The following is a 72089-nucleotide window of genomic DNA, read 5'->3' as shown; positions in this document are numbered from 1 at the left end:
TATCTGTTAGGAAATCGGAAGATATATTGCATAAAATTGCTACTGCAATAAGAACAACGAAGACAGTCCCCTAATGATTGCGTGTCTTCGATTATTTGCGAAGCCCACAACAGATGCAGATTTCCCCAGCGGGTGAGGGGGTCAGAATATATCCGCCGTAGGTATGCGTATGTAAGAGGCGACTAAAATACCCGATTCAAGGGGTTGTGTAACGCAAACCCTTCAGGTTGCCAGCGCAATATAAACTTCTCCAAACCCAATTGACAACTTCACCTATCTGCGGGGAATCCTATTTCACTAACAGACGAGGCTCTGGTGACCCCAAGCTCCTCATGGAACTTGGTGGTGGGAGGGAGGAATGGCTTGAAGGTTTAATGTGGCCATTTAAATCTTTTTCGAGATGGTCGGGCTAGCACCTTAATGGTGCTGTGTTACCAGAGCGTACCGGATCTGTATCCGGCAAAGGACCATCACAACACTCCCCAAAACCTTCGGGGAGTAACCTTATCGCTACAACAACAACAGCAACAAAAACGGGTATGCAGATTTCTATGATTTCAGAAGCTGCATCGTTGTTGTTGTTATAGCGATAAAGGTTGTTGTATTAACGATAAAGACAATTCGCCCCGTCGGGTTAGAGGACTTAGAATATACCCGGGGTAAGTATGCCTGTCGCAAAGGGCGACTAAGATACCAAATTGATTCAAGGGTTTGTGTAGCGCAATATATAGCTTCTCCCCCTCTCAAGGGGTTGCCAGCGCAATATATAGCTTCTCCAACCCAATTGTCAACCTCACCCACCCGTGGCGAATCCTGTTTCATTAACAACCGACGTTCTGGTGGCCCCGAGCTAAGGGGGCGAGAGGCCGGGATAGCTTAGACGGTTTTATGTGGTCATACCACATCATTCCCGAGATGGTCGGGCTAGTTCCTTTATGGTGCTTGTTACAGGAGCGTACTGGATCTGCATCCGTCAAAGGAACATCAACATCGATCACTATCCAAGGCCTTCGCGGAGTGTCCTTATCGCTACGACAACAACAACAGCACTACGAAAGTTTTCGTTAGTGTATTTGATTTTGATGGCCCTTTGCCGGTTATATACCCGGTACGTTCCGACAACAAAGAACCATTAAGTCAATAGCCCGACCACCTCTGGAACGACTAACATGGCCAAGTTAAACCGCTTCCCAAGGCAGTCGGTTCTATGTACCGGAGCGACTCGGGATTTTTCCCGACCAAGGACTGTCATTTCAGTGTAACCCCATTTAATTTGTTAGATCCTTCCCACAAATTTTCATCCTCCCAGCAGGTCCTTGAAGCGAGAATGCTCCATATTCTCTTGCTCCGGGAAGGTATCGAACCCAATCCGGGTCCGTCTCCTGACCCCGGTCCTGAGAAATGGTTTTGCTGCATCTGCCGGAAAAGAATATTTTTAGGACGGTCATACTCTTGTCAGTGTGTCTCGTGTAAGGGATGGTTGCATCGGACAGGTTGTTCTGGGCTAGATCCCAAAACCAGACGTCCACGTAACTTCAATAAATCTTTTGTGGCTCCTTGCTGTTCACGCCCTAGGACGTCCCGTAGTCTGCGCCTTACCACCCCCCCCCCCTTACCTTCCAGCAGCCCCGCTGCCCAGCAAGCCACAACCAGTACCCGCTGCTGCTCGGGCCCCACGGCGCCACCAACTCATACGGCTGCTCCCACTCATACCTACAATCTCCGTAGTAGAGTCGGGAGCAATGCCGAGTCTTCTCCCCCTCTTTTCCGGCAACAATTGTGTAGGTCAGGGAAACCGACTCTTAGTCCCTACCTCTACCGTTTGCCAGCACAGAATATATATGTTTGCGACATCCGCCTAATGCAGCTCCTGCCATGGACGGTGCCACTTTCCTACATGTTCTGGTCTCCGCGACGGCAACCCCCGTGGAGTTTCATTGCGCCATGTTGCCAGGCCGCATACCCAAACCACCGGGCAGCCCAATGCTTACCCAAGGACGTCCAGTCCCAGGGCCACAACAGCAGTTGCGTCCTAGCCTTCCACAACCCAGGCGTAGTCACTCGTCACTTACTCCCATAGTGACGACGTCTCCCCCTATGCTCTTCAGAATTCTGCAGTTAAACTGTAATGGATTAACTGGGAAGATCACGGAGATAGTCGATTTCATGAAGCGGCACAACATCCGCATTGCTGCGATCCAAGAGACTAAACCCACAGCAAGATCTGCTCTGCAGACCTATTCTGGGTATAATGTCCACAGAAAATATCGCGAGAGCGGAAATGGAGGGGGCCTCGCGTTTATCATACACCACTCTGTGCAATATCATATATTTGATCCCGACATCGGCCGCAGGGACAGTGTCTCAGAACGTCAAGGCTTATCTGTCCGGTCAGGCGATGCAAACCTAGAACACATCAACATCTACATCCCTCCTGCCACCTGCTGGCCCAGTGAATACCGCCCTAATATCAGCGCCTTAGTCACTGGCAACGATCGCATTAAATTAGGCGATTTCAATGCCCATCACGATCTATGGTATTCAAACTTTCGGGCGGAGAGTGGGGGTGAGAAGTTGGCGGTTCAAAGAGAAGAAACGACGTTCTGCACAATAAGCGGAGACGCCCCCACACGTATTGTAGGAAGCTGTCACATTTTGCCGGACATTTCAATCGTGAGCGCAGAACTCGTAAACTGCGTCAACTGGCAGCCGATGGTAACATTGGCATCCGAACACCTGCCTATACTTATTTCGCTCGAGCATACCGCCGAATTCATCGTCACAGAAAAACGCACTTTCATGAAAGTGGGACGAATACAAATCCTTTACAGACAACCGCTTTGCTGCCCTCCCTATCCCGACTGATGACCAACAAAGGGGAGCGTGCTTTCCGCAAGGTCATTGAATCCGCCTCGGCTCGTTTCATTCCCGCCGGTAGAATTCCCAAAATTCGGCCCACTTCCCGGCGGAGGCCGCAAATTTAGCGAGAGAACGTGACCTTATAAGACAGGTCGATCCCGGCGACCCCTAAATAAGGGATATAAACCAACGCATCAGATTGCTTGTGGATGAACACAAGCGGGCGAAATGACAGGAGCACCTAAGCGGTTGTAGCCTCTCTGGCGGTGTAGGTAATTTTTGGTCCACCGTAAAGTCCCTATCGAATCCGTCTAGGCACAATGACAAAGTTTCCATCGCCTTTGGCGATAGTGCTGTCGGATGCAAAAAAAATGCGCGAGCGCTTTCTGCCGACAATATATAATGCATTCTACGATCGACAAAGATAGACGGAAGGCCAACAGACATAAATTCAGCGCGTCACCAATTACCATCACCGCCAAAGAGGTTGAGGATGCCATCGGTCATGCTAAACCATCCAAAGCAGTGGGTCCAGACGGCGTAGCCATGCCGCTGCTTAAAAGCCTAGGGAGAGGGTTTCAAATATTTAGCACATGTCTTCAACCCATCTCTTTCCACCTTTGTCATTCCCGAAAAATGGAAAATGGCCAAGGTGGTCCCGCTACTAAAGCCTGGGAAACGAGCTAACATTGGAGTCATATCGCCCGATATCTCTCCTATCGCCAGTAGCCAAGACGCTTGAAGCCATTTTTCTCCCCTACTTCAAAGCAAATTTGCAGCTAGCCTGTCATCAGCATGGCTTCAGAAAACTCCATAGCACCACCAGCGCGCTAAATGCCATTAGCACCCATATAAATTGCGGTTTAAATCAAAACCCCCACCATAGAACAGTACTCGTGGCGCTAGACCTACCAAAAGCTTTTGATACGGTCAGCCATGGCACGTTACTGCAAGACCTGGAAGGGTCTACCTTTCCCCCATGTGTTAAAAGGTGGGCCGCAAACTATCTGGGTGGTCGGCAGGCACCGGTGCAATTTAGAAACGAAACCTCAAAACCAAGAAGAATTAAACAAGGGGTGCCACAGGGTGGTGTCCTGTCCCCACTTTTGTTTAATTTCTAAATATCTAAGCTACCTTCGCCACCAGGAGTTTCTATCGTTTCCTACGCCGATGACTGCACAATAATGGCCACAGGCCCAGGCCCACAGATCGATGAGCTTTGCAACAGAATAAACGGCTACCTCCCTGATCTCTCCAGTTTTTTCGCATCGCGAAACCTGGCATTATCACCAACTAAATCCTTCGCGACCTTATTTACAACATGGATGACCCAGATGTCGACAATTTTGAACATCCACGTCGATGGCACTACGCTACCGACTGTCCTACACCCCAAAATCTTGGGTGTGACGTTCGATCAGGATCTACATTTTGGTGAGTATGCAGCCGCAATTGTAGCGAAAATCCAGAGCCGTAATAATATCCTCAAATCCCTTGCTGACAGTACTTGGGGAAAAGACAAAGAAACGCTCATTACCACATACAAAGCAATTGGCCAGCCATTGCATGCTACGCGTCCCCTATATGGTCGCCAAGCCTAAAAACTACCCACTGGAAGAAGCTACAGGCCTGCCAAAATACTGCTCTCAGAAACGCCACGGGCTGTCTCCTTATGTCCCCAGAACACCATCTACATAATGAGGCGAGAATACTCCCCATCAGGGAGAGAAATGAGATGCTAACCAAACAGTTCCTGTTGAATTACCAGAAACCTTGGCATCCCAACAGACATCTGATTGTTGAGCCAACATCGCCTAGGGGCTTAAGGAGTCATCTCCGTGAACATTTTGAGGAAATACGGCACCTGAGAACTCAACCGTATGAAGCAAAAAAACACAAGCAGGTCCTTGGTGAACTCCACAAACAGGCGTCGGACTTTTATACCAGGAATTGCCCGGTGAATCCAGTACTCAAAGAACAGTACCCAAAACTTGCGGAAGAGGAACGCATACTCCCCAGGGAAACGCGAGTCACTCGAGCGCAACTTCGTTCCGGATACTGCAACAGGTTAAACTCTTACCTATCCAAAATCAACCCCGACATACAAAATGTATGCCCCGCTTGCAATGTGTCCCCACATGACATCAACCATCTCTTTTAATTGTAATGTGGAACCAACGCCTCTAACACCCCTTTCATTATGGTCCCCCCTATTGAAACAGCAAGTTTTCTTGGACTCCCGTTAGAGGATATTGATGACAATTTGTGATATGTCGCAGCTATTAGGTGGGGCGAAGCACTGCTACAACAACAACAACAACCAAGTAAAATCTTCTAGGCCACAGCCCAGAACAGCTTTGATAATGACATTGACAAAAGCTGAGTTACATTTAGCCGATGTCGCAGTCGTATATATTCTGTACTGGCATACGGTGCACGACATGTTACGAGGAGGAAGAATCGACTTTAACCGCACTAAACCTCCTACCGTCAGAGTACCATTTACCCCCCGGTACTACCGTCAAGTATTCCGTCGGAAAATAGGTTGAGCTCTAAGCTCTACGTCTATCGGGGTCACGTTGCTGTACTTTGATAGTCCCGCGGCATAGTTAAAGCTGGGACTGGCACACCATGATTACTACCTCAATGTGCTTGACACTTACGAATTCTACGAATATTTGCAAACGTACCTTAAACAATGTGTATAAAGTGATTGTGGCATGTTTGTTACATGGGAGGTGGGTGCGTTAGACTACTTGCATTGTAGGGTTCTTTTTGTTTTTTTTTTTTTGTATTTTACACGAGATGTAAGGAACCAGGTGTGCTGTTACCGGAGTCAGCTTCTTTGAAAATATTGGATTGAATGGTCGGTCTAGTACCTTTACCTAGTACCGACTCGGATTTGTATCCGGCAAAGGACCATCAACATCGATTACACTCCCCAAAACCTTCAGGGAATGCCTTTATCGTTTATTGGTGTTATAAACGACAGTACTTGGTGAAGACATCTTGAAGCAGAGGTACAACAACGAAATATCTTTTCATCCAAAAAGCTAACCAACTCTGCGCTGCTCACCTTATGGTGACTGTGGTAGACATTCCAATGCCCTTCTGCCTTCCCAATCCACCGCCTTTTCTGTCAGTCCTTGCCTCAACAAACACATAAACCAGTCGGCCATCGGTACCTTTTTCTGAAAGGGTCCGGACTCATGCCCAGATACATTGTACTTAAAATTTTTTCGGAATCATCAAAAAAGGTTTCATACGAGGCTTGTAACGTGTTTTCGATAAAGTTGCTGAAGAGTGATAATATGGGGAGAAACAAAGTGTGGTACAGGGAGATAGGGCTATTACAGGGATGGGCAATATAAGAATAAAGAAGAGAGGATAAAGAGGTAGAGAACGTTATAAGAGAAGTAAATTATAATGGAGAATAATAAGAGGGGAAAAGTGGGAAAAAATATTTTCATGACTTTGCGTAAGTTTTGTGAAAGTATGTGTCATTACAACTTCTTTAAAAATGTCTGCTTAGCCGGAGCAACGCGGGATACTGTGCTTCTTCTTATTTCCTTCCTTAACTCCTACTGGAGCATAGGGCCTCGATAACCGATTTGAATCTTATTCTATTTGGTGCTATCCTCGTGACATCATTCCACGTGTAACCTGCATCGTCCAATTATTTGTCGACAGTTCTACGTCAGGTCTTCCCTGGCGCCCGGGTCTTCTGCTTTCTTGCGGGTTCCACCGCAATGCTTGCCTTGCTATATTGTCTGGAGGCCTCCGAATCGAGTGTTCAATCCACGACCACTTGCGTTTTGCAATTTCTGTGGCTGCTTTTGTTTGGCTTGTCCTTCGCCATAATTCGTCATTTGTTATTGTTTCGGGCCATCGAATTTTCAGGATTCCGGCGTAGGCATTTATTCTTAAAAACTTGTAGGCGCTTCTCAATTAAGCTTGAACTTTGCCACGTCTCACAAGCATAAAAGAGCACTGATTTAACATTTGAATTAAAAACAAGGGCACATAATCATAGTCAGAATCAAATAGGTTTTAAATTTAGTTTCAGCTTTTTTGACAGATAGCTCATAGAAAATTATGTCAAAAAGCTGCAACTAAATTTAAAACCTATTTTATTTTGACTATGATTATTCGCCATTGTGTCTAACTTCGGGTGTAACCGAACATTATATACTCAGCGTGCGCTTCAATTGTACATTTCATTTCAGATAAATTACTTTTCTACATAACACGTGGCAACGCCCGTTTAAAAGAAAAATGTCTCCCCATTTCCTCTTACAGTAGAACTTGATAGGTGAAATATCATTGATTCAAAACTATTTTTTGCTAAGTTATAGCTTATTATTCTAGTCTACGACCCTTTTAAACTTGTTTCCTATCTAATTTGGCGTGGTCTTTAACCAATACCGTCCATTTTTACTAGAAATATTTCCTGCTATAAGGAAAATGTGTACACAATTTCATTACGATGTGTTAATTTTTCTTCGAGTTATGGTCCCGAAACATAGAAAATTGCTAGTCATAAAAGAGGCAGTTCCACACCCATTTTCAAAAATTTTTGTGTTTTCCAATTTATTGTTATAATTCAATTTACAAAGTAAAATTCTATTCATACAAAGCTCTTTTTCGCTAAGATAGAGCTTATTATTTTCGTCTACGACCCTTTTAAAAATCTTTTATATAAAAGTGGGCGTGGTCTTTAACCGATGTCGTCCATCTTTTCTAGCAATATTTCCTGCTATAACAAAAATTTGTGTACCCAATTTTACTACGATCCGTTAATTTTTCTTCGAGTTATGGCTCCCGAAACATAGAAAATTGCTTATTCATAAAAGGGGCGGTGCCACGCCCATTTTTTTTAAATTTGAAGTTTTTCCTATTTATTGTTATAAATGCACTTGTGAAATGAAATACCATAGATATAAAGCTCTTTTTGCAAAGATATAGCTTATTTTATTCATCCATGACTCTTAAAAATCTTTTATATAAAAGTGGGCGTGGTCCTTAACCGATTTTGTAACTTTTTCTTCAAGGCATTCCTTATAGTAAAGGAAACTTCTCTGCCGAATTTTGTTAAACTAGGTTTAAGCATTTTTGATTTATAATTAATATTTGTAAAATTGATTTTATCACAAGTGGGTGGTGCCACGCCCATTTTAAAATTCTTTTTCAAAATTTCATCAAGAGTCTCAATATCAGTTCACATGTCAAATTTCAATATTCTAGGTGTATTACTTACTAAAAAATCAGGTTTTTTGTGTTTTCCAAAATGTTATACATATAAAAAGTGGGCGTGGTTATCATCCGATTTCGCTCATTTTCAATACAAATCTATTCTGGGTCCAGAAAAGCTCGTGTACCAAATTTGGTGAAGATATCTCAATATTTACTCAAGTTATCGTGCTTACGGACGGACGGACATGGCTCAATCAATTTTTTTTTTTCGATACTGATGATTTTGATATATGGAAGTCTATATCTATCTCGATTCCTTTATACCTGTACAACCAACCGATATCTAATCAAACTTAATATACTCTGTGTGCAAAAAACGCTGAGTATAATTACTAGTCTACCTCAGAATTGGTGATACAAGTTCTCCCCCTATTCGAAGTGTGGGACTGTAAAGTGGCATTTCGATGCCACTTAATTTTGGGCATACAGCCCCTCGCGCGCCCACACACGCAAAATAAATAAACACCGCACTTGCTTTAATTTTAGTTACTTTTTTATTAAAGTTCTCTTATGTTTGTTTGTTAAGTTGCTTTAAGTTTTATTTGCACAATAAATGTTTAGTTTTAATAAACCTAGTCCTTAGTTATTTTATTCTTAGTTTTATTAACTACGCCGTTCTTTCTCGCGTGTATTGCGGCAGCCGGTTCACTTCAAACTCTGCCCAAAAACTCAAAACTGCTGACGCTTCAAAGCAGCCCTGCCGCTATGCCAAAAGTGCATAGCGGTAAAATCGCATGATGCAGTGGCGTGATAGAGTCGAGTAACGGAAGATTCAGCCAATCAGAATTCTCTCCGTCATTCGACTCTCTCACCCAGTAACACCAAGTGCATACATGCATGGTTGCATGTGGGGGTGATGCCAGCTATTTTAGTTTTTAGTTTTATTTTAGATTTTAGTTGGCTGGCACTACATGACGCTACATCATCCCCCTTTGGAAAAGAAGAATTTGGCAAGGTGATCAGTCTTGCCACATTCTTCTTTAGGCTTTACTAGGGTTAAGATATAAATTTATAAGAAAATGAAATATGTAAAAAATAATGTTTTTAGTTTGAAATGAACCGTTACTATTTATATGCTTATTATTAAATTGAGTAAATATATATTTATTAAGTATTTCACTTTAACATATGAATTTTGTACATTAGGCCGTATTAAGAATTAACATTAATAGTTTGTTTAGTTTGGCTTTCATTGGCGTGTTCTTAAAGTAGGTTTATATTTAAAGATTATTTTCGGCTATCAATTTAATTAATTTTTTGTATACGATTTTTGTGTACAATTTTTTCAATTTTATTAATTTCATCAAAAATTTTTACATTTGGTCCATCGATATTCTTTATTATGTAGGGACCTTGATATATATTTCTATGTTTATTTCTCGGTTCTGTTTCCACTAAAACCCTATCATTAATTTTAATTTCTAAAGGCTTAGCCGTTTTATCGTATAATTCTTTATTTCTAATTTTATGTTTACTAATCAAATTTCTTGCCATTTTATGAGATTTTTGCATTCTATATTTTAGTTCTTTTGTATAATTTTCTACATTATAGATCGGATCGATTTGTTCCTTTTGTAATTCATGTGGCATTGTAGATTTTCTGCCAAATATTAATTCGAAAGGAGTAAATTTATTATCAAAAACCGAACTACTTGTAGTATTATGTAAAAATGTAAAATACTTCAAATACGTATCCCAATCTGAATACGTTTCATCTAGATATGCACGTAAATATTCGTTAAAGACTCTATGATTTCTTTCAACAGTACCAACAGTTTCGTGGTGATAAGCTGTTGAGAAATCATGATTAATTTTTAAAAGTTTTGTTAATTCCGAGAATAATTCATTTTTGTATTCCGTCCCTAAATCGGATCTAATGGCTCTCATTGTACCATATGTTAGTATAAAGGTTTCAAAAATAGCACATGCGATAGTTTTTGCTGATTTATCTGGTACAGCTACTGTTACCAGGTATTTAGAAAAGTCACAAATCATAGTAACAGCGAACTTGTTACCATAGTTTGATTCTGGAAGTGGACCTATTGTATCGATAATCACTATGTCAAATGGTTTACAGGGTGTTGGAGTAAGGACAAGATTTTCTTTTGTTTTTGGTCTCACTTTATTTAAAAGACATTTATTGCAATTTTTCACAAATTTCGCTATATCACGTGTCATGTTTTTCCAGTAATATTTAGTTCTTAATTTGGCATATAACCTTTTTGTTCCGCAATGGCCTCCTAACAGTGGATCTTCGTGATAAATTGTCATAAGTTTTTGTTTCTGTTCATTGTCTGTTACGGTCTCTACAGGGTCCGTCAATATTATTTGTAATGATTTTAAAATTTCATTTCCGCGGATTTTAAAATTCGTAATTGAAAAATTATTGAAAAAGATATCATTTTTTGGCCATTCTAATTGTTTAATATTGTGATTGTCGGCTGCTGTTTCCAGCCTCGAAAGTAACTCATCTAAATTCGTTATTTCGTTAGCAGTCACGATATTAAGTAAATTATATTTTTTATGTTTTAAATGCGCATAAATTTGTAAATTGGAGATCTCCTTATGTTTATTATATTGTATTGTTGATTTTACTCGCGGTATCTTTTTTGAAAAATCGTGTGAAAATTTATCATAAACTTGTACTTTATTATCGTTAGAGGTCGTATCATTTAAACTTATTTTTTCATTTTGTAATTCTTGTTGTTTAGTTTGTGATCGCGTTTTAACGGCTAAAACGTGTTTTGTCGAATCTTTAATCTCGTCTATACTTATACGCGAAAGAGCATCAGCCACAACATTCGATTTTCCTTTAATATATTCAATTGTAAAATTGTATTCTGATAAATCTAATCTGATTCTAGAGAGTTTCGAGGAGGGATCTTTCATATTGAATAGATAAACTAATGGTCTATGGTCTGATTTTACCGTGAAATGCGTACCGTAGACATACGGCCGAAAATGTTTTATAGCAAAATGTATTGCTAAAAGTTCTAATTCTATGATTGCCTTTTTCTGTTCGGCTTTATTGAAAGATTTTGATGCAAAGCAAATCGGTAAGTCATTATCTCCATGCTTTTGGCTTAATATAGCGCCACAACCACTCTTAGATGCATCTACAGTGATAATAAATTCTTTTGAAAAATCAGGGTATTGTAATAATTGAGGAGACATTAATGATAACTTTAATTTTTCGAAAGCATTTTCGCAAGCATCATCCCAAACAAATTCAACTTTTTTCCGATTTAGACGATTTAAAGGGGCTGCCAGTGACGCAAAGTTAGGTATAAAACGCCTATAATAATTTGCAAATGCAACGAATCGCCTAACAGCGTCTTTGTCTTTTGGCTTATTGTACTTTTTAATTGCGTCTATTTTTGAGTCATCTGGCAGCAGGCCTTTGGAGGTGCATTTATGGCCTAAAAAAGTTACTTCAGAACGAAGGAAATTGCATTTGTTGGGATTTAACTTTAAATTGAATTTTCTACAAGTTTCGAAAACTTTTTCTAAATTTTTGAGGTGATGTGTCTCGCTACATCCGATGACGATAACATCGTCAATGTACATAAAAGCTTGATTTGGCGAAATGCCTGAAAATGCTAATGACATCATACGTGAAAAAGAGTTTGGTGCTATATTTAAACCGAAAGGTAAAACTTTCCAACGAAAAGCTCCTCGATCTGTACTGAAAGATGTAACGTCTCTAGAATTAACATGAAGTGGTATTTGGTGAAAACCAGAAAAAAGATCTAAAGTCGAAAAATATTTGGCTCTGCCAAGATTGTCGAGTATGTCGTCTACGCGTGCCAACGGAAATTTATCTGCGATAAGCTTTTTGTTGACTGCTCTGAAATCAACGCACATACGGTAAGACTTTTGGCCTGTAGGATCCTTTTTCGGCACCAAAATTAAAGGGCTGTTATAATTAGAAAAGCTGGGTTCTATTAAATCATTTCGCATTAAATTTTCGACTTGTTTATTAATTTCTTCACGTTGTGTATATGGTAAACGATAATTTTTTATATAGACTGGATTTTTATCAGTTAAACGTAGCTTTTGTTCGTAAAAGTTATTTAAAGTCATACGATCAGTTTTTAAAGCGAATACATCGGCATATTTTAAGCATAAATCTAGTAATTGTGTTTGAGCATAACCCGGCATTTGATTTTTCAAAATTTTCGTTAATTCCTCTAAGCGTTTTTGATCTTTTGAAGTTTCATTGATTTTGTAGACATTGTAGTTGGTGATATCTTCCGTTACGATATTGCAATTGTTGACATGTTTTACTTCGTCAGTAATATTTAAAATTTTTATAACTGGATTATTTGTGTCAACAATGCACTTTGCCGTAAAAACACCATTACAGATTTCTTGCGAGTCTACAAAAACAGGATTATCGCATTTTGGTAATTTAAATAACCGATAAACTTCACATCTCGGAGGAATAACTAAAGAATCGTTACTTGTGCCGTGTAAAATTGGTATATTTGCGTTATCTAATCCGGTATTAATGGTTATGCTATCGCTTGCGTAATTAATAATGCATTTATTAAATTTTAAAAAGTCTTTGCCGAGTATTCCGTCTGAAGGTATATTGAAATCGTCGTTAACTACATGTAAAGTATGCGGTATTAAGAATTTATATGCAATTAAGTTGGTTTTTAAGGTTCCTAAAGTTGAAATTGTTTCAGGCGTTACGCCTGTTATGTTTGTTATTTCGTTAGTATTAAAGTTACAATTTTGAGATAAACTTGAAATTTTGATTAAAGAAATATCTGCTTGAGAATCTACTAGAAAAGTACATGGTTTGTAGGAATCGCTACATTGAAGTTCAATAAAATCTGAATAATTAAGGTTCAAGCAGTAGATGGATTTTAATATTTTTGAAGAAGATTCGTTTAATTGTCTAAATCGTGGTTCCGATCCCCCAGTGTTCGCTCCTGAGGGTCGTTCACGTTTAAAGCGCGTACATTGGCATTACTTCGCGAATTTGAACGTCTATTATCATTAGCATTATTGTTACTACTACTAGGCTGATTGTTTCTATTAGTGCTATATCTGTCATTATTACCTCTATTAGAATTAGTGTACCCGTAATTATTATTGTTGTAATTATTTCTATTGTTATTGTTGAATCTTGCATTTGGATTGTTGTACCTATTATTGAAATTATTACCTCTATAATTTCCTCGAAAACTATTTTGCCAATTACCACGAGTACGGAATGCTAGTACTTGTCTTTCTTTTACCTCATTATTACGTTCGACTATCATTTTTGCAACTACGTCTTTTGAATCACTGAAGGTAGTTGAAGCCAGGATGGATTTGACCAATTCTGAACGAGTGTTCAACCTGCACACATTCACTGTTTGCTCTACGGCCATTTCATGTGCCTTGGCTTGTGTCATACCTTCAATAATCAAAGAACGTTCCAATGCGTCGGATAGTTCTTCAACGCGCTTAGCAAAGTCTGAGTAATTATTATTGATGACATGTAAAGACGCGATTTTACCAGAAACAACTTTCGAGTTGTCGGGTTTTATTCTATTTCTCAAGGCAGTCTTTATGTCATCGACTGAATTTATTACGGTTGGTAATGCTTCGCGTGCTTTTCCCTCAAGTTTGGATTTCAAAAATGCAATAAAAGTACTATTTAAATTTTCATCTGAGAAGACTTCAATTAATTTTATTTTGTCGATAAAAGATTCTAATGCCAGTGGATCGCCGCTGTAGTTGTCCCTAATAATTGAGGCGCAACTGGTAATGAACACCTTTTTCTGTTCTGAGGTTGCCATGATTGAAATATTGTTATTCGATTGTAAATCTGAAGAATTATTTGTTGAAGGCAAATTAGAAGAATTTGAAGTAGAGTGAGAATTGGAAAAGTCAGTTCCTGACTGAAAATTGGAAGTGCTAGTTAGTAGGTTGTCTGAATTATTAGACGAATTTGCTGAAGGCTGAGTGTTTATAATATTAGTTACTGACTGAAAATTTGAAGTATTATTTTCTGCGATATCTGAGTCATTAAATCCTAAAAAATCTTCTTGACGAGCTAGTGAACACCTTCCTTTAGGGCTTGATTTATCGCTGGAATTGCCCTCAGAATCGGACATGTGTTTGAAACAGGGTAATTTTATTGAAAATTATTTTAAGAGAAAAAATTTTGTAAATCAGGTAAATATTTTGTAAATATTATTTGAAAATCCGGTTAATATTTGTCGCGTTTGGTATGAATTTTATAAAATGGTAAGTCTGGTTAAGAAAATTATATAATTTGTTTTTTTTTTTTTTTTTTTTTTTTTAAACAAAGGAACATCCGGTCTGCGGATTTTCTCTAAATTATAGGCTAGAGAAATGCCTACCCCCCTTCCGTGCCGAACTTAGTCGGACTTACCGACTGTCCCCCACTAGGTTAGCCCCGCTAGCTAACCAATGGACAGGTTGTCCTAAAAAGGACACTTGGTCTGTGGTTTCTCGCCCCCCAGAATGGGCTTTGCAAAAGGAAATAGGCAAGCGTGTTCCGGTTTTATTTATTTTGTAAAAACCGAAACAGGCTGGTATATTTTTTTTCGGACTATTGGAAAAAAATATAAAAAAACCGCACTTGTTTCCACAAGCCTAACCAAAATTTTATTTTTTTTCGAATATACGGCGATGTTTACGTCCACATCGCTTTATATTGAAAGTATGAAAAACGTAGTTTGTATCACGGACGCACTGCTTTCTATCAATCTTCTATTATATTGCGGACGCACCGCTATTAATAAAATCTCCAAACTGTTTCACGAGAACATGTATATATATAATTTCTACAGCAAACGAAACGCTTTGTTTAAAATTGTAGTTAATGAAAATTTTTTTTATTTTTTTTCATATTAAATTCATGTGTTATATAAAGGCAAAAATTTCATTTTATGGCATATCATTATATATGTATTAGTGTATGTAATGTATTAAGACTTTTTTTTTTGTATTGAGGGGATATGTTTCTACGTATTTAAACTGTGAAATGTTACTTGTAAATGTTTACAAAAAATACTATTAATGGTTTGAAAGCATTTGAGAAATATTTGGAAAAAGTTATATTTATTTAATTTTTGAAAACCGCAATCGGTTGATTTTCAGCATTTCTAGGCTACATAAAAATAGTACATAAACCTTTGTATGGCGCTTACGATTAAAACAAGTATTTGAAAATAAAATACATACTTTGCTCCTTCCCTTGATATTTCGTGGTTCATCTGCAGGTTGACATCTTCACCGGTACCTTTTAATTGTATGGCTAATGGGTGTTCCACGCCTTTCGAAGTGTGATGATAATCTGCCTTTATGTAATTTTCATTTGTTTCCAGGCAAGTGATGAATTTTGGATGATTTTTTTTTTTGTTGAAAAATTTTAGAATCCATGTATGTGTTTCGTAGATTTCTTTTAAATGTAAATGTTTATTGTTGCCATTAATTCAGTTTCTTCGCTTTGAAATCTGTTTTGTTTTTTTTTTTTTTGTGTGATTGTGTAATTTTGAAATTTTTTTTTTTTTTTTTTTTGCTTTAATTTTTCAGTTTTTGATTTTTTTGTATTATTTCCAGTTTTTTCAATTTCTAGATTTTGTACTTTTTTGTAGATTTTATATATAGTATATATACATATATGTTTTTTTTTTGGGATTATTTTTGTAGTTTTAGTTCAGTTCACCCATATCTTTGTATATTTTGTTGATTTAAGCATATTTTGTGTAATTGTGTAGTTTACAAATTTTTTTTTTTTGTAGGTTTTGTATTTTTTGAAGATTTTCCTTTTTAACACTTGAGTTCGTTTAAACTGTATTATGTATGTACAATGTCGCGCCGTAATTTCGGAGCTCTAAAACGACACCGCAATTTCCAATTTTTTTCCTTTGCGAAATTTTTCCATCGACGCCGCAACTTAGGAATTGAAACGTCATTTTTCCCATATTAACGTAGCAAACTCTCACCACCTTCACTTTTATTCGGTGAGAAACCATCACTGTGATAATGTTGATATTTAAAAAAATGTTCAACATATTTTTATGGCAAAAATTATTTTTGGAAATCTTTTGTTTCTGCGATTCGCAATCAATTTACGTTTTTCCACGCCTACTTTTTGGTATTAAACGGTATCAACTCCCCATGGGACTGTACTACGTTAGGCACAATAATTTTCACTGCTACTGTCTTCTGATATCCCGTTTCGTGGATTTTCGGCACCGTCATTCGGTTATTAACGCGAAGCGTAGAAAATTAGTATATATTAAAATATGCTGCACTTTGAAATAAAAAGTTTTGGCGATTTTCTTACACAACCGTTTTTATTTTTTCCGAGTTAAAACATGGAAAAGAATCGCATTATTCTAACAAAAAAAATTCTTTCGTTGCGAACGCATGTCACGGTCGCCATGTAAAGTGGCATTTCGATGCCACTTAATTTTGGGCATACAGCCCCTCGCGCGCCCACACACGCAAAATAAATAAACACCGCACTTGCTTTAATTTTAGTTACTTTTTTATTAAAGTTCTCTTATGTTTGTTTGTTAAGTTGCTTTAAGTTTTATTTGCACAATAAATGTTTAGTTTTAATAAACCTAGTCCTTAGTTATTTTATTCTTAGTTTTATTAACTACGCCGTTCTTTCTCGCGTGTATTGCGGCAGCCGGTTCACTTCAAACTCTGCCCAAAAACTCAAAACTGCTGACGCTTCAAAGCAGCCCTGCCGCTATGCCAAAAGTGCATAGCGGTAAAATCGCATGATGCAGTGGCGTGATAGAGTCGAGTAACGGAAGATTCAGCCAATCAGAATTCTCTCCGTCATTCGACTCTCTCACCCAGTAACACCAAGTGCATACATGCATGGTTGCATGTGGGGGTGATGCCAGCTATTTTAGTTTTTAGTTTTATTTTAGATTTTAGTTGGCTGGCACTACATGACGCTACAGGACCAACTCGTTAATGAAATTTCAAACCAATATTGTATAAAACCTTTATTTTATGATTTTATGTTTAATGGATAGCGATAAAATTCTGAATAAAATTATGATTTATGTTATATGTGTGTGTGTATAATTATTGTAATACATAAATTGAAGCACAACTACATACAAATTATGATGCTGAATTTTTTTTTTTTTTATAATTGAACGGCAAACATATGGAAATAAAATATATTTAATTGAAATAAGAATACGAATTAAAAAATATAATAATACAGAAATAAATTCTAAGATAATACAAACATTTGCAGTTTGTAAGGAATATGCTAATTAAAATACGTGCGTACATATGATGCTATGTATTATTTTCTTTATAATTGTTTTTTAATCTTTTAATAACTTCAAATCCATTGGAATACAATTTTTACTTTGTACTAAAAACTAAATTACAACTAATATCGACAGAAGTCGAATATAGAGGGAAATCAAAATTTTGATATGCTTTGTTTTTTGTTTTAACATTTTTCGACAAATATGCGTTCTTTTATGTTTTTTTCATTTTGGGTACACTGCAGAAACACAGACGTCAAAAAACATAAAAAAATTATATTTGGGTATTCCGTATAACATTGAAATAAGAGAGGTGTCACGAGTATATGGTCTAATATTAAAACGTTTTCGAAAGAAGAAAAACATTTATTAGTTGACCAAATTTACAATTTTGTTGTTGTTGCAGATTAAGACAATGCAAACACTTTTGATTGTCTTGTAAAGAACAACGAAAAAACAAATGTGACCCGGTCTATGAAAAGGTGGCTTATGACTCAAAAAAGAAATTTTTTTTAGTCATAAGCCACCTTTTCATAGACCGGGTCACAAATATTTACTAAAAGTAGCAAAATTTATTTGATTACAATCGACTTTAAAATAATCGTACTATATTTTATATTGTATGCATGTCCCTAGGTAATAAGACAAGTATATCGACGGCTACGTGGAATATCCAACTAAGAAGAATTTTCTTGAAAACGTCTATCTCAGATCACATGCATAAATCGCGAGTACTCCATGCATGCATGTATAGAGTACTCGGTATGGACCAAGCGAGTGCTCCAAAATTAACCACAATTCATACAAAAAACATGGTCCAATTAACATTGCGATGTCCTAGGACTGGACCATATACTCCAGCTCCGCATTACATCAGAGTAATTCATGGAGTACCCACAGTCCAATAAACATCGTGTAATGATTACAATCGCTAAAAACGAGCAATGATCGGCTTACAATATGTTCGTGTAGTAACATGAGTTGAGTGGAGTATAATGGTGCGTACTCCAGTGGACCACATGACCCAACGATTTTTGCAGGGATATAGATTCTCCAAACCCAATTGTCAACCTCACCTATGCGCGGCGTATCCTGTTTCACTAACAGACGAGGCTCTGGCGACCCCACGCTCCTCATGGAACTTGGGTGTGGGGAGGGAGGGATGGCCTGAAGGTTTAATGTGGCCATATAAATCGTTCCCGAGATGGTCGGGCTAGCATCTTAATGGTGCTGCGTTACCGGATCGTACCGGATCTGTATCCGGCAAAGAACCATCACATCGATAACACTCCCCAAAGCCTTCGGGGAGTAACCTTAGCGCTACAACAACAACATCAACACATGATCAAACGATTTTTGCAGGGGAGTTTATTTCAAGTACGACCTATCTCAGAGTTTTTGATGTATAAACATCTTGGCTCATGATATATTGTAAGTGTAAGAAAAAGTGCAATTGTAACATGGGATCAATGTATATAGTTCAGTTGATATGAGCACAATCAGATATGAAATCAGTTAATCGAAGAAAAACCGACAATTCTATACGAAAGTATAACACGTCTAAAATCTGGATACAACAGGTTAAACTCTTACCTATCAAGAATCAACCCCGACATACAAAATGTATGCCCCGCTTTCAATGTGTCCCCACATGACACCAACCATCTCTTTAATTGTCATGTGGAACCAACGTCTCTTAACACCCCTCTCATTATGGTCCACCCCTGTTGAAACTGCAAGTTTCCTTGGACTCCCGTTAGAGGACATTGATGACAATTTGTGATTGGTCGCACCTATTGGATGGGGCGAAGCACTGCTACAACAACACGTCTAAAATAAACGAGTATCAAAAGATGTGTTGAAATGGAATCGAAACTGAAAGCGAGGTCGAAGTCAGACCATTTATTTAAAAATCTCCATAAACCAAACGTGCTCTTAAGTATGTTCAATTCATTTCCAAAAGATTGTATGTAGTAAAAATATTTCTTTTTTAGATACATCAATCTTTAAATGTACTTTTTATTCACGTCTTTTTTTTTATAAAAGCCCATCTCAGCTCAAAATGTATTGAGTTAAAGCTGAGATAGGGAATTTTCAACCGCAATCGGAAATATGAAGATTTTCACTAAAATAAGGAGACAGAGCGGTTAAAAAAAGAAATGGCTGAAGTCGAGCATTCTGCAAATATATTCTAATATAGCGTGATTTACAAAAGTTCGCTGAGATAGAAGATTTTCAAAGCGACAGCCGAGATCGACTGATATTCCACTCAGCAGACGATATACTTTCTTTCAGGCCAGAGTCGAATTGCTGGTCAATTTCGACTCTTGTAAAAGAGCTCTAAAGCATATTACTTAGAACATGAAATTAATATTTAGAACTAACATACAAAGTTATATACTTTAAATGACATCTGACATACACATTTCTTAACACAAATATGGTATACAAAACATATATGTATGTATTATAAAAAAACAATACGCTTGATGTGCAATCATTTACATGACATTACATCTCTTATTCTTTGCCGACTTAAAAGACGTATCTGCAATACCCGCAGCAACTTCATGTACATTTCTGAGCTCAGAACCAATCTGTTTCTGTGCGTCCTTTATTATTTCATCGGTATGCTGCTCAAGGCCGCCGGAATTTTCATCGACTTTCATAGGCGAGGATTCCAACTGTTTGGGCGTGGTGGTATCATCATCCAACTTCTTACCCACCATCACATCTTCAGTTGCAGTCTTCTCCATACCACTTTCAGCATTTTCGATAATTTCCTCTTCAATTGATATGCCAGAAACATTTTGCACCTCAGCCTCATCATCATCATCAGCTGTTAGTTTAGAGCTCAACTTTACTGGCGTACTACTTTGTATTGAAGTTTTTGAAAAACGTGAACGCAATAATGTTAACGGTGATGCGACTACGTTAAAGAACATTTGCATATCGAGACGTGCACGTTTGGGTGGAGAATAATCAGCATCATTATGTAATTCCATAGTCGATTGCTGTTGTGTTGGCGGTGGTGTACGATCACGCTTACGTCCGCGTCCAAAGAATGAAAATGATGAATTATTTGGGACTTCTGAACCCACTGTAACATTCATGCTGGTATTTGTAGTCGAGCTAACATCTAATTCAGTATTGATGCGTCGATAAGATTCACGATACTGTACGTTAACCTGAAATTTCGATGGCGTATATTCGTTAAGCGGACGTATACTGCGTCGTCCACCGATTTGTGTAAATGCCCGTGGTACACTATTGCGTTCTAGTGGGCTGGCACTATTTTGCATATTTAATGGAATCTCTGATGATTTAGGAGCAGCAGCAGTATTTTGATTTGTTTGTTTTGACTTTTGTTGTTGCATGGTGGTGGTTGTGGATAAAGGCTTGCCTGGTGTAGATGTGGCCGTTGGTGGCTGGAGATGAGTAACTGACGGTGGTGCAGTTATAATAGTGGCGACGACTTCACTACCAGCGGATGAATTCTTTTGCGATTTTTCCGGTGAGGATTCCACTTCAAGCACTTCCATTTCAACATCGTCTATAACAGTAGTAACACTTCGCGTGCGTTGTGAAGCTTTTGTTGGCGTGCTTGCTGTTGAAGATGACTTCTCGACACCTTTTGTGGGAGTAGCACGTGCTTTAGGTTGTGCAGCGCTTGAGCGTGTTGCTGGTAGCTCGGTTTTTTCGGTTTGCTTATTTTCACTCTCAGCTGCAGCGTGCTCATTACGACGTGATCTTGTTTCTTTTTCAACAACAATTTTCTCCGATGCATTATCTTTCTTTTTCTCTTTCTCTTTTTCGGATTCTTTTTCATGGTTTTCATTAGCTGACGCAGTCTTAGACTCTTCTGTCTTTGCATCCTCTTTTGCAATTGTTGAATTGGGAACAGCTTTTTCGTTTGATCTTGTTGTGCCTTTGCCAGATGGCTTTTGCTCCTGCGCTTTTCTTTCCTCCTTCAAAGTTGGTGTGCTGGTGCCACTTTTTTCGTTTGATTTTGTTGTAGCTTTAGCAGCTGCATTGCTAGCTGAGTTTGTCGTGTTACTCGAACGAGTATTTCCATCACCATTTTCCTGTTTTTCGCTACCATTTTGCTGTTTTTCCTTTGCGCCGCCATTAGTTGTTTGCTTGCCGTTAGCACCATTTTGCGTTTTCTTGTCATCCACTTTATCATTTTTCTTAGCCGTTTCATTATTGGTAGCATTTTGTGGACGCTTATCAGCGCTATTCTGTGGCTTCTTCACATCTTTCGGTGTGAATTCCTTGCTATCGGCATTATTAGCTGCCGTCTCCAACTTCTGACTAGCAGATAGTTTATTGTCAGTTTTAGCGCTAGCGCCATTATTTGAATTGCCATTAGTGTCTGACGACGATTTACCGCTTTGTTGATTTTGATTACTTTTGGCAGCGCCACCAGTGAGGGTTAGAGGTGTACGTCGTTGTTGTTGATTTACAGCCTTTGTCGACATCTTGTTGTTAGTTTATAAAAATATCAAAATTAATTACAATCCTTATTTTGTATTAATAATTATCCTCTAATATTGTCGTATCTCTGAAAAAAAAAAAGATTATTATTAATTAAATTGTTGTAAAGATTTAATGACGAAACAGTTTCTAATTAATAACAATTCCTTTTGTTTACATATACTTTTCCCCCTGCTTGCTTATACTTCGGTTCCTTTATGTTTTACTGAAAGAAAATGCTGCAATGAAAGTGAAGACATTTTTATGCTTCCTCCAACACTACTTCAGTTGAATTATTATAGCCGCATATTGCATTCTATTTACATTCTAAATTCTGTTGCATTCTGTTGTGTAACATAAAACAAACACAAGGAAGGCTAAGTTCGGGTGTAACCGAAATTACATACTCAGCTGAGAGCTTTGGAGAAAAAATAAGGGAAAATCACCATGAAGGAAAATTAACCTAGGGTAACCCTGGAATGTGTTTGTATGACATGGGTGACAAATGGAAGGTATTAAAGAGTCTTTTAAAAGGGAGTGGGCCATAGTTCTATAGGTGGACCCCATTTCAGCATATCGCCATAAAGGTGGACCAAGGGTGACTCTAGAATGTGTTTGTACGATATGGGATTCAAATTATAGGTATTAAAGAGGGTTTTATAAAGGAGTGGCCCTTAGTTGTAGATGTGAAGGCGTTTTCGAGGTATCGACCAAAATGTGGACCAGGGTGACCCAGAACATCATCTGTCGGGTAGTTACCACTAATTTATTTATATATGCAATACCACGAACAGTATTCCGGCCATGACTTCAAGGGCTTTAGATTTCGCCCTGCTGAACTTTTTGCGTCAAAAAACCAATCCAATCACCATGTTTCATCCCTTTTTTCGTATTTGGTATAGAATTATGGCATTTTTTTCATTTGTCGAAATTTTCGATATCGAAAAAGTGAGCATGGTCATAGTCGGATTTCGCCCATTTTTAATACCAAGATAAAGTGAGTTCAGATAAGTACGTGAACTAAGTTTAGTAAAGATATATCGATTTTTGCTCAAGTTATCGTGTTAACGGCAGAGCGGAAGGACAGACGGTCGATTTCCGATTTCGCCCATTTTCACAGAAAACAGTTAACGTCATAGAAGCTATACCCTTACCAAATTTCACAAGGATTGGTAAATTTTTGTTCGACTAATGGCATTAAAAGTAATCTAGACAAATTAAATGAAAAAGGGCGGAGGCACGCCCATTTTGAAATTTGCTTTTATTTTTATTTTTTTTTATTTTTATACCGACACCATCTGCTTATTCTAAATTTTGCTGAGAAGCTTTACATGGCAGAAATATGCTCGAAGTGCTTGCCAAACTACAAGCAAGGAGCGACCCAGTTTTATAAAAATGTTCTAAAGTACTTTGATATTTGGTTAATTAGCCCATCACACTACATCTTCATTACGGTGACCACCACTGTGATTCTGTATTTCCCAGTAGTGTAGGTAGCACTTCATGTAGCTGGGGCATTCCACAGTTGGTACGTGACAAATCGTACACATTTTTATAGTTAGACTTCTAAGTCAATTCATTCAGTCTATGTGAGGTCCTCACGTACCGGCCAGTTTAACGTAAGTGTTGGGGAATAAGTTACACACAAAATACATTAAACAGAACTGTACGTGACAGTTCTCAATTCAAGGCAAGTCTATACAACTAAAACTCTGAAACTTGCAATTCATTATGCGAAAATTGAATGGGCTTTAAAACTGCGTACATAAAATATTCGGAAAATTTGCGTTGATTTCGATGAACTGACATTGTTGTAGAAGAAGAAGCTGGTACTGAATTTGCCCTGCGCAAAGCCATGTTCATTCGAAAACTTTTCCTAACAGCAGTCTTTGGAGATCGAATTCAGTAATATAAAATATAAATATTCAAATTTGGAAAAATTTGGTACATATGTATGTACATATTTCGTTAAACGTGGGAGTATGCACCTTAGGGTGGTTATAAGGTATATGGTGAATTTTAATTTTTGTTCTATCTTTCAGGGTACCCTTCTAAAATATGCCAATAGATCAGAAAATGATTATTGCAAAGTTTCAGGCCAATCCAATGATGTTAACACGTGCCTCAAAAAATTTGTGTTTCGTCAGTAAAAGCGAAACCATTTATGCCAGGAACTTCGCTCGTATATCATTCGATAGGTAATTTTATTTGTATTAATTTTGATCTGAATAATATTTTTAGAAAACGGTATTTTTTTGCAGTATTTGGCATTTATCCGAACATCTTAATCTTAATGCGGCCACCCTGATCGGATAAATGCCAAATACTGCTAAAAATAACCGTTTTCTTTAAATATTATTTAGATCAAAATTAATACAAATAAAATTACCTATCGAATGATAAACTGGCATAAATGATTTCGCTTTTACTGACGAAACACTAAAATTGTTTCTTAAAAATCACTGTTTTTCCTAACTTTGACCTCAATGAGGCACGTGTTAACATTATCCGATTGGCCTGAAACTTTGCAATAATCATTTTCTGATATATTGTCATATTTTAGGAGGGTACCCCGAAAGATAGAACAAAAAAAAACAAAATTCACCATATACCTTGTAACCACCCTAATGCACCTATTCAACAAAAAAATTTTAACTATTTTCGCGATTATTGTGCTAGAAAGAAAAAATTCCAAATCTTATGTTCAGCAAACATTAATAAGGGACCAACCGTATCACTGGTACCTTTGTAACTCTCTAGGCTTGACGCGTAAAGAGACCCATCCAGCGACAATTATTGAAGAAGGCAGCCGTTAAATAATTTGCTACAAAACAAGTTGTGCTTAACAGCGGATACACGAACCTCTGTGCTACGGTGTGTTGCTTAGTTTTTTTAAACTATGCCCAGCCAGCATTTTTTGAAAATTTAGATCAAAAAATATTTAAATACCATACCCCAAGATGATTAAAAACGTTCAAATTTAAAAGCATTTTCTGTTCGAAAATTAATGTATGGTCGGGAGAAAAACTTTAAACGTGATTATTCTTGAATAATCATTTATGATTCCTATTGTTGTTGTTGTTGTTGTAGCGATTAGTTACTCCCCGAAGGCTTTGGGGAGTGTTATCGATGTGATGGTCCTTTGTCGGATACAGATCCGATACGCTCCGGTAACACAGCACCATTAAGATGCTGGCCCGACCATCTCGGGAACGATTTATATGGCCACATTAAACCTTCAGGCCATCCCTCCCTCCCCACCCCCAAGTTCCATGAGGAGCTTGGGGTCGCCAGAGCCTCGTCTGTTAGTGAAACGGGATTCGCCGCTCGAAGGTGAGGTTGACAATTGGGTTGGAGAAGCTATATATTGCGCTACACAACCCCTTGAATCCTATTCCGAAACGTCTTTTATTCATATTTGATATCATTGTAAAATTGAGCTTTGTTTTAGAGTAATATTTGACTGCTTTTCACAGTCATTTTTGATCATAGTCGTGAACATATTTCAATCGTTTTGGTTGAGATTTTTGAATCATTTTTGAATGCGATTATGATGCATTTATTCTTCATATCTCATTAAAAATAAGATACTACTACTACATAATACTTTTATTTCATCAGGGGAAGAAAGCATGCGAAAGTGAGCTATTTGAACCACAGGTCACTCGCAAACAAACTTGACCGGTATACACCTGCGACTACAACATTCAGCATCAGATCATCAGCTATGATCTTCAATATTGTTGTTGTTGATCTTCAATATCTTAAAATACGGTACGGTACGGGATGTTGAAGACATATCCAGGTATGTACATATGTATGTCAAGAGAGTTTCACTTACCTGGGGTTCAAATAACACACAACCTTTGTATTGTGCAATGTATTTTCTGGGAAGCCGAAGGTGAAGAAATGGTTGGGGAAATCTTCGGTCACGAGCAGCATTTGCATTATATTGTCTTGAATAATATTTTAATAATAAAATTTTTATATACATATGTACATATTTTTTCTGAACTTCATGATTGAAAAAATGTGTGTATGTGGAAAAAATAAGATTTTCAATGAAAAGTAAAATTTTAACAAGTATCAAATTCATTATTCAGTCAACAGATATAGTCCAAAAAAAAATTCAGAAAGCTGAATTAAAAATGATTATAAATTTTTGATCACCTAAGTTACACATTTGATTCAAATATGATTCCAAAATGTGATTGGAAACCTATGTATATTCAGTTTTTGATCATCAAAGGTAAGCATATTTGATTATTCTTTTTGTTGGTTTTAATGAAATATTAAAATTTAGTCATCAAAGGAATTCAAAAATGATTCCAAAAAGTGATCGAAAAATGCTTTTCAGTTTTTGATCATCAAAAGTATTCATATTTGATTATTTCTTTTGTTCAATTATATGATAACTCATTATTTAGTCAGAAAGAGTAATCAAATTGTATTGATATGTTGGGAAATTCAAAATTTAATCATCTGAATGCTGAGTGGGTATTTATTACAGACCACAAATCAAGCTGCCATGAGTTTTACATACTTTTTCCCTAATTCTAAACCAATCTTAAGATCTTTGGGAGAATATACGGCTCACAGTAAATATCTGAAGTTTAAAAGAAATGTTGTCGCAACCGTAACAGGAAAAGGGCAAAATTTTAATAGCATAAGAATTAGAATTTTTGCAAATTTGATTCGTTGCACCTACATACGTGTCAAATAACATCTAAATATTCCCATACCAACATTTCAAAAAGAAACGTTAGACTGTTTTATTAGTTATTTGCTCTTGAAACTGGTGTGCTCATGTATTTGAGTATCTACACTTAAATGCAAAAAATTAAAAAACAAGATGGAAAAGTTTTTAGGCACTTTTTTGACAAAGTACAAGAAATACATGAGAACAGAGAAATCTGTGATTATGGTGGCTGAACTTCCGTGGAATCATCCATGTACCATGTACCAAGTACCTCATAGCCTATTATGCGCTTATCTAAATGTATTATAGGCATAAATTACACTCTTACAAACGCACTCAAAACGTGTTATAATCTATAGTTGCACATCGAGTTAGCTTCTATTGAGTGTTGTAGTGCCTCTTAATCTTGATCACTGTATGTTCTATACAATACATACAGTTATTCAAATTAATTTGAAAATAGATGTATTACTATGTATGTAAATATGTACATTATGGCGGGTATTTGGTTGCTTGGCAATGCCTAATAAATAACAACGGAGTTCAGGATTTTGTGTATTTGAATTTGGAAACGTTGCTATAGCAAATATAAGCTACGGATCGTGAGCAACTTCTTTCATTTTAAATTTTTTCCTTCTACTTTTGTTATTTTTCAACAGTTGATATATTGAAAAAATAAATTACGGTTTTTGATGTTGCGTATTTGCAATGGCGTATCCAATGCAAAGCCATGCATTTTGTTAGTGTACTTTAAAAGATATGATACGGAAGTTTGCAAATGCAATGATGCTAGATCATTTGCACAAAATTCTGAACTCCCTTAACGTTTTATATCTTTCAAACATAAGTTAGACCATGGTATACTTATACAATGGGTTAGGCTTACTTGACGGCCAATGAAGACTTGAAATAGGCTAAAATTGAACAAAGTGTAAAAACACAATGCATTCCCACACATTTTTTAAATGACAAGTAAGGAAGGCTAAGTTCGGGTGTAACCGAACATTGCATACTCAGCTGAGTCTTTAGAGACAAATGTTGGAGTTAAATGTTGTTACTTATATACTGTAAAGATATTAAATTTTTTGTTAAAATTTGACTTAAAAAAAAATTTTTTTAAGTGGGTGTGTTCGTCACCCGATTTTGCCAATTTATATTTAGAACACATATAGTAATAGGAGTACGATCTTGCCAAATTTCACCATGATATCTTCAACGACTGCCAAATTACAGCTTGCAAAACTATTAAATTACCTTCTTATAAAAGTGGGCGGTGCCACGCCCATTGTCCAAAATTTTACTAACTTTCTATTCTGCGTCATAAGGTCAACCCACCTACCAAGCACTTTTTTGGTTTTTCGAAATTTTCGATATCGAAAAAGTGGGCGTGGGTATAGTCCGATTTAGTTCATTTTAATTGGCGATCTGAGATGAGTGCCCAGGAACTTACATACCAAATTTCATTAAGATACCTCAAAATCTACTCAAGTTATCGTGTTCACGGGCAGACAGGCGGACGCACGAACATGGCTAAATGAATTTGTTTTTTCGCCCAGATCTTTTTTAACTAACAAAATTAATATACTCTGTGAGCTCTGCTCAGCTGAGTATAAACATGGTAGTAGCAGGTAGCAGCTCAGACCAATGATTGTTGTTCATGCAAGTCAACTTAAAATATTTGATAATGGTTTGGCTCACCCTAAATATCAATACATAACTGCAAAGGTCCAGCACACATGTCCATCAAAAAATATGCTTTGCGCACGAACTATTTCGAATAACTTTTGTAATAGATGACGATATACTTTTTCTAATATACTGTTCATTCGCCTTCTAACAGTGTCTTCACAAAATTGTTTGCTTGAGGATAACCATTTTTTTTTTAAACTTAGGTATTAGGGGCAACTTGTTTTGTACCTTTCATAACCCTTTAACCAGAGCCCAGTATCTTTCGATGGGTGTGAGCTCCGGGCAGTTAGGTAGCGTCTCGGCCCGAATATTATATGATTTTTCTCATACCACTCAACTGCCGTTTTGATGTAATGGCACGAAGCCAAGTCGGTCCAAAAGCCGTTCCTGCAAACACTCCTTGACCGAAACGAAAAGCTCTCGTTAACGTTAAAAACGTTAACAAAAACGTGATACTTTCAGCCCAATTCTAAACGAAAATTCCGTGCGAGTTTTTTCCCTTCTCCCATTCCTCGTATTCTAAATAAAAATTCCTTGTGAGTTTTTTCACTTCTCCCTTTCGTCCTATTCTGAACAATGTTCGAAAAAGAGGAAACCGGTTATGGGAGAAAAGTAGGTATTATGAATGTGAGGGAGAGGGAGATTTCTTTGCCATTTCATAGGAGTTTTTTCACTGGTTAAATTAAAGGGAATGCATCGAAATAGTTAAAGGAAATTCGTTCTTTTAAGAAAGAACACTTATTTGTACAAATTTGTGCTAAAATATGTATTTACATTCTACCACAATATTCTCACTGTTAATACAACAACAACAACCACACTATTCTTTATTTTAAGTCGAAAAGTATATCATAAGAAACGGAAGAGCTCTTTGTATATTTGATGCAGCCATCCAGAAATTGCGCAAGGATTTTTTAAGAAGGCTTAAGTAGATTTTGGCATATGGCGAAAGGCGAACTCAACTCGACGTGGCCGCCAGAAAATTGCTTTGCAGAATGAAAGCAGGCAACTCCGACGGATTTGTGTTATCCCGCCGTCTTCTTCTTATGCTCCTCTGTTGATGTTGCTGTGGCACCAATTCATTACTCATTTCAGTGAATACCACATGAAATGCAATAATGTGCATTGTTTATACCTTATTTCTTAATTTCAAACAAATTCGCAACAATAATTAAACTTTTCAATTTTTTAAACAAAATAAGAAATGCGCAACGAAATTTCAATTGACAAAACAGCTGACTTCGAAAACTCGAAATTCCTGTTCCCCAATTTTTCTTCTCCCTAGGAGAAAAGAATTGGAGGAATTTTTCCGCGGGAATAAAAAAATCCGCGAGAACAAAATTCCGCGAGAATATTTAGAATTGGTCTGTTTATGTTTGAATTGTGCTGGCAATGATATAGCCATGGTGAAGCCGTAAGGTGGTAACAGCGAGCGGACATACACAATTTAATTTTTTTGTGTAATTCGTTGGTGGTAATGTCAAAAATACTCTGAGAAATGTTCGTACTGTCAAAATTCATGAGCTTTGCCAGCATAGTTTGAAATTAATAATCAACATAAATGATTTGATTTCGTTTTGATATGGCAGAAAACGAAACAAAATCATTTCGTTGACTTGACGTTCTTAACGTTAATAAACGAAACGATATGACTTTGTTTCGTTTATTAACGTTAATTATCGTAACAAAATGATATCGGTTCGTTGGTTAAGCATGCCTGCAATTTAATAACACGAGATGCGGTATTGCGCGAACTTTGGCTTTTCTGGCGAAAGCTTTGAAAGTCCAATTTGGAGTTTCGTTGTACAATCGAATAATTTTATTTTCACTTGCTCATCGCAAATTGTATTGAATTGTTTTGAAACTTCGCATTATCGCAAAAAAAATTTTTTTAATTAACAAGTAAGGAAGGCTAAGTTCGGGTGTAACCGCACATTATATACTCAGCGTGAGCTTCAATTGTACATTTCATTTCAGATAAATTACTTTTCTACATAACACGTGGCACCGCCCGTTTAAAAAAAATGTCTCCCCATTTCCTCTTACATTAAAACTTGATAAGTGAAATATTATTGATTCAAAACTATTTTTTGCTAAGTTATAGCTTATTATTCTAGTGTTCGACCCTTTTAAACTTGTTTTATATCTAAGTTGCCGTGGTCTTTAACCATTTTTACTAGAAATATTTTCTACTATAGGGAAAATTTGTGTACACAATTTCATTACGATCCGTTAAATTTTCTTCGAGTTATGGCTCCCGAAAAATATTGCTTAGTCATAAAAGTGGCGGTGCCACGCCCATCTTGTAAAATTTTAAGTTTTTCCTATTTATTGTTATAAATCCACTTGGGAAATGAAATACCATTGATATAAAGCTCTTTTTTGCAAAGATATGGCTTATTTTATTGGACCTCGACCCTTTTAAAAATCTTTTATATAAAAGTGGGCGTGCTCCTTAACCGATTTCGTTAATTTTTCTTCGAAGCATTCCTTATAGTAAAGGCAACCCCTCTGCCGAATTTTGTTACGATAGGTTTAACGATTTTCGATTTATGATTAATAATATTGGTAAAATTGATTTTATCACAAGTGGGCGGTGCCACGCCCATTTAAAAACATTTTTTTTTAATTTTTATCAAGAGTCTCAATATCAGCCCACATGTCAAATTTCTACATTTTAGGTGTAATATTTACTAAATAATCAGGTTTTTTGTTTTCCAAAATTTTATATATATAAAAAGTGGGCGTGGTTAACATCCGATTTCGCTCATTTTCAATATCAATCTATTCTGTGCTCAGATAAGCTCGTGTACCAAATTTGGTGAAGATATCTCAATATTTACTCAAGTTGTCGTGTTAACGGACGGATGGACTTGGCTCAATGAAATTTTTTTCGATACTGATGATTTTGATATATGGAAGTCTATATCTATCCCGATTTCATTATACCTATACAACCAACCGTTATCCAAGCAAAGTTAATATACTCTGCGTGCAAAGCACGCTGAGTATAAAGACTGTGCAAGTGAATATGTGTGCACTAATTTCATCGTGCGCAAGTTTTATAAGGGATGTTTCATTTAACCAAAAAAACTTTCTTATATGGTGTCTGATATTTGATAAGCGTATCGTTGATTATAGCTTCTTATAATACGCTTAACTAATGCATAACTTTTAAATACATAGTTTTCAATGACTATTAAAAAATTTTGACAGCAAGATATGAATTTTTTATGGGTGTGTATTCATCCATTTATACTTACATACAATACAAAATCTAGTATAATATGGCCGTTATTTTTAATGGAAACTTTAATTGTAAAAATAAATCAAAATGAATGTAGAAATTGACGACCCAGAATGGATTGCGACGATATTTACATGCTCGCCTTAGACATTGAATACATGCAGGCGCGAAGTTTCGGTAAAATATCATATCCCAGTAATGCATTTTGTGGTAAACAATTTTGATGTTTTGTTAATGTAAGTTTACTTTGTATAGGTAAATTACAAAAATATTTATCCCTAGTTACATTCATACATACGCACGACGTGCCTACCTGGTCTACCAAATTTTAAATTGTTTCTATTTCCGGCGCCACAGAAAATAACAAATTAGTATAGTTAAAGGTACTCTTCTACATAGTAGATACATACATATGTATGTAAATTGGGGGTACACATGAATGTACTGAATATATGTACTTACTTAAATGGGATTGCCGAAATATAGCGAACATTTGTAAATTTCAAAATAGTTCTACCTGAAAAATTTAGCAGCGATATGCTTCATTGGTATTTGACAAAGACGCCAGATCAAGATAAATTTGTTACCTGAAGAAGACTTGAGCATATGTATTAACTAGAAAATAAATGAAAATTACAGGAATATGTAGACACCTTCGTATCCTTGAAGAAATGGAGAAGGTATATTCTCATCTTCCGTCTCCGCACACATTTTTATACTCAGCTGAGCAGAGCTCACAGAGTATATTAACTTTGTTCGCATAACGGTACCCCGTAACGGCATAAACTAATCGAGATAGATATAGACTTCTATATATCAAAATTATCTGGGCGAAAAAAGAAATTCATTTAGCCATGTCCGTCTGTCTAACACGATAACTTGAGTAAATTTTGAGGTATCTTAATGAAATTTGGTATGTAGGTTCCTGGTCACTCATCTCAGATCGCTATTTAAAATGAACGAAATCGGACAATAACCACGCCCACTTTTTTGATATCGGAAATTTCGAAAAACCGAAAAAGTGCGATAATTCATTACCACAGACGGCTAAAGCGATGAAACTTGGTAGGTGCGTTGACCTTATGACGCAAAATAGAAAATTAGTAAAATTTTTGACAATGGGAGTGGCACCGCCCACTTTTGAAAGAAGGTAATTTAAAAGTTTTGCAAGCTGTAATTTGGCAGTCGTTGAAGATATCATGATGAAATTTGGCAGGAACGTTACTCCTATTACTATATATGTGGTAAATAAAAATTAGCAAAATCGGATGACGAACACACCCACTTTAAAAAAAAAAATTTTAAAAGTCAAATTTTAACAAAAAATTTAATATCTTTACAGTATATAAGTAAATTATGTCAACACTCAACTCCAGTAATGATATGGTGCAACAAAATACAAAAAAAGAAAATTTCGAAATTCGATTACCAATCCTTGTGAAATTTGGTAAGGGCATATCTTCTATGACGATAACTGTTTTCTGTGAAAATGGGCGAAATAGGTTGAAGCCACGCCCAGTTTTTATACACAGTCGACCGTCTGTCCTTCCGCTCTGCCGTTAACACGATAAATTGAGCAAAAATCGACATATCTTTACTAAAGACAGATGATATTCTGGGTCACCCTGGTCCACATTTTGGTCGATATCTCGAAAACGCCTTCACATATACAACTTAGGGCTACTCCCTTTTAAAATACTTATTAACACTAGAGTTGTGCTTTTTCGTTCATTTCAGAGATTCGGTTCTTTCGTTATTTTTCTGGTGACCGAACAAGTTGTTCTTTTTGTTCATCAGTTCCTTTTTTTCAAGCAAATTTGTTCACTGCTGCTCACACCCACGAAAATAGTCAACAAATATAGATGGGAGTGTGTATGCAGCAAGGCTTTGTAATAATTAGTTTCTTACAAAAGATGTTTTTCATAAATTGTCCACACATATCTTTAGTGTAAGTGGCATTATCAACATTCGTCCTCACGGAATTTCTACGTATGTATGTATGAATTTACAATGTTCGCGAACGAGAAGGGAGAAAGAACGAAAAGAACAAATAGAACCGAAATCGAAGATCTAGTTCACTTGTTCAATTGAGAGATCCGGTCAATTGAACAAGTTCAGAACGAAACGACCCAACTCTAATTAACACCTTTCATTTGATACCCATATCGTACAAACAGATTATAGTCACCCCTGGTCCACCTTTATTGCGACAGCTCGAAATGCGTCCACATATAGAACTAAGGCCAACTCTATTTTAAAATACTCATTAACACCTTTCATTTGATACCCATGTCATACAAACACATTCCAATGTTACCCTAGGTTCACTTTCCTACATGGTTATTTCGCCTCTTATTTTATGTCTAAAGCTCTCAGCTGAGTATGTAACGTTCGGTTACACCCGAACTTAGCTTTCCTTACTTGTCTGTTTAAATTTTACTGATTCTTTTTTCAATGTTAACAGAAGAATTTGTTCGGACACCAAACTTTTTTCATCTTATCTTATCTTATCTTTATCTGAATTAAGAATATATTGGTAATGAAAATGAGCGAAATTTGTCTAAAACTATACCCATTTTCTCAACATCGCTTCTTTCGGTAAATCCAATAACAAATTCTGGGCGTGTTCGGCAAGCAATAAGGACGTAAAAACTTTTACCAATTCCCAACAAACCTCGAGAAAATACTTCACTGGCCTTCGATAATAACTATATTTTATATTGATATCAAACATATCGCTCCAATAATTAACCAACCTCTGAGAAATTTTATAAAATTTAGAGTTATCAAGTTGATTTCCAATATTGTTCTGAAATTATTCTGCAACCTTTAAGAAATTTTGAGAAATTTATAGTTCAGCGTTTACGAAGCGTTAAAAATAATTTATAGACGCTTTTTTATTTCCATGAAAATACTGTTGGAATCTTACATTTGAGTCCAATCGTAGAATCTAACTTGAGTATAAGGTGAGAACTATATGTTTCTCAACTTGGGATTTCCCTGTTGAGAACGCAGTGATTTTCAAGTTCAGCCAATGTTGAGAAACAACGCCTGAGATTTGGGAAGTATGATAGTTATCTACCCGAGAACCCCAGAGGTTTATTGGGTAGTTACGGAACTGAAACCTTGTATAAATTCTGATGCACGATTCCCCTTTTCGTACGATCCGTGCACCCCTAGTGGAGCTATTTCATTTCCTTTAGCCTCTTAAACATGTTTAAAATTTCAAGTCTCTAGCTTTAAAGGAAGTTACATAAAAATCGATTATATTCTCAATTTCGTATTCCACTTGGAGTTTATCCTCTTCTTATTCTTCTTGTTACAGTGCTTCACCCCATCCAATAAGTGCAACCGCTCACGAATTGTTATCGATATCCTGTAACGGAAGTCCAAGGAAACTAGCAGTTTCAACACAGTTGGAGCAATGAGACATGGGTGTCAGAGGCGTTGGTTCCACATTGTAATTAAAAGCATCATGTGAATACTCATTACAGCCAGGACATACATACATACATTTCGTAAGTCGGTGTTGATCATGGATAAGTATAAGTGTAGCCTACTACAGTATCCAGATCGAAGTTGTGCCAGTGACGCTCGTTCATTGGACTCTAAGAATGGGGTTCGCCGGATATTTATTGGCATATGACTTTCCCGACTCATCATGAATGAGGCTGATAGCCTGTTTATGGTTATTAGCTTCAAACGGCTGAGTTTTTAAGCCGGATTTCTTCACATTGCTTGTGGAGATGACTACTTACGCTGCTGGGAGTTTCTAGGTATTTTACAAAAACTTTTTATTCAGCATTTAATTTCTTTATGTGGAGTATTCCCGCCTCACTTGTGTATATGGGGTTCTGGCGACATATGTAAAACATCCCGTGGCACTTTTGAACGCGATTTATTGCAAGCTTGCAGCTTCCTCCATTGTATTTCTTTTAAGCTCGAGAGGCTTGAGAATTTTAATGTGACCCTCAACTTAAGGTCATTATCGAACTTCACAGCCAAAATTTTTGGGTCGGGCAGTCGGCAGACCAATCTCATCGACGTGGATGACCAATATTTACATGAAACTAGGCGACGTGCCGAAATATTTGAATGACCGCGTAAAATACAACAACGAAAATTATGACTAGGTACCAGACAAGAAACAGAAATAAAGTTCGTAGGCCAGCTGTTGGATCGGAATTCGACAAGAACAACGAACTAACATATGAAATAAAACTATGTCAAAATATCAATCAATTTAATCCCTGCATGGCTCAGAGTGTAAATGTATTGTCACGGATATTACCACCCCTAAGTTATCCCATCACTAAGGCGATGCTAAGGCCATGCCAAGCAGTATTTACGTTAATAATCAAATCAAGTATACACATATATAAGGCAGCCCAGAGAGATGTCACACACAGATGCATTTACTTATACGGCTATGTGCGCGCGAGAGACTGTTTACTACAAACATTCACATCAATAATTCAATCTTTATGTATCTACATAAACGAATAAATAATTGCGTCTACACATATGTACGTATACGAGCAGCGGAGCGGCAATGCACAAACACATGCATATATCTTATCTCAGTGGTCACAAGAGAGGGCAATAATTTGTGCACGTAGTTATGGCTGGCGATTTTGTAGCCGAAACAACTAGTAACTTCTGGAAATCAAAGAGCCTAGAAGTATGCAGCGTAAACTATAAAAGCGGTGCAGGCGAGTAAGAAGTATTCAGTTTTGATTTGAGTTGATCAACAGTTGCGACTAAGACGATATCTAGCGAGCAATAGCAGTATTATTTTGAATAGTGGAGTTTCATTTGAGCTATCAGTTTGGTTATTAAGCTATTCGTTGCACAGTTTGAGTGTTATTGTGAAGTATTTTAATAAAGGCCATTTTTCCATTATTCAATATTGGAGTTATTTATTCAACAGTTTAGTGATTCGAACTTAGCAGAGGATTGCAAATAAGAGGATTTGCAGCAAATTCGTTACAATTGGTGTCAGAAGAGGAATTGTTGAATAAATTCCAGAGGACAACAAGGACATGGCAAAGTTCAGTGAATTGAAGATCCAGCAACTAAAGAAGGAGTTGGAGAGCCGTGGATTGAATACAAGCGGCGTTAAACTTGAACTTCAGGCACGGCTACGAGAGGCAATGGAAGTAGAAGGAATTGACGTGGAAGAGTATGACTTTCATCTTGATGGCGAGGAAACAACAAAAATGGAAGAGACAGTTACGCAGACAGTTACGAGCACAGAATTGAACATGATTTTGGCTGCAATATCTGCTCAAACATCGACAGTGGCTTCTCAACTGGAAGCGCAAAAGACAGATATAACATCTCAACTGGCATCCAAGATGGAAGAACAGAAGACACGTATTGCAGAAATGTCGTCAGAAATAACATCAAAGATTGAAGCACAAGAAACGCGTATTTCAGAAATGTCGACACAGATTACATCCAAGATGGAAGCACAAGAGGAACGCTTATCATTTCAGGTGGCACAAATGTCTTCGCAGTTAGAAGCACAGAATACAAAAATTGTACAGCTCGAGGACAAAATGGATGCCGAGATAGAAGCTTTGAAGGATCGGATTCAGGAGTTACAATTGAACCGTCCAATCACTTCAATGTCTACTCTGAAGGTAAAATCCCCAACGTTTGATGGTTCTGTTCCATTCCAGGTATTTAAGCTCCAATTTGAGAAGACGTCGGCAGCGAACAGCTGGAATGCTGAAGATAAAGTTGCAGCTCTGTTCGTGGCATTGAAAGGGCCAGCAGCCGAAATCCTACAGACGATTCCCGAAGGAGAGCGGAACAACTATGAAGCATTGATGGCCGCTGTCGAGAGACGTTACGGAAGCGAGCATAGGAAACAGATATTCCAAATTGAGTTGCAAAACCGTCACCAAAGAGCGAATGAGACTTTGCAGGAGTTTGCCTCGGATGTTGAAAGGTTGGCTCATCTCGCGAATGCGGACGCACCCGTGGAATACACCGAGAGGGTAAAAATCCAGAGTTTTATAAATGGCATACGGGACGTGGAAACGAAGCGAGCTACATACGCAAACCCAAAGCTCACATTTGCTGAAACGGTATCACATGGATTGACTCAGGAAACTGCCTCCCTATTAAGTAAACCAGCATATAAGGCTCATCGTGTAGAAGTAGAAAGGCCAGAATGGGTATACACAATTTTGGAAGCACTGAAGGGATCACAACAGAAAAATGCCGGAGTTATTAAGTGTTTCAAGTGCGGCAACCCAGGTCATATTGCACGACATTGCAGCACCGGTCCGAATAGCTCCAACAATGTGGGTGGCCGTAAACGCAGAGCTGAAGGAGATGAGCAAATCTCCAAGTCCACTCAATCGTTAAACTAAAGCGAGTCAGCCGCAAGGGGCGACAGCTGGCCCCCTCAATTGAATGCCCCATAATCTCTATCTCACAAATTGGAAGAAGGTCAAACAATCTTACTGTCGGAGGACATGTGGATGGAAAGGAACGTTTACTGACTGTAGATACGGGTGCATCTCATTCCATCATTCGAGCGGATTTAGTCAACAAGAAGATAACACCATTGCATGGAGCAAGATTGCGTACAGCCACTGGAGAAGACAGCACGGTTCTAGGAGAAGTATCATGTGAAGTCGCAATTGGGAACGTCACGGTAGTACACAATTTTATAGTGGCAGAGATTGTTGATGAAATCATAATTGGAGTGGACTTCTTAATCGACCAGGGCATCAAGATCGACATGCAAAGCAAGACGATGCGATATAAGAACATGGATGTACCACTTAATTTCGGCTACGAGAGAGGCTACAGCAGTAAACGAGTGCTGGTGGAAGAGAGTCAGCAAATACCACCAAAATCCGAAGCAGTCATCTGGGCAAAGGTTGATGGGGATTGTGGGACAAACAAATTGTGGGTTGTCGAAGCAGCAAACAAATCAGCACTAAACATACTTGTAGGAAAAACCCTGGCTATGACAAAACAAGATGGACGTGTTCCGGTAAGAGTACTCAATGAGTCAGCCATAATTTCGAAATAGTAAAAGACTTCGTTTATTTGGGAACCAGCATCAACACTAGCAACAACATCAGCACTGAAATCTAGCGAAGAATCAATCTTGCCAATAAATGCTACTTTGACTAGGTAGGCAATTGAAAAGTAAAGTCCTCTCTCGGCAAACGAAAACCATACTCTACAAGTCACTTATCGTACCCGTCCTGCCATATGGGGCAGAAGCATGGACCATGACAACAGCAGATGAAGTGGCTTTGGGAGTGTTCGAGAGAAAAGTTCTTCGATAGATTTATGGACCTCTAAGCATTGGCGATGGCGAGTACCGAAGAAGATTTAATGATGAGCTGTACGAGCTATACGCAGACATCAACATAGTCCAGCGAATTAAAACGCAGCGGCTGCGCTGGCTAGGCCCTGTTATGCGAATGAAAGATGATGCTCCGGCCAAGAAAGTGTTTCTATCGGAACCCGCCTATGGAAGCAGAGGTAGAGAGCGGCCCCAACTCCGTTGGAAGGACCAGGTGGAAAACGATTTAAACTCCCTTGGTGTGACCAATTGGCGCCGGTTTGCGGAGCGAAGGAGCGACTGGCGCGCCTTGTTGGACGGCCATAACCGTTTAGACGGTTAAGCGCCAATTAAGTAAGTAAGTAAGTAATTTCTAAGATACCTCGGTTTTAATTTTAGTTCAGACACTTGAAAAATATAACTCTCGATGAAAAGTTTAAAATTAAAACCAAAAAGCGAGTCAGCAAATACCACCAAAATCCGAAGCAGTCATCTGGGCAAAGGTTGATGGGGATTGTGGGACAAACAAATTGTGGGTTGTCGAAGCAGCAAACAAATCAGCACTAAACATACTTGTAGGAAAAACCCTGGCTATGACAAAACAAGATGGACGTGTTCCGGTAAGAGTACTCAATGAGTTCAATTCACCACTCAAACTGACTAAAGGAGCTATTTTGGGAAAATGCCAAGAGGCTGAAGTAGTTATTAACTGTGAACAGCTCCAGGAACACGTTTCAGCCAGTAATACTAATCTTTCAAATGACATCACGGCATGGACGCAGGGGCTAGAGGAAGCATATCAGAGTAAGGCAAAACAACTGCTCCTAAAGTACGCGAACATATTTGACCAGGATGGTTCTAAACCAGGCCGCACCAACGTTGTGAAACATCAAATTGACACTGGAGATGCGAGGCCGATCCGTCAAGCTCCACGTAGTGTTCCACTGGCGAAGCGGCAAGTTGTGAGTCAAATTATACAAGAAATGAGCGACAGCGGCGTCATCGAACCATCAGCTAGTCCCTGGAGCTCACCGGTAGTACTTGTAAAGAAGAAGGATGGAAAAATGAGGTTTTGCGTGGACTACCGGAAGGTGAATGACGTTACGAAAAAGGATAGCTACCCATTGCCAAGAATTGACGACACTCTGGACTCGCTCTCTGGTACGAAATGGTTTTCCACACTGGACTTGAAAAGCGGCTACTGGCAAGTGGAGGTAAAGGAGGAAGACAAAGAGAAAACAGCCTTCAGCGTCGGAGATGGCCTTTGGCAATTTACAGTAATGCCCTTTGGACTATGTAATGCACCAGCTACTTTTGAGAGACTCATGGACCAGGTACTGAAAGGACTACATTGGAAAACATGCTTGGTGTACCTGGACGACATCATCGTATTGGGCAAGAACTTTGATGAACATCTTAAGAACTTGGAGGAAGTTTTCCAGAGAATAGCTGGCGCTGGTCTGAAGTTAAGTCCCAAAAAGTGTGCGCTGTTTAAAAAGGAAGTCAATTATTTGGGTCACAAGGTAACGACAGAGGGCATCTGCACTGCGAACGAAAAAATAGAGGCTGTAAAGGATTGGCCAAGACCACAGAACCTACATGAATTGAGAAGTTTTCTTGGGCTGTGCACATATTACCGCCGATTTGTACCAAATTTTTCCAGCGTAGCCCATAGCCTCCATGAGCTTACAAGAAAAAACGAAGCTTTTGAATGGAAGAAGGAGCAAGAAGTGGCTTTCCAAACATTGAAGGAGCGTTTGTGCACTGCCCCAATGTTAGCATATCCGATTCCAGGAGCAACATTTATTCTGGATACAGATGCGAGTGGATATGCTATAGGAGGCGTTTTATCACAACTGGTCGATGGACAAGAGAAGGTAGTTGCATATTACAGCCGTTCGATTGGAAAACCAGAGAGGAACTACTGTGTTACGCGGAGAGAGCTGTTGGCATTGGTAGACTGCATTAAACATTTTCACAAATACCTCTACGGCCAGCGATTCCGTGTCAGGACAGATCACGCAGCGTTGAAATGGCTTCTGCAGTTCCGTAATCCGGAAGGACAATTGGCACGGTGGATCGAGCGACTACAAAGCTACGACTTTTCCATTGAGCATCGAAAAGGTAGTACCCATGGAAATGCTGATGCAATGTCACGAAGACCATGTAGTTTGGAATGCAAGCACTGTTCAAAAGCCGAGGCTAAAGAAGACATTATAGATGTCCGGCTAATGAATATAACATGTACAGATGAATGGGACAAGGAACAGCTAAGAAAGTGCCAGCTAGAAGATGCAGATCTGTCACGTGTTATGCAAGGGCTCGAACGAAATGAAAGACCAAACAGAGAAGAGATGTCAGCAGAGAGTCCCATTGCGAAGTCATATTGGGCACAGTGGAACAGTTTAGAATTGATATCCGGTTGCCTTCATCGAGTATGGGAGAGTGAGGATGGTAAATACAAGAATAAACTGATAGTTGTTCCCAGAAAGAGGATTCCTGACGTGCTCAGCGAGCTGCATAATGGTCCAAGCGGAGGTCATCTTGGAATCACGAAGACGCTCGAGAAGATTAAACAGAGATTCTATTGGGTTGGTTGCCGTCAGTCGGTCACTGAGTGGATTGCGAACTGCGAGGTTTGCAGCAGAGCGAAAGGGCCCAGAACACGAAGTCATGGCCAGATGAAGCAATATAACTCAGGTGCGCCATTTGAAAGGATCGCCATGGATGTCGCAGGTCCATTTCCTACTAGTAACCGCGGAAACAAATACGTACTGGTGGTTATGGATTATTTCAGTAAATGGCCAGAGGTATACCCACTCCCAAACCAAGAAGCAGAAACAGTAGCAGAAGTGGTTAAAAACGAATGGGTTGCAAGGTATGGTGTACCAATGGAGTAACATTCTGACCAAGGCAGGAATTTCGAATCAGCTGTGTTCCAGGAAATGTGTAAGTCATTGGGCATTCGAAAAACACGGACAACTGCATTGCATCCTCAATCCGATGGTATGGTAGAACGATTCAATAGAACATTGGAGGAGCACTTAAGGAAAGTAGTAGACAAGTACCATAAAGAATGGGATACCCGCATACCATTATTCTTGATGGCTTACCGATCAGCAGTGCATGAGACAACGGGCCAAACCCCTGCAAAAGTAATTTTTGGCAATGACCTTAGACTGGCAGCTGATTTGAAGTTTGGGATAGATGCCAATGCGGAGAGAAATGTCAGGAAATCCACTAGTGATTTGGAAGAAGAGCTAAGAGAAATACATGATCTGATAAGGAAACGAACAAAGATTATGAGTGACAAGATGAAAGCCAGATACGATAAAGCAATTAATTCAGAAGGTTTTCAGGAAGGAGATTTGGTGCTGTTATACAACCCACAACGTAAAAAAGGTTTGTCCCCGAAATTGCAGTGTAATTGGGAAGGCCCATACAAAGTTGTAAAACGGATCAACGATGTAGTGTACCGCATACAAACCATCGGTAAACCACGAACCAAAATGAAAGTGGTCCATTTGGAAAGGCTGGCAACGTTTAGATCGAGAGATTTGTCTGATCGGGACGATCAGACTTAGGTGGAGGGCAGTGTCACGGATATTACCACCCCTAAGTTATCCCATCACTAAGGCGATGCTAAGGCCATGCCAAGCAGTATTTACGTTAATAATCAAATCAAGTATACACATATATAAGGCAGCCCAGAGAGATGTCACACACAGATGCATTTACTTATACGGCTATGTGCGCGCGAGAGACTGTTTACTACAAACATTCACATCAATAATTCAATCTTTATGTATCTACATAAACGAATAAATAATTGCGTCTACACATATGTACGTATACGAGCAGCGGAGCGGCAATGCACAAACACATGCATATATATTATCTCAGTGGTCACAAGAGAGGGCAATAATTTGTGCACGTAGTTATGGCTGGCGATTTTGTAGCCGAAACAACTAGTAACTTCTGGAAATCAAAGAGCCTAGAAGTATGCAGCGTAAACTATAAAAGCGGTGCAGGCGAGTAAGAAGTATTCAGTTTTGATTTGAGTTGATCAACAGTTGCGACTAAGACGATATCTAGCGAGCAATAGCAGTATTATTTTGAATAGTGGAGTTTCATTTGAGCTATCAGTTTGGTTATTAAGCTATTCGTTGCACAGTTTGAGTGTTATTGTGAAGTATTTTAATAAAGGCAATTTTTCCATTATTCAATATTGGAGTTATTTATTCAACAGTTTAGTGATTCGAACTTAGCAGAGGATTGCAAATAAGAGGACTTGCAGCAAATTCGTTACAGTATATTTAATCGTTTCCGAGACAGTGGGGATAATATCTCGTACGAGAACGTACCGGATCTATATCCGGAAAAGGAGCATCCATATCAATATCATGCCCCAAAAACCGTCGCAAAAACAACAACTTAAATAAACATAAATTTTTTATGGATCTAGCCATAACAAAAAAGCATAACGAAATTCACCTCATCTCCTTTAGGAACGCAATCATAAAAAAAACAAATCCCACATCAAGTAGACATATACCATATAGAGGTAACTTCGAAAAATCCTTCCAATTTTAGTATATGTTCTGCCGAAGCAAGATGTTCGTGAACGAACTTATAGATACTTTGGACCTTACCAAATACAAACCTACCTACCTATAATTTCTCATTTGTACTGTTAATATAAAATAATAAAAAAATATAATAAAACATCAAAATGCAACCAAAACATGTGCAGTATCATATTCTAGGGATCAAAATAAGAAACTTTGCCGAAGGAACCATACCTATAAAACGAATTCTGATGTCCCCCCTTTGGGTCGTAGGGGCAAATTTTGAAAAATCCCACTTTGAAATGCCTATGTTTTTTTCTTTTTGGAGTTTATTTTTCTCTTTAGAAATTTATTTAGTCAGAACATATGTAAATGAAAAAATGAATTTAACTTAGTAATAGAAAAGAAATTAAAAAAAATTATTAGAAATTAGGGTTTTTACAACCCCCTTTTAAAACCAAGGCATCACTGTGATGCATTTGCATGTCGTAAACATAGTTGTGTGGGTTTTTAATTCAACCGTTTTAAAAAATGAAGGCATCACTGTGACACAATTGCAGATCGTAAAATTGCTTGTGTTGTTTTTTTTAAGCCACCACAAGACACAGCAGGTAGAATTGAAATTGCCCCTACCCAAAAGTTCGACCCAAAGGGGGGACATCAGAATTCGTTTTAGAGGTATGGCTCCTTCGGCAAAGTTTCTTATTTTGATCCCTAGAATACGATTTTCACAGAGCAATGAGCGTTTTTTAAATCGACCCGCCCTAATGTGCAGCTATGTGATATGCTTTTATGTATGCACAAAAATGTATGCAAAGTGTATACGAAATGAACACAACAAAAACAATACATAATGCAAAAAGGTACATAAAATTATAGCGAAGATATAAGCACACAGTTAGTTGCCCATTGCTGCCACCATGTCTTGGCAAACAAGCAGAAACAACATTGACCATAGAAAGGAAAAGTCAGCAACTTAGTGCAACATACTTACTGAAAAAAGCGAAAACTAAGTAAAACAAGTAAGGAAGGCTAAGTTCGCTAAGTTCGGGCGTAACAGAGCATTACATACTCAGTTGAGAGCTTTGGAGACAAAATAAGAGAAAATAAACATGCAGGAAAATGAACCTAGGGTAATCCTGGAATGTGTTTGTATAACGTGGGTATCAAATGGAAGGTATTAAAGAGTATTTTAAAAGGGAGCGGGCCATAGTGCAATAGGTGGGCGCCTTTTCGAGTTATTGCCATAAAGATGGACCAGGGGTGACTCTATAAAATGTTTGTTAAAAGGGAGTAGCCCTAACTTGTATGTGTGAAGGCGTTTTCGAGATATCGCCATAAAGGTGGACCAGGGTGACGCAGAACATCATCCGCCGGGTACCGCTAATTTATTTATATATGTAATACCACGAACAGTATTCCGGCCATGATTCCAAGGGCTTTTAATTTCACCTTCACTTTTTTCACTTTTTTTTTTCCTTCTACTTAATATGGTAGGTGTAGGTGTCACACCCATTTTACAAAGTATTTTCTAAAGTTATATTTTGCGTCAAAAAACCAATCCAATCACCATATTTCATCCCTTCTTTCGTATTTGGTATAGAATTATGGCTTTTTTCATTTTTCGAAATTTTCGATATCGAAAAAGTGACCATGACAATTTCGCCCATTGTTATTACCAAGATAAAGTGAGTTCAAATAAGTACGTGAACTAAGTTTAGTAAAAATATATCGATTTTTGCTCAAGTTATCGTGTTAACGGCCGAGTGGAAGGACAAACGGTCTACTGTGTATAAAAACTGGGCGTGGCTTCAACCGATTTCGCCCATTTTCACAGAAAACAGTTATCGTCATAGAATCTATGCCCCTACCAAATTTCACAAGGATTGGTAAATTTTTGTTTGACTTATAGCATTAAAAGTATTCTAGACAAATTAAATGAAAAAGGGCGGAGCCAAGCCCATTTTGAAATTTTATTCTATTTTTGTATTTTGTTGCACCATATAATTACTGGAGATGAATGTTGACATAATTTACTTATATACTGTAAAGATATTCAACTTTTTCTTAAAATTTGACTTAAAAATCATCCAATTTTTGCTTAGCACACATATAGTAATAGGAGTAACGTTCCTGCCAAATTTCATTATATATACTTAAGGACTCAACAGTCAGAATTGGGAAGGACCTCTCCGAGGCGTTCGAAACTAAACGAGGTTTCAGACAGGGTGACCCCCTATCGTGCGATTTCTTTAATTTGATGCTGGACAAAATTATACTAGCTGCAGAGCTTAACCACACTGGAACAATATTCTATAAAAGCGTGCAATTACTGGCATATGCTGATGACATTGATATCATCGGCTTAAACACCCGCGCTGTTAGTTCTGCTTACTCCAAACTGGAAAAATAAGCGGTAAAGATGGGTTTGATGGTGAATGAGGATAAAACGAAGTACCTGCTGTCATCGAGCATACGAGCCTTGGCAACCACGCTACTGTTGGCAGCCATAATTTCGAAATAGTAAAAGACTTCGTTTATTTGGGAACCAGCATCAACACTAGCAACAACATCAGCACTGAAATCTAGCGAAGAATAAATCTTGCCAATAAATGCTACTTTGACTAGGTAGGCAATTGAAAAGTAAAGTCCTCTCTCGGCAAACGAAAACCATACTCTACAAGTCACTTATCGTACCCGTCCTGCTATATGGGGCAGAAGCATGGACCATGACAACAGCAGATGAAGTGGCTTTGGGAGTGTTCGAGAGAAAAGTTCTTCGATAGATTTATGGACCTCTAAGCATTGGCGATGGCGAGTACCGAAGAAGATTTAATGATGAGCTGTACGAGCTATACGCAGACATCAACATAGTCCAGCGAATTAAAACGCAGCGGCTGCGCTGGCTAGGCCCTGTTATGCGAATGAAAGATGATGCTCCGGCCAAGAAAGTGTTTCTATCGGAACCCGCCTATGGAAGCAGAGGTAGAGAGCGGCCCCAACTCCGTTGGAAGGACCAGGTGGAAAACGATTTAAACTCCCTTGGTGTGACCAATTGGCGCCGGTTTGCGGAGCGAAGGAGCGACTGGCGCGCCTTGTTGGACGGCCATAACCGTTTAGACGGTTAAGCGCCAATTAAGTAAGTAAGTAAGTAATTTCTAAGATACCTCGGTTTTAATTTTAGTTCAGACACTTGAAAAATATAACTCTCGATGAAAAGTTTAAAATTAAAACCAAAAAGCTTTTTCCGTACTGAGTTTTTAAACTTTTTTGGTGTATAATATAAAACCAATTTTTATTAAAATTGGGCTTAAATTTAAGTTCAGATGTTTTAATTCAACACCAGATATATAAGCTTGTTGCGTTGTAAATTTTGCAAGGTCTGCATTTAAAACCAAAAAAGGTTTGGTCATATATGTACACCAAAAAAGTTTAAGATTTAAACCAAAATTTTCAACCATTTGAAATGCATTACAACGGCTTCCACACAAACTTCTTCTACGCATATAAAAAAAATAATAAAGAAACTAAAAAAACAAGCGAAAATGAAATTGAAATTTACGGGGTCGCCTGCGGTAAGTATTCGTAGTTTCCAACAAAACGGTACCGCTGAAAACGGTGAGTATATCGGCCGCTCTTTAGCGGTCGTAATAAAGCGGCGCCGCTTTTGGAGTAAACCAAGCCTTAAGCAAACTTGCCCACATTCAAAATGCTATATCTTTGGTTCCACTCGTCTTATCTTATTAATTTTTGTTTTATTTTGAAATAACAATATTTACAACTGCCTTAAAAAAATATTTAATTTTATATAATCAAAATAATGAATAAAAAATTAGTTTTTTAAATAAGAATTACATACTGTTTTCCCCCACGAATATTTTCGAAAAAATATACATATATATGCTGTAAACTTTCATCTAAAAAACTTTTTATTTGGTTCATTTTGTGGATCAATAGATATTAACTCATTTCTGACCTGACCTCAACACTGTAAAAAACTTCGTATTCGAAAATATAATCTAATAATTTCTAATAATATAGGATTTAATAATTTATTATGTCTCTCTGTCTTTCTCCAATGATACAGATGTAGAACATTCCGGAGCGTAATTCACGTCGCTATCAGTTTCAGTGAGTACTTCGCTGAAATTAATATCATCTGATTCTTTCATCTGGAAAAACGAATAAATGTTATGATAAGTATCTAATATTTGGCGAATTTAATAATATTAAGTTAAAATATGGAAAAACATATGTGTACATGAGGGCAGCTGCCAATTTCTTAGATGAGTTCCATAAATAGATATATTGTTTCTAAATTTGTATATTCAATTATTATATGGGCAAGTATACACAAACCTCATTATCTTTGTTAATTTTAGATAGCTTAAGTCGACATTTGTTGCAAATTCGTTGTTCCATCGCTTTTTTGGTTACAGGAATATCCAGCGTCGATAAGTGGTTTTTTGTTACTTTTCTCAGAATTCCGCAATTTTTGTTGTTTGGGTGCGGAGACAAATCAAATGGATTAAAACATTTAACTTTCGGCATTTTCCTAATAATATTTATATAAAACTCGCAATAATAAAACAAGAAATTTCTGAATTAAGGAAATTAAGAATTTTCTACGTTGAAATAAAATTTAATTCTGTTTTCTATTTACAATCTTACATCTACTTACTACTAATTCTGACATAAATAATAATTTCGTAAAACTAGCTACCTGCTAAATGATTTATAGGTTTATTTACAAGTACACTAGCAGACCCGCCAGACGTTGTTCTGCCCTAAATTTGGCCTATCTGCATACATTTTAATAAGCTTTTTCCGTCTAACTCTGCCCTACCCCTCCACACTTTTTCCTAACCTTTTTATTCACTCCTCCCTCCGTCTTTTTCGCTTCATCTCCATCTTTTTCTCATTCTATCTCTTTCTCAGTCTCCTCTCTTTTCTCTTCTCTCGAGTTTTTCTCCTTCTTCTTCATCTCTTATTGCCAGTCCCAGAGGGTGGTATGTATTTTGTTCCAGTCCCACTCCGAGTCTCAGTCTCAGTCCCAGTCCTAGTCCTAATCCCAGTGTCCCAGTCCGTCTCTGGCATACTTCCCGGAAAAAAGCATCATAAACATTAATACAGGCAAATTTATATACGAAATTTCAGGCAAATCGAATAGGACGTATGTAAATAGGTACGTGGGTATTATTAATTCTTGTCTTTATTTCGGCTTCGCATGCATATTTATCAGTTTTGCCAGGTTGATACGACTAAGGCGAATATCACAATGAACTTTAGAGCTCTCAGCAACAGATTTCATTTGATATACATAATACACACATTCTAGGGGTATCCGGGTCCATGTTTTGGCCTATATCTCGAGACCCTAGTCACCCTGCGGCATAAAACGTACTCTGTACTAAAGCACACATCAACAGCTTCAATTTGATACGCATAATGTAAAAACACATCCTAGTGTTACCCTAATCCACATTTTGGCATATATCTCGAGACCCTAGTCACCAATAGGTATGAAAACTACCCTGTACTAAAGCACTAATCAACATCTTCAGTTTGATACCCACAATGTAAACCCATTGTCTAGGCGTTCACGGGCCCACGTTTGGCCTATATCTCCAGACCCTAGTCACCCAGGGGTATGAAAATTATCCTCTACTAAATCACTCATGAACAGCTTTAATTTGTTATCCATATTGTATAAACACATTCTAGGAGTACCCGGGTCCACGTTTTGGCCTATATCTCGAGACCCTAGTCACTCAGGGGTATGAAAATTATCCTGTACTATAGCACTCATCAACAGTTTTTATTTGATATCCAAATTGTATAAACACTTCCTAGGGGTACCCGGGTCCATGTTTTTGGCTGTATCTCGAGACCCTAGCCTCCCAGTTGTATGAAAATAATCCTGTACTATAGCACTCATCAACAGTTTTCATTTGATATCCATATTGTACAAACACATTCTGGGGATACCCGGGTCCACGTTTTGGTCTATATCTCGAGACCCTAGTCACCCAGGGGTATGGAAATTATCCTGTACTATAGCACTCATCAACAGCTTTCATTTGATATACATATTGTATAACACATTCTAGGAGTACCGGGGTCCACGTTTTGATCCCAAGACCCTAGGCACGTAGCGAAAAAAAGGTAGACGTTGGCCGATTCCCAGACCTACCCAATATGCTCACAAAATTTCATGAGAATTGGTTCAGCCGTTCTGGAGGAGTTAAGCCTCTAACAGCATGACAGAAGAATTTTATATATTAGATAGATATATGTATGTATGGTGTAGTTAAGTTGGCCATGCATGCATACACAGGCAGACGTTGGCGGTATACAATTGTAGCACGTACCTGCTGCAAGCGCACCTGCTGGGGTGTTCCAAGTTGTGTACTTCAGTACTATGCTGTCAGCTTATCTGAGCCTATCTTTAAATTATTTAATCTGTCTCTGGAATCCGCATCATTCCCATCTATTTGGAAACAATCGTTTATTATACCTTTGCATAAAAAAGGTAGTAGGTCTAATATTGAGAACTACAGAGGCATAGCTAAGCTCTCAGCTATCCCTAAAACTTTTGAGCAGATAATTACATACCAGCTTCAATATCTGTGTAGCTCTTTAATATCACCTTGTCAACATGGTTTTGTGCATCGGAGATCAACAACTACCAACTTGCTTGAATTTGCGTCTTTTGTTATGAATGAAGATGTAATTTACACCGACTTTATTAAAGCATTTGACTCTGTTAATCACGAGCTCTTAGTTCACAAACTTGATCTTCTGGGCTTTCCAGCGCCTTTATTAAGTTGGATTTCAAGTTATCTTGAAAATAGGACTCAGTGAGTTTAAAGTCGTTTGATGTAACTTCTGGCGTGCTCCACCGTAGCCATTTGGGTCCATTACTTTTTACCCTGTTCATTAATGACTTACCACAGGTTATCTTACATTCTAGAGTTTTTATGTATGCAGATTATGTAAAACTTTGTTACACATATCTGCCTTCAAACTTGTTCTGTTTTAATCAGCTTCAGCTGTGTCACTGCAAATTTACTTTTTTTGAATTGCTCTAAATGTAAGCAAATGACTTTTCACCAAGTGAAGCCGGTCCTGACATCTTATATACTTAACGGCAACCCTTTGGAGCGGATATCTGTTGTAACTGATCTAGGTGTTATTTTTGATCCGAAATTAAGTTTTACCATACATATTTCAACCACTATAAGCAAAGCAACTGGTGTATTAGGTTTTATCAAACGTTGGGCTAAAGAGTTTGATGACCCTTACTTCCAAGATTCTTTATACGTACGTCCTATTCTTGAGTACTGTTCATGTGTTTGGTCTCTCCAATCTATCAAATCCATATAGATCGGATTGAGTCGGTCCAGAGACAGTTTTTAATTTTTGCATTATGAGGTCTCAACTGGGAATCAAGTACTCATCTTCCACCATACAGGAAGGAATAGGCTTCTTCTAATTAATTTCCCATCTCTAGAGAATCGTAGAGTATTACTCGGCATTATGTTCATTCACATGCTCATCATTGGCGTGATTGACTCCCCTGACCTAATCAGTCAACTAAATTTTGCTGTTCCTGCTAGGACCTCCAGACATTTTGTGCCTTTTCATTTACCTCTATGCCAGATAGAAATAGTCCCTTGCTTCATTGGTGCTCGCGTTACAATGATTTGTATAACTACATTGGCTTTTAATGTTCGTTTGCGGCTTTACATACTGCTATATAGGTTTAGCCTGATATTTTAATTTTATTTTTTTCTTATACAATGCGATGTCAAATTTTTATAACATACTAATTTTCCATGTACCTCTTTTAAACTTTTTAATTTTAAGGATGGCTCTGTATTTACATATACATATATCAGTCTATTACAATAATTAGTCGACCGCTTTGTGTTTGCGTCGACTTTAAATAAATAAATAAATAAATAAATAAAATAAATAAATAAATATAAGCAAGTTGCTCGAGGTCAGGTCAGAAATGAGTTAATATCTTTTGAACCACAAAATTGTACAACTTAAAATAAAAAGGGATTTTAGATGAAAGTGTATTGCATATTATATATATTTTTTCGAAAATATTCGTGGGGGAAAACAGTATGTAATAATTATTTAAAAAATTCATTTTTTATTCATTATTTTGATTTTTTGTAATTAAATATTTTTTAACGTTATAAAGTAAATATAAAAATAAAACAAACATGAATAAGATACGACAAGTGGAACCAAAGATATAACAATTTTGATTGTGGGCAAGTTTGCTTACCCATCGAACTTGAGTACATGCAGATCTCTGAAAAAAAAAAAAAATATTTCGAGGAAATTCTGATATATGTATGTGTTGACTTCAATTGCGAAAAGATTCCAACAAATAAATTTGGTGTCTTTTAAAAAAGTGAAAATTTTTTTTTATACAAATCCGTACGATTTGTAAAATAATGACCCACATATATCTCTCTTCGCTCAGCAATAGAAAGTGCATCTGTCGTATGTCAACACAAATCTGCGATAGTTTGACGATAGTGTTTGGCTAGTTTTTATTGATGCTACCTGCTGGCGGCAAATGAAAACATAAAAATAGACAATAATAATAATAATATAAGTGCAAGCCGACTGTAACAAAATTATTTTGAGTAAAATTTTATCATTCGCCTCAGTTTAGCCAACTACAAAGCACTTTGCAACAAAACTTTTTGAACAATTCAAATAAAAGACTTGAAGCCATATAGTAAATGTAAATTTGAATGACTAATATTTGGGTGGGGACAAAAATTCCGAAGCTCTCATGTATAAGCGAAACTTGCAGCGACTGGAACAAACACCCGAATCATCATCATCAAACAGGCAGTTGGATAAAAAAAAAAAACACAACAAAAAATTTTTCTATACATAAATACGTATTTATAAACAAAAAATACAAAAAGTTGACGGCTGTGGGCAGAGGGGTACTTGATAATTAAGTACTACAATCATCCAATGTGGGGATTCAAAAGAAGCAAACTCGGCGGAAAACACTCAGCTAAAAAGCTGTTAAGGCTAGCTATAAACAAACGATGTACTAGCAGCAAATCATTCAACAAATGGTTGCAGTCAGGCAACGGAACGTTTTGTACTTATGTATATCGAGTGAGCTCTATACAAGATATTTCTGTTTACTGTGTGTATTTTGTATGAATGCATGGTTAAACCCGCTAAAAAATTAAGCAAGTACTCAGAATACTGCTGAAAAAATGTGAGTTAGTCACCCAAAGTGACAGTTTTGCACTACAGGTATGGTGACTACTTCCGACAGTTAGTAAATACATAAACTAGTACCAACAGTAATGAAGTCTGATAAATCAAAGGCTGTAACCCACCTGCGACTCAACCAATGGCAATCTGCATTGCCCTTTCGTAGGGCATCATATTCTTAAAACGTCAGTTGAAAGCACAGCGAGTGCACAGAATTAAAACTAGTACCGTTTCTTCATGCAGTAGTTCTCCGTTAGTTCGGCATTGTTGTTGTTGCTATAAAAACACTCCCATACCCAGGTTTTGGGGAGTTATCGATGGTGAAGGTTGTTGTTGTTGTTGTAGGGATAAGGTGGCTTCCCGAAGGCTTTGGGGAGTGTTACCGATGTGATGGTCCTTTGTCGGATACAGATCCAGTACGCTCCGGCAACACAGAACCATTAAGGTGCTAGCCCAACCATCTCGGGACCGATTTATGTGGACACATTAAACCTTCAGGCCATCCCTGCCTCCCCACCCCCAAGTTCCATGAGAAGCTTGGGGTCGCCAGAGCCTCGTCTGTTAGTGAAACAGGATTCGCCGCGGATAGGTGAGGTTGACAATTGGGTTTGGAGAAGCGCTGGCAACCTAAAGGGCCCCTTGAATCTGGTATAAAAGTCGCCTCTTACGACAGGCTTACCTACCGCGGGTATATTCTGACCCCCTAACCCGCTGGGGGGATGGTGAAGGTTCTTTGCCGGATATATGTAGATCCGTACAAGGTACAATCCCAACCATCTCAGGAACGATTTAATGACTTCATTGAATCTTCTAGGCCAAAACGTCTCACTCCCCAGTTTCATGAGAAACCTGGGGTCGCAGGAGCTTCGCCTGCTAATTACGTGTGATACTTTCATAATTAAAATACGATTCCCCTCGGCTAGGAGATGTTGACAATTGGGTTGGGTTGGTTGAAAAATATTCTGAGGTAAGGCGTTCTTCAACCGAGTTCTGTGATATGGCATTTTTGAAACAGCAGCCGAGATAGGGTGATATTCCACCGATCATTCGAAATCGTCTGAAAAAGAAAAAACTCTTGCGTATTTTTTCCGGAATCCGATTGGCATCTTGTGCAGTGTTTTGTAGGATTATGTGGGAATACTACAATTTGGCATGCTTCGGAGCGCAACGAGGATGAATCGAATTGATCCCTGATCCGCATAAGGTTATGCTGAAAATAGTGATGTTGGTGTTCCAAAGCTATATATAAAATCCGCAAAGTAGGCCACGTAGTATATGTATGTTCCCAAAAATGTGTATCTTGTAATAAGCCCTGTACATGACTTATAAGCGCCATATATAAGGGTTGTCTCCATTTGGACCAATAATGGCCCCTTCCAACCCCATTTGGCCCGATGGTCCCTTTTGCAATTTTGGTCCTCTCTAGGTAGTAGCCACAATTTTATTTATTTATTTATTTAGTCTAGTAACAAATGTTTAGTACAGACACTTATGACTAAATTACAGAGACCAGCTTATATTAAGCAATGGAGAACATTAACAAGAAGAATTTATATTATTACAGATTAAGTAATTTTTTAGTTTAAGTTGAAAAGCGTATTTTGAGTCAGAGAAATCAATATCCAAAACACTAGAGAAGCAATTAATTTCTGATAGGGCTCTGTTAATAGGCGCTTTTGAGTTATAAACAGTTCTACTCACTTTTAGTACTTTTCTTTCTTTTTCACTGAGGCGAAAATTCAAAGTTCTGCCACACATTCATTAACCCACATATAGTTTTCAATTTACTTCAATGGAATTCTTACCACAAAAATTGCTTAGTGAATAAAATGTAGCATAACAATGATATTTCACCTAGGAGATAATTTAGCCGAGGCATTAAAAAGAGAAATGTGGGCTCTTTGGGCAATTTTTGAGACATTGTCCTTAGTTTTTGATGAAACAACAGACTTATAAGAACAGACTGTAGAAGAAGTAAGATTTACCTGGGCAGCCGTGGTTGTCTCCCTCTGGTTGAACTAGGTATATGACACTAGTATAACATTGCGACATCCAGAAGTCAGGTCCTTATAAGTTACGTGATAATATCAAACACTTAAACTTTATATAAGGTGTACTTTTCTTGGAGGTAATACGCACATACATATGTAGATGTAAGCTGCGTATATAGATACATTGCACTCAGAAATGCATGTATACTTATATACATATCAACATACTTATGTGCACATGTATACGAACTTGACAAAGGAGCGTTTTTTGGATTTGCTTTGGGCAATTATGATCAATATTTTAATTTTGTTATCATAGAATCCATAGTAAAAGAAAAAGATAGAACAAATGTATGCAACATAAATTCCTCGATAATATGTACATATGTGATACTGACCGCCAAGCGCAATATTTTTCTTGTACAATCATAATGTTTTATAGGAGTGCTTTGCGAAATTTTTTATGTTCCGCCTTCGTATTGGTTATTCTTTACGACAGCAGGACTGCCAATACGCTTCCAAAAATATTGAGAGGTGTCAAACGACGCGTCTTGACATCAGTATTAATAATCCGAAGGCGGAAAATAAAAATATTAACTCGGTCAAAAGATATTAACGAAAAACCGAAAAAAGACCATCGGGTACCTCCGAAACGGGGGGTGGACCCATAGTATTTTTGCGCAGAACACCTTTCTACGTTAGCGGCATTCGGCCGCGCTTATAAAAAATAACCCTGGGCTACGCCATGCCAAGTCCGGGTGTGTGGTATAACCGTGGCTACCGCCACGGTGATGCACAATTTTTTTTGTAGGTACCAACACAACAACAACCACATGAAAACCGCCAACTTCAACTGCAAATATCTCCGGACAGAGACAAAAATTTTTCTTTTCCGCCTATGGATTATTGTTCTCGAGATTAATACGCGTCTTTTGATACCTCACTCGAAAATCTTGGCCCAACTTTAGGGTGGGGCCCCTAAACTGCACTACTACCAATTTTTCTTTTCCGCCATCAGATTATTGTTCTCGAGATTAATACGCGTTTTTTGACACCCCTCTCGATGTTTTTGGTAGCGTATTAGCAGTCGACCCCTCAACTAGACTATTACCCAATTTTCACTTCCGTTCTCGGATACGCGATCCTGGATTCAAAACTAGTCTTTTGACACCATTCCCGCTATTTTTAGACGGGTACTACGTATCATGCTGTCGTATGTAACCGTTTTGTAAATTATTAGCGCTGTATACGTGTACATTTTTGGTTTAAAATAAATCCCAATACTGTTCGCCACCACTGTATCATACAAAGGAGTCGCAAGATTCGTGCGTTTTAAAAATGGCGGTTGTTCGCTTTCTTGTTGGCCGTTTTTTTCTTGCAGTTAATTTTATCAATTATAAAGTTGTTCTCATTATTTTTTGTTTGCAATTCCATCGAAATATTTTCAATTGGCCTTTCACAATTCAGCAGCGAAATAGCAACAAAATGCACTTCTACAGCTTCACTTATTCCCGGCTAACTTTTCATTATGCAAAAAAAAGGTTCTCTACATCTAATTGATCTCCCTACCCCAACAATTATAATTGCAGACGCCACTAAAGTTTCAGCATTTAACGCCTTCAAGTTATATAAAATGCACGATTTAATGGTTATATAAACTTCCACAAACCTTTTATATTTGTTTATATTTAGAGCTATTCGGGTGTTTTTTTTCTGGTTTAATTGCAATTTTTTCAGTTTACAATGCACTCACACACGTCCGTTTCGAATGAAAGTCCGCAACAAATACACACGTTCAAAAATAGAAGAATAATTGAAAATGTCAAAAAAATAGCGTTGCAACGCGGCGAAATCTACGCATGTTCATAACAACGCCGCATGGGAACAGTTTGGTAAAGTACAGGCACAAACCGCTTGGGAAGAGTTAACTGTTGGATGCCCAGTTTGTATCATTAATTGTGAATAAGTGAAATATCTTTCAATGACGCTATTGCGGATAAAGGCCGATACACAGTGAGGTTATTCATAAAAAGCGCTCAACACAATCTTATGCATTCCAGTAATTTATTTCGCTTTGGCCATTCACGTATAAAATTTGCGAATCACTAGCTGTGGTTTTTTACATCTACATATAGACGTTTACGCTTAAAACTTATATGGACTGCTAAGCGTCAAACTTTAAATCAGACATCCGCAAATAGTGGCACAATTGTGCACACTCAATTCATACGTATTCTTACATGCCAACCTAATAAAACCGCACTGCGTTTTTTGCCCCAACCGAAATAAGTATGCGTTTCGATAATGTAAAACATGTATGCAAACGTCAAATCTAAATGTCACGCAGAATAAAAATTGGAATGCGAGTTAGGTTTTCACGCAGCAAATTCAATTTCGGTTGCTCTCATACAAGTTGTATGTGCATGAGACATTTTTGACAGAAAATTACTTGCGTGCTTTTATATTAGGTTGGCATGTTATTCCCTTTAGTTTAGTAGTCGCTGAAAATTTGGTGCAGCATCATCGATTGCATCAAAATTTTAGAAATAAGATTTTTCAATTAGAAGAAAATTTTTCTAAGCGGGGTCGCCCCTCGGCAGTGTTTGGCAAGCACTCCGGGTGTATTTATGCCATGAAAAGCTCTCAGTGAAAACTCATCTGCTTTGCAGATGCCGTTCGGAGTTGGCATAAAACATGTAGGTCCCGTCCGGCCAATTTGTAGGGAAAATCAAGAGGAGCACGACGCAAATTGGGAGAGAAGCTTGGCCTTAGATCTCTTCGGAGGTTATCGCGCCTTACATTTATTTTATTTATCATCGATTGTGTGCGTCGTTCGCAATGTCGACGAATGTTGTTAGCAAGCAACAAGCAAACATCGTTTGTTAGTTTTTTTCAATGCGCACAAGCGAAAAATATTTTATTTTGACCAACCCTTTTGCGCAAATACAATATACATATGTATTTTATTGTATAAACCTTTTGTTTGCCATTGTACGCAAATAATAATAAATGATCTTGTCTTGTTGCTTTCTAACACTAGTGACCTGATATGAAACTTCTCGCTCTCTGAGAGCGCGTGAAAATGTGCATTTTTTATAATACTGGCCATAGATTCCATCATGCTCAAAATCAAATTTGGGCATTTCCGAATAACTTTGGCGTATTTTACATGCTAAAGGTTTAATTTATGATTTTCTCCGAAAATTTGTTCAAAATTGTCCATTGGAATATCAAAAAACTGGAACTGATGTCAGGACTACAAACCCGAATAAAAAACTAACTCTTCTTCACCCGTGTACAATTTATCTGTGACCACACCTTTCATAGAAGAGCTGCACACGAAACGTGTTTTGGTAGCGACTTTCGATTTGCGAAAAGGTTGACTTCTTAAGCCCCCATTACTGATACTTAGCATAGACTTGACTTGACTTGGCGTAAACTTGGCAACTTAGCCACTATTATACTCCACTTGGCGCATAAAATCTGGCATCATAATCAGCGTTGAAATTTATTTTTAAATAAATGTCAATTTGTATGACAAAATGTCAAAATTAAATGCAAACAAACAAATGGCATCTCAAAATGTAAACGTCACTTAGAACTTACATAGAAAATCAAAATTCAACAGACTTCTAAGTCAAGTTAAGTTTTGAGTAATCAGTAACATGCAATGTTTATTTAACAGAACTGTAAGTGACAGTTCGCAAGCCAAGTCAAGCCTATGCTAAGTATCAGTAATGGAGCCTTTAGCCTTCGCATTAAGTGGATGGATAAAGGCCATGTTTTTGTGGCGCGTTGCAACATTCCATTTTTAACAGCTGAGATAAATTGTAGGTATACGTAAAGGTTAACGCAACATGTTTAATTAACAGCCTTTTGCGGACGACAACGTAGATACTTCACCAAGTGATCTAATTTCGTAATTTCTTATGCGGCAGTTACCCACCGACGTGTGCCGTACGTACGGACGTTTGTCGTACGAAGCACGTTTGACCGAACTCTCAAGCCCGTAGGAACCAATGTGTGCGTCTGTGTACATGTACATAACATATTTGTGTGTGTATTGTTTACAACAAAGCACTGTTGCCATTGGCCAGTTTGCATGCATGCTTATGCAAACATCAACTTTTTCCAGTTTAATTTTTGATGGTGTAAAAGGCTGGAATTAATATTAAATAAATATAAATAGATTACATGTTTATAATCTGCACTTTTACATAATTATTTCGAATTATTTTCACAATTTTTCAAACTTTAATTAGGTGTTTTTGCATGAAACTGCAAACGGTCAAAAATTAGCGCACAAAAGTTTACTAGGCAACTCTGTCTAGTGAGAGAGCGATCAGCTGACACGTTCTTACGGAAAAAATCAAAATTGTTTTGATTTCTACGTTCCGGGCTACGTACGTACGGGCGTTGCACGTCGGTGAGTTTTCGTTTACATTGCACACTCATAAGATAGGTCGTGTCAGCTGACACGTTTTTGGTACGTACGTTCGTGAGTAACAGCCGCATTATTCATTTTTGCGTTTTTTATTGTATGCGTATATATGTACATAAACGTTTTGGTCGCATCAAAGTGAAAAAAGGGGCCAGCCGTTCATTGTTATCTTATGGCGGTGCCAGAGCAACAAAGTAAAGCAACGCAATCGAAATATAATATTTCATATTTTGCCATTATCTGCCACAAAATATTTCTACAAAACTTTGCCTTTTTTATAAATTTTAATAAGTTTTTATCAGCTTACTTTCTGATTTATTTGAAAATAATGAAACCGAACGGATTTCTTTTAGTTTTTTTTTGGCGTATTTTAGGCAACTCTTTAGCCATCTGATGTTCAACACCCATTCTTGGAAATGAATAACCTTTTGTTTACAATCGAATGAACTTGAAGACTCATTCCTGGAAATGAATTGAGAGAGAATAGGGCCGTTCCATTGGTTTATCGAGCTCTGGCTCTGGCTCAAATCTCATTGGAAGGATCTGGATCAACTTTATGAGAGCTGGCAGCACTAATATAAAACATCTGTTTTGTAGAAAATAAGAAGAAACGTACACAAAATTTTAAGATACTGATAGAATTATTAACATTTAAATAGTTTCACACGTAAGCAAACTATTTATTTTCCTTACATCATCTTCAAGTTGTTTACTCTTTCAGTGTTTTTGCTTTTAAATATGGCGAGATCTTTTATGTATACACAAATGTACACGTATTTAGTTCAGTGCTACAATGGCTCAACTATATGGTTGGCTCATCTCACCAGCTGATTTTATTTTTTTCATTTCACTGGAGCAGGGATTGTCAGAAAGAGATGGCAAACTTAAAAAGAAACCAACGAATTTACAACATTTTCTTACTACTTACAACACGCTAATTTTGGCAATGTGAACAAAGGTATGTTATTGCTGTAGAGATGAGCCAACCATATAGTTGAGCCATGAGTGCTACCAACTCAAAAGTGGTTAGCTGTCAAAAAATCGACTACAGCAAACGAAACGAACAGAACTGCTATACGGATCAGAAACATGGTTCAATTATGTACAGGTTGGCTCATCTCATCAGCTGATTTTATTTATGTCATTGCATGGTCGAAGGGATTGTCAAAAGCAGATGGCAAACTCAAAATGAAACCAACACATTGGCAACATTTTACTTACACATACAAAAACTGCTAAGTTTTATGTTTCCATTCCATACCATTCGCACCAACACCAATACACAGATTTTGACAATTTGAACAGACATATTTTGTTGCTTTACAGATGAGCTAACCTGTATATAGTTGAACCATGGATCAGAAATTGAACCAGATAAATATCAGGATCACAACGTTGTTGTTGCGTTTGCATGTTAAATTTCTATCCGTATCTCGCTCAAGTCTCAATGGAACGTAACTAATGAATGTTTCGTATCAGGCATTAATTCATACAAGTGAAAAATCTTTCTATTCCTCCATTGCCATACCTACCTGTCAAATAATAGCTGACAGGGAGAACGGCTGTCGCGAATGGCCAGAGAATGGAAGAAAGGTTTGTTTTTTGCTCCCGGTTATTAAATTGAAGTGCCGCGAATTTTGTGTTTCAAATCAGCTTTTCTTTTATATGTGTATACAGAAAATCAGACTACATATTAATATTCATTTCTAAAATTAAGTTAATAGATTAAATTTGAGCAGCCAGTTATGCAAACATTTTAAAATATGTAAATAATGCAATATACCAGTCGTCTAAACAATTGTTTGAAAAACACTACTGAGCAAATGATTTAAGTAATCCAACAGCGATTGAACAGGTGGTCGATGCTGTTTACTATTGTGAACGTTTTTATCGAACATTCCCCACTTGCATGAATTCACAATGGTATCAGGTCATCAGTGCTTTCTAATAAGCGAATGAACTACGCAAAACGATGCATCACGTGATGTCCGTTATCATCGCGCTCTCACTAACACATCTGCATTTCCATTTTGCCGACGCCTGCTTTAAATACACCTCTGCTATTGCTGCGCATAAAATTTGTACTACTAAATTTCAATACGCATTATACTCAGATGTAACTGAAATACGTGTCTATGTTTCACCAAAGAGGATAAATAAATAAGAGCCACCAGTCTGCTACGAGTGGCGAGTAACTCGCTGGAAATCAAAAAAATTGATGCCTAATGTTTTCTATGAGGGTCATTTTTAATTGTCTCGCATTTATCCATGCCGTGTAGGCACCGTATGCAAATGTTTTTTTGGAAAGACAATTAATTAATTAATTAAATAAAGTTGGAAAAATAAACACAATTACCCCACGAAATGTATAGAAGACATTTATGCACATCTCACCAAAAAAAAAACTGCGATTAACCTAACGAAGAACATTACGCAAAGTAACGAGTGACGTCTCTTATTATAGTTTTTTTTTTTGGATTTGCTCAACATGTCAAAGAGGATAAATATAATAAGAGCCGTCACTCGGTATTTTTTAGGCATTTACTCGATGTAAACTGTGAAGTAGTCGCTACTTTTGTTTTATGAGGGACATTTTGAATTGCCTTCCATTTATCCATGCGGTGTTGTCACTTTATGCAAAAGTGTTTTTTGGAAAGAGAATTAAATAATTAATTAAATACAGTCGGAAAAATAAACACAATTACCCCATGAAAATGTATGGAAGACATTTATAAACATCTCGCCCAAAAAGAAAGTAGCGACTACCTCATAGTTTACATCGAGTAAATGCCTAAAAAATAACGAGTGACGGCTCATATTAGGGGGACTCATGTAACCGTATAAATGCCTTATAAAGTGTGTAAACGTATAAATTTATCTAGTTTACGCACGAGCTGTCAAATTTTGTATGAAAAATCATTTACACAATTTGTGTAAATTTACGCGCACATTTCATTGTGTAAACGCAATAAACTCAAAGGAATGCAACCTTGCAGACATTACAGCAGGCATTTTCATCAGAAATCTCCATCAGCAAGTAATTTACAAGAATATCTTAGTAAAGACGTTTTAGTTTTGATTTTTCACTTAATCTTGGCATTTTTTAATTTGTATAACAATCAAAAAATGTTGTTCGGCAATAATACAGCTGATAAACAATCAAGTTTATCAAGAGTATTACTAGGTGCGTTCATATAACAGCGTGTGTAAATGGATATAATTTTACACCTTATAAGTTTATATGCTATCATGAGTCCCCCTATTATATTTATCCTCTTTGAACATGTGTTGAGGGTGATTGGCGTCTTAAGGCGGTGACACAATGACATTTTTCATATAGATGCGTTTAACACAAGCTTATGCATTCCAATAACATCGCCACAATCAACCAAGGTGTTGCGTTTGTAAATATGAAAACACTTCAGACGTTGCAATTGAAGGTTATTACGCCTTTCCCATTCACATACAAAATTTCGCGAAGCACTGTTATAAACATTCTCCAAATAAAAATACCTGCTAACATATTTTGCGTCGTAATCGATTGTTATATTGCTGTTTTTAATTGCGAAAAATGTTAGAAAATTTACCAACCAGTGGGAAAAATAATTTCACTTGCAAATTGTGCCAACACCCTTAGCCAAAGAAAATGTCAAATTCTTCTTCTTATGGTTTGCTTGGAACAAAATTTGAGAGATGACTACTTTTCAATAACAGATGGCGCCAGTGCCACTCATTCTACCGTTCTCCATTAAAATACGTGCAATGTACTCATAAAGCAGAAGCTTGTGTTAAACTCTTCTATATGAAAAATTGCTTATGTGTCGTGACTGTTATTATATTTGAACGCTCTGTACGCCTGCGCTTTGACATAGTGTAGCATTATACGACACACACTGTATTGTATCATTATATGCCACACCTACTGTAACATACTTGCGGCTTTACGCATAACAAATTCAAATATATTTTAGTAATAATTATATTACAATTATTGAACTAACCCAGACGGCACGGAATGCCGAATATGAGACACATATCACAGTTAATAAATTATACATATAAACACACAACCCATTGTAATATACATACAAACATTCAACTAATTGTGGGAAAATACCAGGCATGCTTAACGAACGAAACGATATCATTTCGTTACGATAATCAACGCTAATAAACGGAACGAAGTCACTTCGTTTCGTTTATTAACGTTAAGATCGTCAAATTAACGTTAATTTGACGTTCTTAACGTTAATAAACGAAACGAAGTGACTTCGTTTCGTTTATTAGCGTTGATTATCGTAACGAAATGATATCGTTTCGTTCGTTAAGCATGCCTGGAAAATACCAAAATATTCAAACTGATTTGCTGACGCTGCAAATTGTACAAAGGAGTACATGTAGGAGTTATGCATACAAAACTACATGTATACAAAGACTGTATACAAACGTACATGTATGCATAACCCATTTCCTATGTACTTATTTTTAGTTATTAATATTAAGATATTTATGAATGTATAGGTTAAGTAAATTAGTATAAAAGACAATAATTTATTCAATAAACCAAAGACTTAATGTCGCACAATCAAACGTGCAACGTCTTTCAATTACGAATATTTCAATAGCCAAAAATTAGCCAATGCGTTTATCTATATCAGCCTTTACTGTTCCCAGCCGATTCGAATTTGTGAATACACTGGGTCAAGAAGAAGAGTACAGACGTTTTCTGCTAGTGATGGGCGATACAGCGATTTTGAACTATCAGTGAGGTGCTCCGATCGCCGGTGTTAAAAGCCAATGCGACAATAGCACCAGCAGAGAAACAGGTTTTGAATTTGTGTGAATTCCTGTTACAAGCTAGAGATGGTCCTTACGCCTTCGATATTAACATTTTTAAGCAATAATTACTGATGTTATATTATCAGGAACCACAGGTAAACTGTGTAAGATTCACCACACACGAAGAAAAAAGCATGTGCAATTTTTGCATACATGCGTAAATATCAAAATCGTTTTGATTTTAGCGCAGTTCTCTGCGCAAATAGCGCAACCAGTGCACACACCGGGCAAATCCTTGTGCAAATTGGTAATTGGCACAAGGATACTTGAGCCGTATAATTGGCGTATTAGAGGGAAAAAGCGCAGAGTACACCGAACCGAAAGCGGCTCGTGGGAACAAAAGAGCACGAGCGAACTCTGGTTCGCAACCGGGGGCCCGGAGGTCAAGAAAAAGTGCGATGAGGGTTCTGCGAAGAGAATCTCGGGCGAGCGGGCCAAACCAAGCAGCTTACACGGCGAATGTGGATAGAGGTGCTGGGCATATACTGTCTGGCAACCGCTGAAGAAGTTGCCGAGGCTGTTAGGAAAGCTGCTGGCGGGGAAACGACGGGACAGGTCCGTGTGTCTATTTTCTCGGAAAACCAGCGTTAACAGAAGATGGCAGCCATTGAAGTGGACGAAGCTGTTGGCGTCCTTTTACTAGCCAAGGGCAAGATCTGTATCGGCTGGCTGCAATGCAGGCTTAGACAGAGGGTAGACGTGCAGCTGCTTTAGGTGTCTAGGCTACGGACACCAAAAAGCAGACTGCAAGGGCCCTGATAGAAGCAGTGCTTGCTGGAAGTGCGGACAGAGTGGCCCCAGGCCTCGGCCTGTACGGAAACTCTAAAGTGCTTTTTATGCCAGTCAGAGAAGGTCGACCACCTTCCCGGGTCTGGAGCATGCAGCACCTTCAGGGAGGGAATGACCAGTTTCATCAAAGGCAACCTGAACCGAAGCAGGTTAGTCGATAGTCTGCTGGACCAACTGGTTCTTGAAAACGAAGCCAGCTATGCCATCATCAGCGAAACTGTAAGAGTCAGGAGTGACTGGCACGTAGACTTAACAGGTGCTGCTGCGATCTGGATCGTAGACGCTGGCACCCACGTACGAAGCCGTGTTGTCGGAAACGGCTACGTACGCGTAACAGTGGCACACACCACACTAGTGAGCTGCTACCTGTCCCCAAACGATCCAATTCATGGGTTTAAAGACAAGCTAGAACTACTCGAAGACTATTTGCGTGATGAATTCGGTAACGTGGTCGTCGTTGGAGATTTCAATGCTAGGGCTGTTGAGTGGGGAATGCCCCAGACTAACTCCAGAGGAAGGCTAGTGCTAGAAATGGGTGCCCGACTTGGATTGGTCATTCTGAATACCGGCACGACCCCGACATATCGGTGACCAGGCTTTGGACACTCTATTCCTGATATTACATTAGTTTCGGAAAACCTGCTGTCAAAGGCGGCTAGATGGAGGGTGATGGAGGATCTCACGGGTAGTGACCATAACTACATCACCTTCCATTTTAATGACTCAGGGCAAAGTCGGACAGGGAGACTGCCCCATATGAAAACAAAATGGGACGCCTATAAGGTTGACGCTGCAAAGTTCTCAGCTGTTGTACAAGCGAGCGCACGACAGATAGTTGACAGTGCCGAAGTGGCGAACGCTTCCGTAGAAGCCACCATGCGTTGCCTGAACCACGCGTGCAAGACCTCAATGCCTCGAAAAGGGCCTAGGAGAGGTAAAAAAAAAGTGCACTGGTGGAGTAGCGAAATCGCCGGACTACGCAGGGTATGCCACAGAAAGCAAAGGTTGGCAATCCGCGCACGCAGCGGGTTTGAGGCGCTAGAGCATGCGGAGGCATACAAAAGAGCAAAAAAGGTTCTCTGTGCCGCCATAAAGCAAAGCAAACTTGATAGCTGGAAAAAGCTTTGCAAAGAAGTTGATCGTGATCCTTGGGGACAGGGGTATAAAAAAAAATAAAAAAATAGTAATGGGGAAATTCCGCCCACCGACCCAAACGATGGATGAGGGAAAGGTGCGAAGTATAGTAGATGCTCTGTTCCTCACTCGCACAAGCAGAGAGGGTGACCACGTCACCCACGAAGACCACGACGTGCAGCCGTTCAGTGAAGGTGAGCTAAAAGCGGCACTACACAGAATGAAGGCCGGTAAAGCGCTAGGACTGGATGGGACACCAGCTGAAGCAATAAGACTGGCTGCTAAGAGCAGTCCTGAGTTTCTGCTGCATATGTATAACAAATGCCTGGAAGCCAGGATCTTTCCTACAAGATGGAAGACAGCGCACCTCGTGCTAATCCCAAAAGGCAAGGGAGACCCGAACTCCCCGTCATTTTTTCGACCATTATACATGCTCGACACGGCTGGGAAAATGATGAAAAGCCTCCTTAAACAACGGCTGATAGCAGCCATTGAAGATGGAGGTGGTCTGTCCCATCGGCAGCATTGGTTCCGGAAAGGTCACTCCACAATAGATGACATAGCCAAGGTTATAAATGCTGTAAGGAAAGCCGAAACCGCGTGCCATCAAGCTAGGCCGGTTGTCTTACTGGTCACGCTGGACGTGAAAAATGCCTTCAATTCCGTCAGATGGGACGACATAATCGATGCGCTGAAACACTCTTTCAAGGTAACTCCTTATCTACTAGCCATATTAAGGGACTACCTAAAAGATCGCTGGCTCACGTACGTAACAAATCAAGGTCAGAGAAAGGTGAGGATAACAGGCGGAGCAGCCCAGGGATCGGTGTTAGGTCCCGACCTCTGGAATGCTTCGTATGACAGCCTCCTTCGTTTGCACATGCCAGAAAGTGTTTTTCTTGCCGCTTTCGCAGACGACGTGGCTGTCGTAATTACAGCGCGGAACTGCGAGCTGGCGCAGCTTAAATTAAACCAAGTAATGCGCAGTGTAAATAGATGGATGAGTGACCATGGACTTCAGCTCGCGCCAGCGAAAATTGAGATCGTAATCCTCACGAAGAGACGAATTCCCAACATTATGAATATGATGGTTGGAGAACAACATGTACAAACACGCAACTCCACGAAATACCTTGGGGTGAGGCTAGATTGCAAGCTAACCTTCTTGGAACACTTTCAAGGAGCCTGCGAGAAAACTGCACAGACCATAGGATACTTAAGTCGATTAATGGCAAACACAGGTGGGCCAAGGCCATGTATAAGAAAGCTGTTTGCTTCCGCTTCGGATTCTATACTCTTGTACGGTGCAGAAATTTTGGCGGATACAATGAAATTCCGAAAGTACCGAGCAGCCATTACTTCTGTCCAACGCAGAGGGGCGCTACGAATTGCCGCAGCTTATCGCACGGTATCCGCAGACGCAGTTCTTGTTATTGCGGGAACTATACCGATACATCTTTTCGCTGAGGAGAGGAAATCAATTTACCACCTCCGAGGAGAAGTATGCAGAGATGTTACTGCCGCGCAGGGGCGAAAAGATTCTATCCGACGCTGGAGCTGCAGTACTGCAGGCAAGTGGACCAGGGAACTGGTTCCCGAGCTGGAGCCATGGCTAGAACGGCCACATGGAGAAGTCGACTTCTACCTGACACAGTTTTTAAGTGGCCACGGCTACTTCCGGGAATACCTCCACAGGATGGGCAAGGTTGAAAATCCGAATTGCTTATACTGTGGGCTCATAGACGACGTACGCCACACCTTTTTCGAATGCGATCACTTCGCACAGCAACGAAGAAGAGTGGAAGTAACACTAGGCGATCTATCCCCGGGCAGTGTCATCCATAAAATAACCTGCGGAAATGACAGATGGGACATGGTCAGCAGATATGTAAGGAATATTCTCCTCACTAAACGGCAAGATGGTTGCTTAGCCCAATAACGTGAGAGTAGCCAGAGAGCTCACGTAGTGCGCTTCCGTACCCGAAGTTATGCTAAACGCGGTCCCAGGTGCGGAAAATGCGCCGGTCGTGGGAGGTTAGGTTTTAGTGGGTAGCCCATGAAGGAAAATAAAGGGAGTCCTACACTCGGAGAGGCTCGCTACTACAAAGAGTAGCACCGAGGCTTAACAACCCGGCTAGTGCATAAAGCATTTCCACCTTCCACGTAACAAAAAAAAAAAGTTTAATAATATTAATGATAATAATAATAATATTAATAATAATAATAATATAATAATAACACGGTCCAATTTTCGCAGCCAACCAGGTCAAAACGTTGTTTATAAAAATTTCAATTCAAAATAATATCGCCAGAAAGAGCAAACTAGCTAAAAATAACCACAACCGAGTGCAGCCAGAGGTGATTTTCATTCTTCATTAAGAAATATCGCCGCACTCGCTGTTGCGAAATGCTGTCAGAGGTGATTGTCATTCAAAAGAATTGCATGCTGAAGGAAAATCGCCAATCACTGGCATATTTGGATAGCAATAGCTATCACTATTAGCGCTTTTTCATTCGCGGGGGAGCAATCACCGATTGTGAAATATCGTTCATCACTATTTTCTGCAATCAGCTGAAATAAATTTTTGTTTGACAACAGTTAAAGTCAAAAGTTTGTATTTGTTTTTTAAATAAATTAACATTTCGATTTGTTCTTGAATTTGTATTATCGGTTCAAGTTCCCTTTGTTGTTGTTTTTATAGTAAGTCCCCATATAAGGTAAATGAGCGATTCCGCAATACTCGAGTATAAAACGTGTGATATTTGCAAGGACAAAACGAACTGCGCCCATGACCTTATACTTTTCGGCGATTGGCAACAAAGTCGTGATATAACTGTGCATTACTTTTGTTTGGTAAGATAATATATATATTTTTTTTTTATAATATTCCAAAATGAAAACGATGGTAATAGTCTAGTTGAGGGGTCGACTGCTAATACGCTACCAAAAATATCGAGAGAGGTGTCAAACCACGCGTCTTGACATCAGTATTAATAATCCGAAGGCGGAAAATAAAAATTTTAACGCGTTCAAAAGATGTTAATGAAAAACCGAAAAAAGACCCGCGGGTACCTCCGAAACCGGGGGTCGGATCCATAGTATTTTTGCGCAGACCACCTTTCTGCGTTGGCCGCCGAAGGCCGCGCTTATAAAAAATAAGGTGAGAGGTGTCAAAAGACGCGTATTAATCTCGAGAACAATGATCCGATGGCGGAAAAGAAAAATTTTATCTCTGTCCGGAGATATTTGCAGTTGAAGTTGGCGATTTTCATGTGGTTGTTGTTGTTGTACCCACCAAAAAATTGTGCGTCACCGTGGCGGTAGCCACGGTTATACCACACACCCGGACTTGGCATGGCGTAGCGGCATTTTTGGTAGCGTATTAGCAGTCGACCCCTCAACTATACTATTACCAAAAATAACCCTGGGCTACGCCATGCTAAGTCCGGGTGTGTGGTATAACCGTGGCTACCGCCACGGTGATGCACAATTTTTCTTGGGGGTAAAAACACAACAACAACCACATGGAAATCGCCAACTTCAACTGCAAATATCTCCGGACAGAGATAAAATTTTTCTTTTCCGCCATCGGATCATTGTTCTCGAGATTAATACGCGTATTTTGACACCTCTGTCAATATGTTTGGTCGCGTATTAGCAGTCGACCCCTCAACTAGACTATTACCAAAACGATTTCCTTTCCCATTCTAGCTTCTTTCCACACATCTACCACAAAGAGGAAAAGACTGTGGTGGCATCAATGGCTTTCTGTTGCGAGACATTCGTAAAGAAATCACTGCCGCTTCAAAGCGGGTATGCTGCTACTGTGGCCGAATGCATGCGTCCATTCAATGCCATAAGTGCAAAGAATATTTTCATATACGTTGTGCACGCTTAGAGCGGTGTCTATTGATATTTCACAACGATTTTCGATCATACTGTGATGATTGTATACCGAGAAAGGAACTCCAACCAATTGGACTTAAAAGCCGACCATCAAGTTTCGAACGTTGTAGCATATGTCGTGGGCAAATGGGTTTATACAATGAGATTGTATTCATATTTGGAAAATGCTGTAATAAAGGTTATGCACATAATGTATGCGTTCAAAAATATGCATTGGCAGCCGGCTATTACTTGCGTTGCATATGGTGTCGCAAGGAGGAATTTCGTATCAGTGTACGGCAACAGGGTATTTTTGTACCAGATAGAGATGCGCGTTGGGAAACACAAAAGGGTATATACACCGACTTGCATCGTGGTCATAGTACGTGTAATATGGATTTATGCTTCTGTCCTAGAGGAAGAGATTACAATAAAGGTTAGTTTGGCTATAACAATTGTAAATATATCTATGTAAGCCAATTTTTACTTTGTCGGCTCCGTTTACAGGTAAATGGTCTATTACGTTATGCTCCCTCTGTGGTAGCGTAGGTGCTCATAATCCGAAATGCCTACTAGGAAAAGAAAACGCTAAAGATAAGGTTTCAATCTTTAAATGTTCTACTTGTGCAAGTACCGAAACAAAGATAAATAACAACGACGCAAGCGACGAAGCAACAGCAGTTAATAGAGATGATATAATTGACAAAAGCATATTTATGACAAAGAAGTGTAGCGTCGAAGAGGAAAAGATAGCAGACAGTTTCACTCCAGCGTTTTCCGAGGATGATGATACGCAATCTGCGGACAGTTTTGTTACTGTAATACCGCAGAAACCTATTGAAATTATTTCTACGACAGTTACATCACACATAAGTGAACAAAACAGAGGGGACCACAACGGAAAAATTGATGTTAATATTATACCTGTGGAAGCAGATGTTACTATTAACATAATTAGTGAGAGAAGCAATGAGGAATCATTGGCGCAGCAACGTTTAATTGAAGAAACCGCGCTTATACAGCAGTCATTAGCTAAAGATATACAAGCTGATGATGAAACACAAATATTGGGTGTAACAAGCCTCAACATACCAAAAGTTTGGAATGATACCGGATCCTCACGTGTGCAGCAGCCATTAACGTTAGATGTTCGTTATGATATTGATAGACAAGTATTTGCTACAACTTCACCTAATATAAAAGTAACTAATTTGTCGTCGCCTAAGTCGCGAATAGAAAACCCAAATTTAGCCGATTTATCAAGTACCACAATGCCATCCGCTGAAACTATTCAAGAGTTGTACTGCAGTGGTATTGTAGTAAATCAAATTGGCGATAATAATCAATCGCCTGAAGTGACTTCATCCTCACAAGATCAAGCAGACTGGGCTAGTTTTATTTTATATGAATACGATGATGTTAAAAAAGTCTGTATTGGTAGCGCTACTGTACGCATTAATTTAAATGAGGAACGCTTTGCTGGTATGACGTTAGAACAAATTGAAGATAGTTCTTGTGATTTAATAACAGATGCTGATATTATATCCCGTAGTGATGATATTGGCATTTTTGCTAAAATCGATTCAATTATTGCAGAATACATGTAATCATGAAGAATTTCAATCGATTCCTTTCATTAAGTGGTATCTACAGTTCAAAAATAACTCGTTGTGATGCTGCTAATTCTTTTTCGTTTATTTCACGAAATAGTTTTTATTTGAAAATTTATATGATTATCACTTTATCTATGTATGAAACAAATGAAATCGAACTAAAATTCGAACTGAGTTGATTATCAGTCCTTTTCTGTAATCGAATCAGGGGTCGGTACATCCCTGTTGTTCTAGCAGTGGCAAGATATCAAATTCAAAAAGCACTACGTCAAGCCTTTTCAGTGGCTCTTTCTCAAGTTCTGACACCTGTTGTGGCATTTCTCAAGCTCGTTAGTTTGAGACAGGTTTTAGATCCAATGCTTTACACAAGCAATGTAAATTCTACCTCGTACCATTGGCAAGTCATGGAAAGTTGTGTCTTGACATAAACTCCAGACGTAGGTTAGGTTGCAAGGGCTGAGCTGGAAACTATGCTAACAGCAGGATACATTTTTTCTAAACATGCGAGCTACTGCAAACTTTACGATATATCTTTTCTCAACATACCTAACATTGCAGACTAAAGGCCTTGAGAAACATTACACGAAAGAGAAAGGACGGGGTGGCCTTTTCACTTCACTTTTTCTTAGCATACCTAATATTGCATACTAAAGAGCTTTAGAATCATCACACCGAAGTGGTTTGATAATGGGTGCACTCTGCTGAAACATTACTTCCGCTATTGCAAATTTTTATAAATTTCGTATTA

General features: G+C 38.2%; 2 protein-coding genes across 3 annotated transcripts; one reads left to right on the top strand and one right to left on the bottom strand.

Annotated features, from left to right (window-relative positions):
* Nucleotides 1-16912: 16912 nt before the first annotated feature.
* On the bottom strand, nt 16913-56449 carry LOC137238167 (general transcriptional corepressor trfA-like). 2 transcript variants are annotated; one of them, XM_067762844.1, is made up of 2 exons: nt 56309-56449; nt 16913-21951 (listed from the first exon to the last, which is right to left on the bottom strand). In XM_067762844.1, the coding sequence occupies exon 2, from the start codon at nt 21866-21868 to the stop codon at nt 19889-19891; it is 1980 nt and encodes a 659-aa protein (XP_067618945.1). In that variant the 5' UTR covers nt 21869-21951; nt 56309-56449; the 3' UTR covers nt 16913-19888. The 2 variants fall into 2 exon arrangements, with proteins under 2 accessions (XP_067618945.1, XP_067618946.1); XM_067762845.1 differs by lacking the exon at nt 56309-56449 and adding an exon at nt 22042-22161.
* An 11898-nt stretch (nt 56450-68347) lies between these two features.
* On the top strand, nt 68348-71523 carry LOC137244919 (pineapple eye protein-like). Its single transcript, XM_067774681.1, has 3 exons — nt 68348-68696; nt 69555-70164; nt 70236-71523. Exons 1-3 carry the CDS (start codon nt 68565-68567, stop codon nt 71333-71335), a joined length of 1842 nt encoding a protein of 613 aa, XP_067630782.1. The 5' UTR covers nt 68348-68564; the 3' UTR covers nt 71336-71523.
* Nucleotides 71524-72089: the final 566 nt, after the last annotated feature.

This window comes from Eurosta solidaginis, chromosome 1 (assembly GCF_040869045.1).
Source record: "Eurosta solidaginis isolate ZX-2024a chromosome 1, ASM4086904v1, whole genome shotgun sequence".
In the NCBI taxonomy this organism is placed as follows: Eukaryota; Metazoa; Arthropoda; class Insecta; order Diptera; family Tephritidae; genus Eurosta; species Eurosta solidaginis.
Note: the sequence above shows the minus strand (reverse complement) of the source record. Positions and strands in the feature narration are given on the sequence as shown.

Coding starts and splice junctions, on each gene's coding strand:
- LOC137238167 (XM_067762844.1), bottom strand. CDS start 21,868: ATGTCGACAAAGGCTGTAAATCAACAACAACGACGTACACCTCTAACC.
- LOC137244919 (XM_067774681.1), top strand. CDS start 68,565: ATGAGCGATTCCGCAATACTCGAGTATAAAACGTGTGATATTTGCAAG. Junction 68,697..69,554: donor CTGTGCATTACTTTTGTTTG/GTAAGATAATAT, acceptor TTCCCATTCTAG/CTTCTTTCCACACATCTACC. Junction 70,165..70,235: donor AGGAAGAGATTACAATAAAG/GTTAGTTTGGCT, acceptor CTCCGTTTACAG/GTAAATGGTCTATTACGTTA.